General features: G+C 32.7%; 3 protein-coding genes, 3 long non-coding RNA genes and 1 pseudogene across 8 annotated transcripts; 4 read left to right on the forward strand and 3 right to left on the reverse strand.

Moving 5' to 3' along the window:
• Positions 1–10,439: 10,439 nt before the first annotated feature.
• Positions 10,440–11,247, reverse strand: LOC128283437 (uncharacterized). Its single transcript, XR_008273779.1, has 2 exons — positions 11,074–11,247; positions 10,440–10,800 (listed from the first exon to the last, which is right to left on the reverse strand). It is a non-coding gene; the product is annotated as an uncharacterized LOC128283437 (long non-coding RNA).
• A 9,142-nt stretch (positions 11,248–20,389) lies between these two features.
• On the forward strand, positions 20,390–21,336 carry LOC108471553 (protein argonaute 4A-like; annotated as a pseudogene).
• A 13,470-nt stretch (positions 21,337–34,806) lies between these two features.
• Positions 34,807–38,729, forward strand: LOC108472691 (UDP-galactose/UDP-glucose transporter 4-like). 2 transcript variants are annotated; one of them, XM_053021655.1, is made up of 7 exons: positions 34,807–35,449; positions 35,646–35,847; positions 35,941–36,183; positions 36,262–36,362; positions 37,369–37,417; positions 38,054–38,148; positions 38,464–38,729. In XM_053021655.1, the coding sequence occupies exons 2-7, from the start codon at positions 35,770–35,772 to the stop codon at positions 38,465–38,467; spliced, it is 570 nt and encodes a 189-aa protein (XP_052877615.1). In that variant the 5' UTR covers positions 34,807–35,449; positions 35,646–35,769; the 3' UTR covers positions 38,468–38,729. The 2 variants fall into 2 exon arrangements, with proteins under 2 accessions (XP_052877615.1, XP_052877614.1); XM_053021654.1 differs by lacking the exon at positions 34,807–35,449 and having other exon boundaries at positions 35,658–35,847; positions 38,460–38,729.
• Positions 38,730–39,929: 1,200 nt separating this feature from the next.
• Positions 39,930–41,442, forward strand: LOC108473572 (uncharacterized). Its single transcript, XM_017775231.2, has 2 exons — positions 39,930–40,448; positions 40,525–41,442. Exons 1-2 carry the CDS (start codon positions 40,107–40,109, stop codon positions 40,996–40,998), a joined length of 816 nt encoding a protein of 271 aa, XP_017630720.1. The 5' UTR covers positions 39,930–40,106; the 3' UTR covers positions 40,999–41,442.
• Positions 41,155–46,222, reverse strand: LOC108473571 (5-methyltetrahydropteroyltriglutamate--homocysteine methyltransferase-like). 2 transcript variants are annotated; one of them, XM_017775230.2, is made up of 12 exons: positions 45,643–46,222; positions 44,797–45,149; positions 44,615–44,702; positions 43,859–43,986; positions 43,384–43,775; positions 43,117–43,280; positions 42,914–42,994; positions 42,633–42,799; positions 42,439–42,544; positions 42,107–42,357; positions 41,790–41,991; positions 41,155–41,687 (listed from the first exon to the last, which is right to left on the reverse strand). In XM_017775230.2, exons 2-12 carry the CDS (start codon positions 45,144–45,146, stop codon positions 41,319–41,321), a joined length of 2,298 nt encoding a protein of 765 aa, XP_017630719.1. In that variant the 5' UTR covers positions 45,147–45,149; positions 45,643–46,222; the 3' UTR covers positions 41,155–41,318. The 2 variants fall into 2 exon arrangements, with proteins under 2 accessions (XP_017630719.1, XP_017630718.1); XM_017775229.2 differs by having other exon boundaries at positions 46,002–46,218.
• Positions 46,223–60,840: 14,618 nt separating this feature from the next.
• Positions 60,841–61,229, forward strand: LOC108473158 (uncharacterized). Its single transcript, XR_001869668.2, has 2 exons — positions 60,841–60,879; positions 60,969–61,229. It is a non-coding gene; the product is annotated as an uncharacterized LOC108473158 (long non-coding RNA).
• Positions 61,230–61,357: 128 nt separating this feature from the next.
• Positions 61,358–61,933, reverse strand: LOC128284104 (uncharacterized). Its single transcript, XR_008274417.1, has 2 exons — positions 61,866–61,933; positions 61,358–61,618 (listed from the first exon to the last, which is right to left on the reverse strand). It is a non-coding gene; the product is annotated as an uncharacterized LOC128284104 (long non-coding RNA).
• Positions 61,934–72,089: the final 10,156 nt, after the last annotated feature.

Here is a 72,089-nt window from a genome sequence, read left to right on the forward strand (position 1 = left end):
TCAAGAAGTAATTCGATGCGGGTTTCTTACAAGCTTCCAAATATCCTGAATGGGTGGCTAACATCGTCCCGGTACCAAAAAGTGACGGCAAAGTGCGAATGTGTGTGGATTATCGTGACCTGAATCGAGTAAGTCCTAAAGATAATTTCCCCTTACCGCACATTGATACATTGGTGGATAACACGGCAAAACATTCATTATTTTCCTTCATAGACGGATTCTCGAGGTACAATCATATCAAAATGTCCCCAAAAGATATGGAGAAAACTACATTCATAACGATGTGGGGAACGTTCTACTACAAGGTGATGCCATTTGGGTTAAAGAATGCTAGGGCAACATATCAGAGGGCTATGGTGACGTTATTCCATGACATGATGCATAAAGAAATAGAGTCTACATCGACGATATGATTGCTAAATCCCGAAGGGAAGAAGAGCATGTAGTGAACCTCAAGAAGTTGTTCAGAAGGCTGAGAAAGTTTCAGCTAAAGCTTAATCCAGCCAAATGTACGTTTGGGGATACCTCGGGAAAGTTGCTAGGCTTCATTGTCAGTGAAAGAGGTATCGAGGTTGATCTAGATAAAATAAAAGCCATTCAAGAGTTACCACCTTCGCGCATGCAAAAGGAAGTCAGAGGATTTTTAGGGAGGTTAAACTACATCGCTCGATTCATCACTCAACTTACCAATCAGTGTGACCCAATTTTTTGACTCATTCGAAAACATAATCCGGGAGAATGGAACGAAGAGTGCCAAGTGGCTTTTGACAAGATAAAACAGTATCTGTCTAGTCCTCCAGTGCTAGTACCGCCAACTCCAGAAAGACCGTTAATATTGTATCTGACTGTGTTCGAGGATTCAATGGGTTGCGTACTGGGGCAACATGATGAGTCAGGGAAAAGAGAAAGGGCGATTTACTATCTCAGCAAAAATTTCACAGAGTATGAGGCAAAGTACTCATCAATCGAAAAGTTCTGTTGCACTTTGGTTTGGGTAGTTCGGAGGCTCAGGCAATATATGTTGTATCATACGACATGGTTAATTTCAAAGCTGGACCCAATAAAGTACATGATAGAATCACCTGCACTCTTAGAAAGAATGGCACGATGGCAGATCCTACTATCAGAATACGACATCGTCTATGTGAGCAAAAGTCAATAAAAGGGAGTGCAATAGCTGATTTCTTAGCCACTTGAACAACGGAGGAATACGAGCCATTAAGATTCGATTTCCCAGATGAAGATTTGATGTGCATTATAGAAAAAGAGTGCGAGTCATCAAAAGAGAAATCATGGAAGATGAGCTTTGATGGTGCATCAAATACATTAGGGCATGGGATTGGAGCAGTCTTAGTATCACCAGAAGGGAATCATTATCCATTCACTGCCAGGCTGAATTTCTTCTGTACCAATAACATAGCGGAATATGAGGCCTGTATCATGGGACTTCGTGCAGCTATTGAACGAAACTTCAAAATCTTAAAGGTGTACGGGGACCCAACGTTGGTGATATACTAAATTCGTGGAGAATAGGAAGTGAGAGATTCGAAATTAGTCAAATACAGCGATCTAGTGGCAGGACTGATCAAAGAATTCAAAGAAATAACTTTTAGTTACTTCCCACGAGAAGAAAACCAATTGGCTGACGCCCTGGCCACTTTGGCTTCAATGTTCAAAGCGAACAGAGAAGCAGAAATAATGTCTCTTCAAATGAGCATATATGAAGTCCCTGCACATTGTTTCAGCATTGAAAAAGAGCCAGATGGACGGCCATGGTTCCATGATATCTTAGAATATGTCAAGAATCAAAGGTATCCCGAACAAGCAAATGAGAACGACAAAAGAAAAATCAGAAGAATGGCAGTAGGATTTGTTCTTGATGGGGACATTCTGTGCAAAAAAGGAAAAGATCAAATGCTCTTGAGATGCGTATATACTGTTGAAACCAGGAAAATACTTGAAGATGTCCATGAGGGAATTTACGGGACACATGCCAATGGTTTCACTATGGCCAAGAAGATTATGAAACTTGGTTATTACTGGCTGACGATGAAAAGTGATTGCATTAGTTATGCAAGAAAATGCAACAAATGTCAAATTTATGGCGAGAAGATTCATGTAGCCCCTTCACCCCTTCATGTCATGACTTCTCCATGGCCTTTTTCTATGTGGGGCATGGATGTTATAGGGCTAATTTCCCCAAAAGCTTCTAATGGACATCGATTCATTTTTGTGGTCATTGATTACTTCACAAAATGGATAGAAGCCGCTTCATTTGCCAACGTGACGAATACTACAGTTTGCAAGTTTTTGAAAAAGAAAATCATTTGTCGATATAGTTTTCCTGAAAGAATCATTTCAGATAACACCTTAAATCTGAACAACAAGATGATGAAAGAAGTGTGTGAGCAATTTCAAATAAAGCATCATAACTCATCGCTCTATCGCCCAAAAATGAACAGAGCTGTTGAAGCGGCCAACAAAAATATTAAGAAGATTATTGGGAAAATGACCGAGACATATAGAGACTGGCACGAGAAGCTATCATTTGCTTTGTATGCATATCGCACATCTGTGCGGACATCTACGGGAGCAACTCCTTTCTCTCTGGTCTATGGAATGGAAGCTGTGTTACCCATCGAAGTTGAGATCCATTCTCTACGAGTCTTAATAGAGTCGAAATTAGAGGAAGCAGAATAGGTTCGAGCTCGACATGACCAGTTAAACCTCATCAAGGAAAAACGTCTAAAGGAAATTTGTCACGGATAGATGTACCAGAAGAGAATGATCGCGGCCCATGACAAGAAAGTACGGCCAAGAGAATTCCACGAAATAGAACCCGTGCTGAGAAAGATTCTCCAATACCAAAAGACTTCCGAGGAAAATGGGCACCAAATTAGGAAGGACCATACGTTGTAAAGAAGGCATTCTTGGGTGGAGCCTTGATTCCCACTGAGATGGATGGGAAGGAGTTACCTAATCCAGTGAATTCAGATGCTGTGAAGAAATATTATGCCTAAAAAAATGGGAATCAAGGTGAAAACCCGAAAAGGGCGTCTTGATAATAAAAGGATCAAGGTGAAAACCTGAAAAGGGCGTCTTGATTAACACAGAAGATTAGGATGAAAACCAAAAGGGCATTCTAATGAAGCAAACCCGGGCCTAAAGAGCAATGCAGTTGAACGGTGGGTCAAACAGCGAGACTACAGTATTTGAAGCATTTCTAAAAGCTCGAAATCTTCTACACAAGAAGCCATACTCGAAAAGATTCTTGATTAAGAAACATGGAAGAGTTCATGTGTTGAATATCTAGAGCATTTATATCCGTTGAATGCGATCCCCCTTCTCTTTATAATACTTTTTACTATCCTTGCTTAACTTTCTTTGTTTGCTACCTTTGAAATAAATAAATAGAGGTATCCTTTTCGTACCTACCTGACCATTTTCATATGTCTCATTGTGTGGTTTATTTAAATAATAAATAGTGAAATGACATACTCTAGACAAAAGAAATGTTGAGCATTGCCTGGATAAGAATTTGATAAGTACAAGAGTCTCAAAGTAAGGACAAAGTTCAACCAGGGGCAAAAGAGTGATATTTGAGAAACGTTGATTACTCGTGAAACTTGAGAACAGGTACAAGAACCTAAAGAGAAAGTCAAGAGTTGAAGTAATGAATGCAGATCCCCACAAAAATTGTGACGAAAAAGAACATACGACAAACATACCTAAGGCGCATAGCATAATCATGTAGGCATAAAGGTATTTAAGGCCAAACATGTGCATATCATGATGACATCATGCATGACATATACAGGTACTCCAGTAGAGCAAGAGGATGGGATGATAGTTGTAGTCAAAGGAAAAGACACCTGAGGTCCACCAGATGACATGTTTTGGTATTCTGATGTTTTTATTTCTGTTTTCAAAAATCAACTCATATTGCAAGATGTGAGTTGAGCCTCAAGACACGCTGAGGTATTTTCAATTTCTATTTTTCAAAAATCGACTCATATTGCGAGAGGTGAGTTAAGCCTCGGGGCACGCTGAGGTATTTTCAATTTTTTTTTTAATTTATGTTTCAAAAATCAACTCATATTGCGAGAGGTGAGTTGAGCCTCAAGTCACATTGAGGTATTCTCAATTTATGATCAAAAAAATCAACTCATATTGCGAGAGGTGAGTTGAGCCTCGTTTCACATGCTGAGGTACTTTCAATTTCTGTTTTTCAATTTCTGTCTTTCAAAAAATCAACTCATATTGCGAGAGGTGAGTTGAGCCTCAGCACACGCTGAGGTAATTTTAATTTCTGTTTTTCAAAAATTGACTCATATTGCGAGAGGTAAGTTGAGCCTCGTTTCACATGCTGAGGTATTTTCAATTTTTGTTTTTCAATTTCTGTCTTTCAAAAAATCAACTCATATTGCGAGAGGTGAGTTGAGCTTCAGGACACGTTGAGGTAATATTAATTTCTGTTTATCAAAAAAATCAACTCATATTGCGAGAGGTGAGTTGAGCTTCAGGACACGCTGAGGTATTTTCAATTTCTGTTTTTCAATTTATATTTTTTAAAAATCAATTCATATTGCGAGAGGTGAGTTGATCCTCAGGGCACGTTGAGGTATTTTCAATTTCTGCTTTTCAAGAAATCAACTCATATTGCGAGAGGTGAGTTGAGCCTCAGGACACGTTGAGGTATTTTCAATTTCTGTTTTTTTCAATTTATATATTTCAAAAATCAACTCATATTGCGAGAGTTGAGTTGAGCCTTGGGTCACATGTCGAGGTGTTTTCAAAATCTACTTTTCAAATTAAGTTTCAAAAACCAACTCATATTGCGAGAGGTGAGTTGAGCCTTGGCTCACGTGCTGAGCTATCTTCAATTTCTATTTTTAATGTCTATTTTTAAAGAGTCAATTCATATTGCGAGAAATGAGTTGAGCTCAGGATCACATGCCGAGTAAAGAATAAAGATTGGAGCTGATTGAAGACACCAGATTTTGTCTCCCTGAAGTTGCAGTTGAACTGATTGAGGATAACAGATCTTGCCTTTTTGAGGTCGCAGAAGAAAAAACCACAAACCTTATCTCACTGAAGCGATAGAAGAACAGATTGAAGTTGTAGATCTCATCTTTCTGAAGTTACAGTGAAGCAGATTGAAGCCACAAATTTCATATCCTTGAACTTACATTGGAGTAGATTGAAGCTACAAGGCGTATATCAGAAGATGCAGTGGATTGAACTAAAGCTACAAGATGCGGTAGACTGGAAAGAGACTACCTGAAGAAGAAAACAGCCAAGGAGGTCAAAGCTCGATGAGGCCGGGCAAAATTGGCCTTTTTTAAAAGTCTTTACTCTATTTTCGTTACACGACAACAACTCTGTTCTCGTTATACAACAATGAGTAAAGAGGGGCAGTTGTTATAGCCCAATTTTGCCCCATGACCCATTTACACTAAACTTCAAAACTTATTTACATCAAACCCAAAGCCCAAAATTTCAGCCCACCTAACCACTACCCAATACCCAACCAAACTAAATAGACCACAGCCCAATAAACACACTAAAACCCAACACTAGCCCAAATACAATTGAAACCCTAAACCAAATTCAAAAAAAAAAAAGCTATCACAAACCCTAGCCTCTCCCCACTTGCCTCTGCCACAACCTACTCACTGCAACACCATCCATTGGCGCCACCTGCCCCACAGTCACCTCCACCGGCCATTAACTGACCTGCACAATCAAGCAAACACGCAAGCAATAGGTTAGGACATTGTAAATGGCTATAAAAAGCCAAGTCTAAAATCTTTTTTCTTTTTCGGCAGTTCAAGCAAAAATATAATACATACATTAGTTTTAAAAAAAAAACAATAGATCAGTACCATAGATCATTCGAATCAAGATCGAAACCAAAAAAAAGGTGATTAAAATTTTTTCTTTTACTGAATCTGTTTTTTTCTCTTTTGTTTTTCTTTTTCTTCTTTCTTTTATATTCTAACATATATCTATATACATATATATTATATTATTAAACTAAAAAATAAAAGTTTTACCTTTTCCTACCATCAGTGACGGTGGCATTTAACAACACACGACGGTGGTGTGCGGTGGCCCTCTTGGCCGGAATCTGGGGTTACCCAGAAAGAAAGAGAGAATTCTCCTTTTTTTTACTGAAACAGCAATGAAATGAGCTGTTTGAAAAATTTTTGGGCTTTATAATTGGACCGAAACGGCAGCGTTTTGGGTACCCTCCCCAGATGCAAAACGACGTCGTTTTGGGGAGGGAACCCGTGACCCGACCCCCCTGGGAAGAGGATCCGCGTATTTTTTTAAACGGAAGGGCTATTTGCGTATTTAGCCCTTCCGCTTTTTCATATATTTTCAATAAAGTTTATTTTGATTTTTAATTCGACCTTGAAATTTGTTACACTTTTCAATTGAGTCACCCACGCTGCTGCGCGTTTTGGCTGAAGGAGTTTATTGCACTTTTGGTCCCTCTAGGTTATGCCCGCGTTGCAATTTGGCTCGATTTCCTATTTTATTTCTAATTTCACCCCAAGAATTCTGTTTTGGTCTCAATTCCGTCTTCTTCTTTTTTTGTTCTTAAATAGTATTTGTAATATTAATTTTGCTATATTATTATTATATTATTGTTACTTATTATTATTATTATTGTTATGTACATATTATTTATACTATACTTAATATTTTTATTATTATTTTATTTACTATTATTATTATAAATATTAGTGTATATTTTATTATATATGTATATATATATACTCTTTATATGGTATTTTTTAACATTATTATATTTACTATTATCTCTATTATATTTAATATATTATTATTTACTTTCCTTACCTTATTATTATGTCATACTTTCTTTTGTATTTTTACTATTATTGTTATTATTATTATATTATTATTATTTATTATTATATTTATATAATATTATTAATAGGTACTTTTAACATTATTATTTCTAATATGTAAATGCTATGTAAATATTTTAATACTATATTATGTATATATTTTTGTATATATTATATATAAATGTCTTTTAATATTGTATATCATATGTATATATGTTTGAATACTATATCATATTTTCTTATATTATCTTATATATATTTCTTTTAATACTATTATTATATATATATTTTAATATCATTAGTTATACATTTTTATACTATTTCATATATATATTTTTATATTATCCTTATTATTATTATTAATATTAGTAAGCGTTTTATCATATGTATATATACTCTCAATATTATATTTTTATATGTATACTCTTAATATCATATTATACTTATTATTTTCACTATTATTACTTACTTTTAATATTATTGTTATTATTTACATATATGTATAGATATATTTATGTACTTATTATAAATGTATCATTTTCTTATTTTATTATTATGTATATACTTTTAAGATTATTACGTGTTTATTTTTAATACATATGTATATATTTATATGGTATTATTAATATATTTTTTGTTATTAGTATTTCTAATATATTATGTATATATTTTTAGTGTTATTATGTATATACTGTTATTCCTATAATTACGTAGATATTGTAACCCATATGTGTTACTATTGTTGTTATAACTATTATTATCGCATATATATTGTTAATATTTTATATATTATTTGATTCAGTATATTCTTAACTTTTTGTTATTTGTCTGTTCCGAACTTAGCATATTAGTTCACATTTTATTTCAACATCGATGTTATTTTTTATTTAGAATATTTTTATTACATCGATATTAGCTTTTTTATATTTTCATTCATTTTTTTATAAATAAGGCAACGCACCGATTTAACATTAAGTTGTCGATTTCATCGCTATGTTGGGTGAATATCAATCGGCTTGTGTTAAAAACGGAACGTCCTTCTCAAAAGAAATCGAAATTTTAAAGATCCTCGTGTTTTGATCGGATCTCGATTAAATGTTACATTGACTTCACATTTTTGAAAATTAAGACAATACACATTTAACGAGATACCAATTTTGGGCATCGCGAGGGTGCTAATACCTTCCTCGTGCGTAACCGACTCTCGAACCCTATTTTTTTCTCTAGATTTTCGCATAGACCCAAATTTGGCCTTCATTTTTATTCAAGAATAAATTTTCTTTTCAAAAAAGATGATTTATTAGGTGTCTGATCACACCTGGAAAAAAGGTTGGTAGTGACTCCTTTTTGTTATAAAAATCGAACCTCGATTTTCAAGTTTTCAATAAATCGCCATATTTAGCGACCAAGCTAAAATTTTTACATCGCTACAATATATAATCCGCATCATAAAGTGTATAAAACCTCATATTGTTTATTGTTGTATTGTTTAAACTACTTCGAATGAAAAAAAAAAAGTATTACTATTGTTGTGTTTTGCATATTTAATATTTGGTTGACTAAATCACATTTATTGCACACCAAAGATTACTATTGAATTGTGCTATGTGCTACTTAACATTTATTCTAAGTAAGAATTTAATTGAATACTTATGTCTCCCAATATTTTTCCAATTATTTAATTTAAACTTGTTTACTAAAAATATTTGAAATACGCAAATTTTCATATGTAAGAAATCAAAATGTTGATTGTTCTTTTAATGGTTACTTATATGATTTACTTATCTGAGGTTTTCTTTTTTTCTTTTTGTGTGCGCCGTTCAAAGGTAGCGTAAAAGAAATTCATTCGGCAATTAGAAAAATCGATTTCAAAAATGGTTTTATTTGTACAGTGAAATTTTTTTCTTTTTTTATAAAATCAAGTTTTTGTTATGTTATCTATGACAATAAATTTTATCAAATTTAGTATTTATGTTATTTTCTTAGTGAGATTTGTCAATTCTTAACTTTCAATCAAAACAATTTGTTTTTGCTATTCTTGAACCTTCGGTTGTTAAGAGAGTAGGGTTTTAATCCTGAACTGATCACACAATGAAAATGTTAACTTTCCGATAAGTAAAGTTAATTGTCTCTATGAGTAAAGTGAAACCAAAATCAATAACTCTAGTTCTCACGAAAATAGATCTTATTTTGGAAAAATAAATCACTAAATTTTAATAGAGTAACTACACTAAATGATGTGTATATTTTGGCTTAACCTGTTGTTTCTATCTATAGGAAAAATAACACAGAGTTAATTAGAAAAAAAATAATATTTTAATAAAAATGCAAATCCCCTTTTGAGATAGTGGGCGGCACACACACTAGGAATACTCGATGTGCCGTCCACCCCATGTTCAAGTAGTCTTCTTGAACATTTATTTGTATTTGGTATAATTATATGTGTTCTCTTACTTTAAAATAGACTCACTTATTTAATTATAATAAATCAAAGAATAATTCCAATAAACTAAATTATTTTCAAAGTTTTCTCTTGTTCCATTAGGAAAAAAATACATTTATTGTGCATAGTAATTCAAGCAATTTATTTCTCTTCTGTCATTTTCATTCATTCATTAGCTGCAGTTCAAATTGCAGTTTGTTAAGGGTTGTGTTGAGTTAACGAAGGGACCAATTGGACATATATAATTAGGGTTCAAAACATTTATAATTAAGTTTCTATTGATCTTCCATCAGTTACAGCATTTTTAGTCTTGAAGTCATTCTATTAAACGTACCATAATAGAACACTTCCTATTATATAGTATTACTAATGGTGGAGCCACTAAGAGACCTAGGGGGCCATGGTAAATTTTCAATTTAGGCCTTTTATAATTTATAAAAATTTAAATTAGTCATGGTAAAATTGTATTGGCCCCAAAAATAATAAAATTTGATTTAGCACTAATAAATAGATATAATATTCATTTTGTAACGAGCTATTTTTTTTTTTTTGATGTCGAAAAATTCGATTTGAAGTACAAATTTTCTTAAATAGAGATAATCTGAATACTAAATCGAAAAGTTCATGAGTTGATTAAGGAATCAGCAATTAGAAAATATAAAATGATTTAATCGAATAACTGGTGAAAATAGTATAGGACGCAAAATGGTTAAATTTATGAGATTGGATTAAGGAAAAATTAATGACTTAATTTACAAATTCACCAAGGACTTAAGATTAATAGAATAATTATACAATATTGTTAGTGGACATGCATGATCACTACCATTTAGTACAAATTATCAATTATCATGTTAAACCACAACCATTGGATTTTAAGTTACTATTAATTAATTAAGTTTATATATATATATATATATAAAAGGAAGTTTCATAATCTTCTTCTTCCACCATATGTTCAAGGGAAAGAAAGTTTTTCTTTCTCCATTCTTGCATGCCGTGACCTAGACTAGAGAATTGACGAGTTTTCTCATCAAATTTTAATCAGATTTTTAGCTGGAAATGTTAGATAAGTATTGTAGTAGCACAAATCTGCCCGGGCCCGTAAGATAAACAAATAAAAATAAATAAATAAAAGTTTATTTATTTCAGTCCAGTTTACAAAAACCCAAATGTTAGTGGCCCAAATACTTAAAACCTCAGACCCGTTACACACAAGCCCAAAATTACATTTTAGCCCAACCAAATACTAGCCCGTTTACACCCAACCAGGTATGGCCCAAATGGCCCAATTTGGTAAACAGGAGAAGGAAAACCTAGGGTTTCTGGAACCCTAGGCGCCGCAAACGGAAGGTTCTAGAGCTTGTATCACAGGCACGCCAATCATCACCACCATCAGTGCCGTGATTCTAGGCCCCATGGCGCGCCGTGATCGATGCACGGATCAACGTTTTCTCGCCATGAAATCCTCAATGGTACCTGCAAAAGAGAAGAAGAACCACAACAGCAAAGGAAATAAACATGGAAAGAAATCAACAGATTCTTTCCCTAAAATGTAATTGAGGGTTATAAAAACCCCTTTCTTTTAATCTGTAATAAAGGTTTTTTTGGCAAGAACAGAGAGATTCAATAAAAACAAAATCGTTCTTATACTAAAGAAACCAGCAGTCGATCAAAATACATAAAGGTGGATGCTTTAAATATATGTACATGTATATATTGCAAATAATGAAAAGGAAAAGGGAAGCATACCATTTCGATTCGTGTCGGAAAAAGGAAACTTTCCAGTTTCCAACCACCGTACGTGGAAGCCAAGAAGGGGGCGCGTGAGTGCGTGCAAACTCCGGACGGAGGCACGATAGCCCTCCGACAACTAACCCCAAGTCCTCGTTCAGAGGATTCTTTTCTTTTTTTCTGAAACAGAGTGCAAAATGATTTTAAAACTAAAATCTGGCTTATATAGCCTTGATGAAACGGTGCCGTTTTGGTTTAATTCAATAAACATAAAACGGTGTCGTTTCAAGGCTTAGGATCCGCGCGTTGACCCGATGACCCGGGGAGGATCCGCGTGTTTTTGATAAGTGGGTGAATTGCTCAATTGATCCCCCCAATTTATTAAATTCTATAATTTCATTTTATTTTATTTTTAATTCGGCCTTAATATTTTATAGTTATTTCAATTTAGTCCTAATGGCTTTTGAACTATACTCTGAGGTACGACGGCGTTTTGGGATTAGGGCCAATTGCCCAGTGAGTCCTTCGGTTTTTATGCGTTTTCCTAATTGGCTCAAATTCTTTTTATATTCTTTTAATTAGCCCAAAGTTTTCATTTTTTAAATTTTAATCCTTTTACATATTTTTAATTTATTTTAAATACTCTATATATTAGTTTATTTTTGTAAATATTAGTTATATAAAATGATATATATATTTTATTTTTATATTATCCATCATATTATATTTATTATCATTTATTTTTAAATTATATGTAATTAAATTTTATTATGTTATATGATATTATATTGTTTTATATAGTAGATGTATCATTAATATTTTATTAATTAAATATATTTTTTGATAATAGATAAATAATAAAAAAATTTATGTTATTATATTATTATATGTTTCCTATAAAATTTTATACATTATATTATTTTATTTTATATCTTATCGTACATTTGTCTCTTATATATATATCATCATGTATAGTTTTAAAATTGTATAAATTACTACTAAACATTTTTTATATACTATTAAATATTTAAAATTCATTTATCATTACATTATTTTATATAGTGTTATATTTTATATTATTTATATATTAAAAGCTAGCTACATAAAATTATTAAGTGTTGTTTGTTTGATATATATGTGTTATTATTATTTTTTATATATATTATCACATTTGTTTTGTATATATTTATACGCTAATTATATATCATGCATTGTTTTTAAATTAATTATTACTTTGAGTGTTCAGTATATTTTGCTTATTTCTCTTCAATATATGCTATGTATATCTTAATATGTATGTTGTTATGTAACTAAGATTTGCTATATTTATGTATGTATCTAGCATAGGATCTTTAGATTATTGCTATCATATTATTTAAATGCATGTTTTAGCTACCTATTATTGTAATATGCTATATGTTATAATGTATATATATGATTCCTTATGCATTAATTAAAAACGAGATTCAAAAGACTTCAAAAATAAAAAGGCAATGCTTGGTATTTGGACACTTCGAAAAACGTAGTGCCCTAACTTACTGGGTTGCAACTTTTCTCGTTGAGTTCAAATAGTCAAGCACCCTTCTAAGTTTTAAGGTTTTCAAAATACGAGCAACTGTCTTGGAATTTCAAAACGTTGTGTCCTAACTTACTGGATATGTCATTTTGTCATTTTGGGATAAGGATTTTCAAAAAGGGTTAGCTTAGTTTCGAATGTCTTAAAAATATTGCTTCCTAACTTATTGGGCGTAATATTTTGATTCATTTGATACAAGTGAACCCTAATATTCAAAATTAAAACATTCTAATTAAAAGAGGTTTGCATCTTAAAACTTTCAAATTTCCGACATTAAAGACACGTGATAATCAATTAGGTACCAATTTTTGGGCGTTACGAGGGTGCTAACCCTTCCTCATACGTAACCTACTCCCGAATCTGTTTTCTCGACTTTCGTAGACCAAAATTAATGTTTAAAAACAAAACATTTTATAAGGTGATCCAATCACACCTAAAAAGATTGGTGGCGACTCCCGTTTTTGTTTTCTTAAAGTCGATTCCCATTTTCCAAAACCCGATTAAAAAATGGTTTCGACAGCTTGGCGACTCCACTGGGGACTTGTAACGCCCCAAAAATTGGGCCTAGAAAGAATTGGGCCTGGAGTCTAGGATTCAGATAGAAGAAAACTTGAATAATTAAGAAGTTTTAAATATTATCGTTTAAGAAAAAAAATTGAATTAAATTACTACTAGAAAATTTTTACTATATTTATTATTACAGATAATTAGTATTATGAGATAAAATTATTGTTCTTAGAAAAATATTATTGTATGTATGTTTGAAAATTTTATGAAAATTATTATTATTTCTTGTATTATTGATATTTGAAATTTTATTATTAGATATATTTATAAAATTATTATTATTATAATTATTATTATTAGATAGAAAAAATAAAAAGAAAATATATATTTATAAAAGTATTGTTGTTTTGGTGTTTAAACTCTAGGAAAAAAATTGTTTTAATTTGGCCTCTTCTAGGAAGTAGGCTTCATTAATAAAATAGGGCTGAGTTTTAGCACAAGCAGGGATTTGGCCCAGTGGCTAAGGGTGCTAGGAGGGCGTGGGAGGAGCCTGGGTTCAAGGCGCGGCGTGCGCAATTTGTGTTTTTTTTTATATGCAGATCGCGGCTAGAATAAGGTTAAGATAAGTTGCGGGTATAATTTAACACAAAGAGCGCTGTGCGCGATGGCAGCAGCGTCTTTGGACGAGAAAAGGGCGAGTTCGATTCCATACGGGTGAATTTTGTTTTATTTTTAAAGTGGGCGAATCTGAAGCAGAAGGTTTATAATTTATTGTGACCATATATTAGTAAGGAAGGAAGCTCAGTGCAAAGCCTGCAGACGGTGTAGGCACAAGGCGAACGGTGGTGCTGGGGTCCGAGCTACGATTCATGCGCGCAAGGTTTGAATTTTTGCTGCACGTGGGGAAGGTATTTGAACTGGACCGAAACACCCAGACCTTGATTGGAATTTGAATTAAGCGAGTTCTTGTCGGGGAAAGAATTTGGGTGTAATTCAAATTAAAATTTTGGCAAAAATTAAGGAAGGAATTTTAATGGAATTCAAATTGGAAAGAGGTGGGGTAAGTATTTAAGCCAACTATGGGGTGTTAGTTGGGGAGTTTTTTCGGCTAGTCTCTTGGATTTGAGTAAATTAGCCATTGCTGATTTTTGTTCCCTTTGATTGTTTTTTTTTCTTCAGTATATATTTGGGATATTTTACAATATTTCCTTTCGGTTTTGATAATTTCTCTTCTTCTATTTCTTTCCTTCTTCTTTTCTTTTCTTTTTCTCTCCATCTACTTTCTCCTCTTCTTTTTCTTTTTTCCTCTATAGTGTAATCTTCCTATCATCTTGTACATCTCTATCTTTTATCAATCGTTTCTAAACCTTCATAACCATTTGCCATAAAAAGCCGAAATCCCGAAAGCCTATATTTTCTTCTGTGCCGATTTTTCCTAGCCAAATCTTTTTACTTATCTTCATCATTCTTGATCGATTCTCTAGTCCTCTAAACCCCAAGTTTCTGTCGATAAAACCATTACAAAATCCTCATCTTTTCTTCACTGTTACAAAAAGCCGAAAATGCATAGCCATAGGGACAGCCAAATTTTAAGATCACTGAAAGCTCGACTTTTGTTATCATTTGAGGGCTTAGAACTGCATCAGAATCGAGTAGGAATTAAGGGGAATCATTGATTGAAGGAATTGGTGGTAAGTCTTTCCAACCTAGTCTTTATTTCGTACTTTAGAAAAAGCCGAAACCCCTAAAGGTTAGGGAGGCTGTCGATTTGGGTTTATAGCCCTAAGGGTTGTGATAATTACTTTATTTTGATAATAGTGTGATCTAGAGGCTGTTGATCAAGGGCTTGGACAAGTGGAACAACTGGATCTAAACCTAGTCGCTAACTTCAGCAAAGGTAGGATCGCTAGTGCCTAAGGTGTTATTGGCCGAATAAGGTAAGGGATTAATATGTAGTTCGTTTCGGTAGTTAGATTAACGTGGTAGTAATATAATTGTAAGTAGTTCGTGCATGGATCTCGTCAACGAATCGTCATAAAACAGGTGTGTAAATGACACCCACTCATAGACTAGATCGGTAAAAGCCGAAAAGCCAAAAAGTTGAAAAGCCAAAAAGCCAGCATTTGTGAACTTGCGAGTGTGCGAGCGCTCGTGAGGTGGTTTGGTTTTTAATTTTGGTAATCGCAAGCAGTATGATTGCAGAGTGCGCAATTTCATGCACTTCGGTATATTTGGGCTTAATGGGCTGAAAACGGGTTAGTGGGCCAACGGGCCCAATTCGGTAAAAACGCTCGGTAAGTGCTTCTGTTAATGTGTTAATGGTTAGAATATGTATGTAAACTCTAGAATAGTAAAATTTATTGAACTACCCCTAAGTATGAAAATTACCATTTTACCCTTAGGTGCAAAATGACCATTATACCCCTAGGGTTAATTTTGACTGAAATGCATGATATTTTGATTCTGTTTGTTATATTCCATGACATGTATATCTGTTGCATGGGGTTGGGTTTTGTTATGGAGGAAGAACCCGTTCTGGTGGCTGTGCCACATATTCTAATATAAGCAGCTTTGCTGCAGATTATAGTTAGTGTCGCAATCGGTGCTAACACTGTAAGTGTAGGGATGGCGTGGGTGATTTATTCCCCACAGGAAGTGTAGGGATGGACGGAGGCAAGTGCAGGGTTGGATGAGGTTATCATGCATTAATCATATGAGACTGTCCTGTTATGGGCCAATTGTATTGAAATGGGCCCAACTGTGTTAATATGGGCAAGGCCCAATATATCTCGACTTATAATAGGGCTACAGCCCAGATTGATACTGATATGGGCTAGGCCCAGTATACTCTGTTACTGTAAGGGGCTATGGCCCAGATTAATATTGATATTGGCTAAGGCCCAGTTAACACTAAATTCTGAATAAGGCTTAGGCCCAGTAAAGCTTGAACTGATTTGGGCTCTGGTTGGGATACTTTACACACTGAGTTTTCCAAACTCACCCCCCTTTCTCTTCCATCCTTGCAAGTGAGCCCTAGTTGGTGGACTTGAAGCTAGGCGAGATTCAGAGTGGCCACGAAGATTAAGTTTTTGTTTTCTTTAAAATAAGTTTCGTATTTATTATTTTGATTATTTTTATTCTGGTTAAAGTTGTAATAAGGTCGCTCTTTTTATTATTTTTTAATATTTTGGGTTATTAAATTGGTTAGCTCTAGGGCACGTTTTATAAAAGTTACTTATTTTTAAAATATCACAATAACCGAACAAAGCTTCCGTAACGTAAATGTTTTCAAAGGAAATAAATATTTTAAATAGACTTAAACTTAATTTGTTGTTCGTGGACAAGTAATAAGCTTAAAGTGTGGCAATGGATGTGTGCATGTCTAGGATTGGATCATGGAAGAGCTAGGTACTTAAGCAGTCTAATTGACTCATCTCCTCTTTTCTTGAATCCTACCTGGTGCGTAGTATCCATTCACTTTAAGCCATGACAAAGAAGGTTTGATTTTTTCGATACTTAACTGTTTTTTTAAAATAACATGTTTCTGCCACTACAAAGGTTTACAAGTTTTCAAAGTTTCCCATAAGATTTTACAAGGTTGTTAACAATGCTTTGATTATTACAATGAATCACGTTTTGGAAAAAAATAAGGCTAAGGTTTTATTCAAGTTTAAACAGTAAAAGTTTCTAAACATCAAGAAGGGTTTTCAACGAAAACATGGTTTTCGAAAAACACTTCAATGTGACACGCCGGATTCGGTCGTAACGTCTGGGCCGAGTTTGGGGTGTTACAGGACTAATAAGATAGTCAAGCCGTGTAATTGATTATCTCTTGTCTTAAATGTCGGAAATTAAAAATTTTAAAATATAATCCTCTTTGCATTTTATGTGTTTGTATTATTGCATGTGTTGCTATATTCTGATATGCATTGCATTTGCATGACTATTGTGGTCACACCCTTAAGTGGGGGTGAGAAGCTACGCCTTCGTGAGGTTTTCACCTCCGTGCAGGATAGTGGATCACTTTCGGGATACATCCGTACCTATGGTTTCGTAAGATTTTCATCTCCGTGTAGCCGTAGGGAAATGTATTCCCCTGAACTGAACTCGATTCAAATGAGCCTATAATGGGTGAGGATCAAGGAATCTGCTGGTTCGGGTACCTCAACTTTAGAACTAAACCACATATAGAAGGACCGTAAGAGCTAGACCTAGATAGAAGTATACCGTAATTATTACCCTTTCAGGTTATCTTTGAGTTTATTGTTATCATGTGATACTAACTATTTCCTTTCTTTTGTTGCATATCATTTCTCATTTAAAAGGTATCGATTTTCGGTCAGTTTCTAAGTTAGAGAGTTTTATTATGGAGAACGGACTTCTTGATAAAGTAGAAGACAACGCTAACGTCCATATATGGTCAGAGCAAACTCAGTTAGTAAAGGAAATAGTCTAGCCATGGGATATGTGTCAGAGCTGTTAGACTATGTTCGTATCAGCGTCATACAAGATAATCAGCATGAGTTAAAGGAAATATGGGATCAATGGGGTAGCGAAGCCAAGCATTTGTTCTACAACAACCATGGGGACTTGCAGTACTTGCTTGACTTGGGAATAGACGAGAATTTGTTTTGGGCCATCACTCAGTATTGGAATCTTGCATACAGTTGTTTTACGTTTGGAAAAGCTGATATGGTACCCGTGCTGCAAGAACTAAAGGGCAGAAGGTAATGTACTCACCAATCATTTCAAGGTGAACAAGAAGAGTACTGATGGACATTTCCACCATTACAACATTTCTCTTTCATATGAAGATGGTTGATGGTAAGAGTGTTGGAAGGAAAGTGATTGATAGGATCCATGGACCTACAAAGGTGAGTTGGATGGAAAGAATTGTGCCTATGATAGTAAAAGGCTTATTTATTATAGGACTAAACAACAAGCATGAGTTTACTATGTTACACTTATCAAAGACAATGGAAATGCAAGCCCTGATGGTCTATCAAAATGGACGCAAAAGAATGAGATTAAAGAAGACCATATCATTTAAAGACCTTTAAAGTGGAAATTAACTATGCTAAGAAGATACCCATGTAAGCATTTCAAAATGCTTTGTATGGACAGGAATCTGAAAGCTCTCAAAGGTGCTAGATATCATTTTAAGGCAGCATGTTAAGCAGGAATGCCTACTTGTTTGCCAATCTTTCTTTCAAGATAATCAAAACAACTTCACAGACGTTGGAAGAGGTGTCCATAGATGTAGGGATTAGCTCATGGGTGAAGCCATAGCTCAAATTCGGGATGGTAGTAAATCATTTAAGAAATACAAGCTACAGTCAGATCATGATCAAGAGTTAGCTTTGTTGAGTTAAAACTTTGAGCTATAGGACGAAGGCGTATTTGTAATCCATTCATATGTAAAGATATTCTTTTTCTAAATAAAGTTTTCTAAATGAAATTGAGTCGAGATCGATACCTTTTTGCATTCATGCATTACATCACATCGCATCATATGCATTTAAGTCCATAAAATAACCCTAATTAGGAAAAAATTATTTCAGAAAGAGTTAATCGGGGATATGGAACAAAGGTTGGAGAGATTGGAGCAAAGACAAATACAGATGCAAGAGCAGTTGACCAAAATTCAACAAGATATACGTGATCAAATGTTGGAGCTCCAAAGAAATATAATTGGCCAGCTGGGACAATTACTAGTCGAAGGGCTTGAAAAGAGGAAAAGCCCAGTGGTTAACACTGAAGATGATAATGAGGTCATCGTTTATTCCCCAAATTTTACTCCAATAGGGGTCCAGACTCAGCTAGACGTACATCCGCGAGAGATACCAGTTACTATCAAACCCCAACAGCATCAAGTCGGTATGTTGGCACCAGTAAATAATTCAGTAGGCTTAGGTCCTAATTCGGAGAGCAATTCAGCCAGTCTTGTCATCATTAGAGAAGCAAGGAAGGCCAGTGTGGAGTGTCTGAAACAGTGCGAAGCTCTTAAAAAGCAAGAGTGGAGCTCCTGATACAATACCTCGAGGGCAATGACGAGAAAAGAAAATGAGGTGAAGCTGTTGACTGTAAGACAACTAAGAATGTCAACTACTAGCCATCAGGTTCCTCAAAAGAAAGAATCAAATCCGAGACCGAATCCTGAAAAGATTCCCTTTACGTCAATTCCAGTGTCGTAAAAGGAGCTATATCATAGATTATTTGATGCACATGTAGTGTCCCCATTTTACATAGAACCGTTGTAGCCCCCATACCCCAAATGGTATGATTTGAACGCTCAATGTGAGTATCATGCGGGACGCACAAGACACTCAATTGAGAATTGCACTGCCTTTAAAAAAATGATCGAAAAACTCATCAAAATAGGTGTTATAAGCTTTGATCATCCCTCTGGGGCAGAGAATCTATTACCTAATCGTTTAGATGGGGAAGTGAATTCCATGATGAAAAGGGGCATGGGATCCAAGAATGCGCCAAGTTCCAGGGCTTTTGAGCAGGACTTGACGTTGGGGAATCTGAATAATGTATCCGAAGAGGAAACCAAGGAATAAAACTGGTAAGCCCTTGCACATTTGGGAATGTTTTGAACAATGAAATTGTGGAAGTGATCCTTGTATTTTAAAGTTAATTTAGAGTAATGTTCAGAACACACTTGTTGTTTTAAAGCCTAGAAACAATAAGATTTCATTTGTGAAATAGGCTCATGTTTGGACATTGTTGTTTCAATAAAACATATCTTTCATGATTAATTTGAGCAATTCTTCCCTCATTTTTTCTTTATTCATAACGTAAATAGTTATTCTTGAATTCATTTATTCCTTGTATATTCTTTTGTGCCTATCGAAGATCCCTAGATATCAATGGCAGGGGCAACGATACTACAGATTCAAAGTTCCTTTTAAGCGCTACATGTGTTTAGAGGAATCTCAGTACTCTGAAGATGACAGAGATTGCGATTTGTTTCTAAATTTGTTGAAAACGGTAAAGTAAGAAGAGAAATAAATTCTACCCCATGAAGAGGGGGTAAAAGATATAGTCTTAGAAGAAATAAAAGGCTGTAAGTTGGAACAAAGCTAGTTTTCCTGTACCTCACATTGATGCCTTGGTGGACAATAGTGTTGGATACTCGGAGCTCCACAGTTCCTTATTTGTTTGCTTCCCGATAAAAAAAACTTCGGTTTTTATGGGCCATAGAAGTAGAACAATCGGTCTGAGTATGGCATCATGACTCAGTGTATGGCGCTAGTTAGGGTGAATGATCAGTGCTTTACAAACCTACTTCTAAAAATCAATGCAAAGCTTGGAGGACTAAATTCCATGTTAGTAATTGAGCAAACACCTTCAATTCCAGTTGTTTCAAAGGTTCCAATTATCATCCTTGGAATGGATGCATTATTTGGCTCTCCTGAGCAGTCTGATATACCGTCAATAGCTGCGGTGGTTAGTTTTATGAAGTGGCCATTGATTTCCAGTTATAGGGCATCAGGTCGTACACAGTCTCTAAAGCTTGAAATGATAGATTCTCTCTTCAAACCAGTTTCTAACAAAATGGATGAGGGTATTGTAAGACTTCTATACAAGTTTAGAGAAAAGGAAGCGTGATCAAATTATCATATTCAGGGATGGAGTTAGCAAGTCACAGTTCAATCAAGTATTGAACATTGAGCTGGATCAAGTAATTAAGGCTTGCAAATTTCTTGACAAGAGTTGGAACCCCAAGTTTGTGGTCATTGTGGCACAGAAAAATCATCATGCTAAGTTTTTTCAGCAGGGATCTCCTGACAATGTCTCGCCTGGAACCGTTATAGACAACAAAATCTATCATCCTAGGAACAATGACTTCTATCTTTGTGCCCATACTGGAATGATTGGAACCACGAGACCTACTCATTATCATGTTCTCTTAGGTCAGATTGGGTTTTCGGCTGATGATCTGCAGGAGCTAGTCCATGCTATATCAAAGAAATGCCACAGACATATTTGTTGTGGCCCCTACTCACCGAGCTCATTTGGTAACTTCACAGTTAGAGCAGTTTATAGAGTTTAAAGATACTTGAGAAACATCATCAAGCCATGGTGGAATGACAACTCCGGGAGCGATTTCTGTACTTCAGCTTCCCAAAATGAAAGATAATGTCAGCAGCTCCATTGAACTATTTTCATATAGAGCTTCTGGATATTAGCTACTATTCGCTTTCTTTGTTTGACAAACGTCAGCTCGAATTTTTACTGGGGCAAAAGAATTTCATGAGGGGGAACTTGTGTTACAAGAGATTCTTCCCATGCAAAGGATATCAAAGGAAAATGGATACCAAATGGGAAAGACCATAGATTCTGAAAAAGCCTCCTCTAGTGATGCAAAAGATTTACCCAATACAGTGAATTTAGACTCAATTAAGGAGTATTTTGTCTGAAAAATAAAGGGAAGCCAAAGTGAAAACCCGCAAAGGGCGCTTTGAGACTTCTATTTCAAAAAAAAAGAGAAAAGAAAAGAAAAAGAGAAAAAGAGAAAAAATGGAGAGGCCAAGGTGAAAACCGGCAAAGGGTGCCTTGAGACCAAAAGAGTTTTGAGCTGAAAACCCGAAAGGGCGGCTCAAATTTTGGTGTGCAGCAATGACCTTGCTATACTGGAGTCAACAAGTAGTGAAGTATGTTACATACCGGGCATCAACAAAGGACTTTGGGTCTTCTAAACACATATTAAACTCAAAACAGTCTTCATGAAATTTGTATATAGAAGCCCAAGCTGCGATATCTAAGACATCTGATTTTTGTCTTGTTTACTATCTTTGGATTCTCTTTCTTCTCAAAGATAGATTCCTAGATTAATCTCCTTTTTTCTTCTTTTGATAAATCATTCAAACTCTAATTTTCCTCAAGATCAATTTATTATCTATTATTCATAAAGTATGTTGCATTGAAATAATAATGGAGGAACTAAAATATCTTTACAAACGAAGTTTTGCATATTACTCTGGAAATTTCTAGATGATACAAAGAAACTGAAACATAACAATTGTTTAAGGAATTCCCATTGAGTGAGGATTAGAGGTACTCAAGAAATTTTCTTCTTCGGTCCAAATGGTGATTAGATAATGTTGATCCTAAGAAAGGATCATTTCATAAACATTTCCAGTGGGTCGTAACATGTGGGAATGGTACAGTGGACCAAATCGATGGAAAGGGTTCTAAGCATACGAGCAAAATAGGGTTGGTATTTTGAGTGAAACAACACGAAACTTGAATGAATCAAGATGTCCGAAATAAAAGTCATTTTCATTTTGCATCATAATATGTCTAATTAGGAGCATTTGACTCATTTCAATCATGGCATCCTAATCATTAGGCATAGGCACATACACATTCTACAAGTTATGTCCTCTAGGGGACAATGAAGATCGAAGATTTCAACATGGAATCCCTGTGCTTATAGGGAACAAGTTGAAGATAGCAGATCTTATCTCTCTGTATTCGACAGGGAGCAGATCAAAGACATAACAGATCTGACCTTCATCGGGGCAGATCCAATATGGCGGACCTTATCTCTTTGTAATGGACGGGGGGCAGATCCAAGATGAAAGATCTCTCTGTAATGAATAGGGAGTAGATCCAAGATGACAGATGTTATCTCTCCGTAATGGACGGGGAGTAGATCCAAGATGATAGATCTTATCTCTTTGTAATGGACGGGGAGTAGATCCAAGATGACAGATTTTATCTCTCTGTATTCGACGGGGAGCAGATCGAAGACGTAGCAGATTTGACCTTCATTGAGGCAGATCCAAGATGATTTGGCATCTCTGTGTTTAACGGAGAGCAGATCGAAGACATAGCTGATTTGACTTTCACGTGTTTATGTTGAAGCAAATCTAAGATGATTTGGCATCTCTGTGTTCGACGGAGAGCAGATCGAAGACATAGCTTATTTGGCTTTCACGTGTTTACGTTGAAGCAAATCTAAGATGATTTGGTATCTCTGTGTTCAACGGAGAGCTGATCGAAGATATCGACATGACAGTCTTGAGTTTGTAATGAGAAGACTGAGGACCATAATCCAATAAGGCTGGGCAATTTTGGTCTTTTTATGAGTCTTTGCTCGATTCCTGTTACACAGCAACAAGGAAAGAGGGGCAGCTGTAGTAGCCCAAATCTGCCCGGGCCCGTGAGATAAACAAATAAAAATAAATAAATAAAAGTTTATTTATTTCAGTCCAGTTTACAAAAACCCAAATGTTAGTGGCCCAAATACTTAAAACCTCAGACCCGTTACACACAAGCCCAAAATTACATTTTAGCCCAACTAAATACTAGCCCGTTTACACCCAACCAGGTATGGCCCAAATGGCCCAATTTGGTAAACAGGAGAAGGAAAACCTAGGGTTTCTGGAACCCTAGGCGCCGCAAATGGAAGGTTCCAGAGCTTGTATCACAGGCACGCCAATTGTCACCACCATCGGTGCTGTGATTCCAGGCCCCATGACGCGCTATGATCGGTGCACGGATCAATGTTTCCTCGCCATGAAATCCTCAATGGTACCTGCAAAAGAGAAGAAGAACCACAACAGCAAAGGAAATAAACATGGAAAGAAATCAACAAATTCTTTCCCTAAAATGTAATTGAGGGTTATAAAAACCCCTTTCTTTTAATCTGTAAATGAGGTTTTTTTGGCAAGAACAGAGAGATTCAATAAAAACAAAATCGTTCTTATACTAAAGAAACCAGCAGTCGATCGAAATACATAAAGGTGGATGCTTTAAATATATGTACATGTATATATTGCGAATAATGAAAAGGAAAAGGGAAGCGTACCATTTCGATTCGTGTCGAAAAAAGGAAACTTTCCAGTTTCTAACCACTGCACGTGGAGGCCAAGACGGGAGCGCGTGAGTGCGTGCAAACTCCGGACGGAGGCACGATAGCCCTCCGACAACTAACCCCAAGTCCTCGTTCAGAGGATTCTTTTCTTTTTTTTTTGAAACAGAGTGCAAAATGATTTTAAAACTAAAATCTGGCTTATATAGCCTTGATGAAACGGTGCCGTTTTGGTTTAATTCAATAAACATAAAATGGTGTCGTTTCAAGGCTTAGGATCCGCGCGTTGACCCGATAACCTAGGGAGGATCCACGTGTTCTTGATAAGTGGGTGAATTGCTCAATTGATCCCCCCAATTTATTAAATTCTGTAATTTCATTTTATTTTATTTTTAATTCGGCCTTAATATTTTATAGTTATTTCAATTTAGTCCTAATGGCTTTTGAACTATACTCTGAGGTACGACGGCATTTTGGGATTAGGGACAATTGCCCAGTGAGTCCCTCGGTTTTTATGCGTTTTCCTAATTGGCTCAAATTCTTTTTATATTCTTTTAATTAGCCCAAAGTTTTCATTTTTCTAAATTTTAATCCTTTTACATATTTTTAATTTATTTTAAATACTTTATATATTAGTTTATTTTTGTAAATATTAGTTATATAAAATGATATATATATTTTATTTTATATTATCCATCATATTATCATTTATTATCATTTATTTTTAAATTATATGTAATTAAATTTTATTATGTTATATGATATTATATTGTTTTATATAGTAGATGTATTATTAATATTTTATAAATTAAATATATATTTTGATAATAGATAAATAATAAAAAATTTTATGTTATTATATTATTATATGTTTCCTATAAAATTTTATACATTATATTATTTTATTTTATATCTTATCGTACATTTGTCTCTTAATATATATATCATCATGTATAGTTTTAAAATTGTATAAATTACTATTAAACATTTTTTATATACTATTAAATATTTAAAATTCATTTATCATTACATTATTTTATATATTGTTATATTTTATATTATTTATATATTAAAAGCTAGCTACATAAAATTATTAAGTGTTGTTTGTTTGATATATATGTGTTATTATTTTTTATATATATATATTATCACATTTGTTTTGTATATATTTATCGTCTAATTATATATCATGCATTGTTTTTAAATTAATTATTACTTTGAGTGTTCGTATATTTTGCTTATTTCTCTTCAATATATGCTATGTATATCTTAATATGTATGTTGTTATGTAACTAAGATTTGCTATATTTATGTATGTATCTAGCATAGGATCTTTAGATTATTGCTATCATATTATTTAAATGCATGTTTTAGCTACCTATTATTGTAATATGCTATATGTTATAATGTATATATATGATTCCTTATGCATTAATTAAAAATGAGATTCAAAAGTCTTCAAAAATAAAAAGGCAATGCTTGGTATCTGGACACTTCGAAAAAGGTAGTGCCCTAACTTACTGGGTTGCAATTTTTCTTGTTGAGTTCAAATAGTCAAGCACCCTTCTAAGTTTTAAGGTTTTCAAAATACGAGCAACTGTCTTGGAATTTCAAAACGTTGTGTCCTAACTTACTGGATATGGCGTTTTGTCATTTTGAGATAAGGATTTTCAAAAAGGGTTAGCTTAGTTTCGAATGTCTTAAAAATATTGCTTCCTAACTTATTGGGCGTAATATTTTGATTCATTTGATACAAGTGAACCCTAATATTCAAAATTAAAACATTCTAATTAAAAGAGGTTTGCATATTAAAACTTTCAAATTTCCAACATTAAAGACACGTGATAATCAATTAGGTACCAATTTTTGGGCGTTACGAGGGTGCTAACCCTTCCTCGTACGTAACCGACTCCCAAATCCGTTTTCTCGACTTTCGTAGACCAAAATTAATGTTTTAAAACAAAATATTTTATAAGGTGATCCAATCACACCTAAAAAGATTGGTGGCGACTCCCGTTTTTGTTTTCTTAAAGTCGATTCCCATTTTCCAAAACCCGATTAAAAAATGGTTTCGACAAGTATATTGAATTTATTAATATTTTCCTAGCTTACCATTTTTAAATCCTATTAGAAAATTTTGGTTAAGAAGATTATTATTTAGTTATAGCGAAAGTTTAAAATTTTTCTTAAAATCGAGTCGTTGTGTTATTTATAACAATAAATCTAAATCAAACTTATAGATGTGTTTTTTGCAAGGTGAACTCAAGTCGATATTGACTTTCAATCAAATAGTTTTCTCTATTATTCTCATACCATGAATTTCGTCGAGTGTGGGTCCAGCAACCCGAACCAAATCACAGGAAAGAAATGATTTACTTACTTTCAATACGAAAGTAAGTTCTCTCTATAAATCAATAAAACTCATAATTCCTAGAAAATAGAATTTATTATCTATAAATAAATTATAACTACTTTCTGAGAAAATAACGATGTATGAATTGTTGTGTGTCAATAGTTCAACCGGTGCTCTCTATTTATAAAAAGAAGTACAAGAGTTTTGGTTAAATAAGTACTAACTAAATAATGTTATTTAAATAGAAAAAACATCCCTACTCTAACTAGAGTATGGGCAGCACAGCCTTGTATTTTCTACTAGTGTTGTCGCCCCTCATGCTAGATGAGGGCTAATTGGGTCTCTTATGTATTAGATCCAATTATATGTGTTTTTTGAATTTTAACTCTGTATTTATAATTTAATTCAACCTTATATTTATTTTTTATTTCCCAAAATAAATATTATTTAATCAATTAATTTATTTAATTAAATAAACTAAATTAATTTCTCAATGAAATAAATTTCTCAACTCAATTCTAATTAACAATTTTACCATAATAAAATCTATGAAAAAATATTTAATTTCCTTATTCAACAAATCTCATAATGATTGATTAATTTTATTTTATTTTTAAACTTCAAATATTTAATTATTATTAATTAAATAATAATTTGAAGATATTTAAATTAATTCTCAAGTCATTTCTACACTTAGCGAGAAAATGCATCACTGCTGATAGTAATAAATGCAATCTATTTCTCGTACTTCATCGTTTCCATTCATTTTTATCTATTGGTTTTACATGCAATTCATTTCAGGTTATCTTGAGCTAGAGGAGGAGACAATTGGACATATATAATTAGAGCTCAAATAATTTATACTTAAGTTTCAGCTTTATCGTCTATTAATTATAACATTATTTAATTACAAAATCATTCCACTAAAATATCGTGATTGAGTTCTTTCTTACTTATTATATATCATTACGAAAATTACTTCATAAAAATTATCTTTATTTTTAAATTTTTTTAAACGAAATGAAAAAAAATATTTATGGTAAAATATTCATGCAAAAAGGTGTTTCAATCTATTTAGCAAAAATCAACATCACATGGTAGTCAATTTTATCCCAAATAATTTAACGAATCAAAATTATTTTTATTGAAATCGAGCCATGAAATCAAAATTTTCTTAATGCCAAAATGCTTCAAGGAATGAAAATCAAATTAAAAACCCAAAATTAGAATATATATATATATATATAGAACGAACTCAAAAGCAAAGATTATGGGTAAAAATTCAAACCTCATTTCAAAAAAAAATCGATTTTTAATCTATTTAAAGCGATTTTTGATAAATCCAATTATACAATAATTATTGAAATGTGGAGTCTACTGGTTTTTAATTAAATCTGTTGAAACAATGGATTGTTTTCATTTTAACAATTATTCCTTTAAAAGTCAAAAACACAGTAAGCTTCGACCAATCTTAACTTATAAGGAGTGATAATTAAAACTTTCAACTACTTACTCTCAACTCCTGCTCTAATATTGCATATAAAAATAGTTTTAACAAGTTAATTATTTTTATATAACTATAATTGGAATCTAAGCTATTTTTAAAAGGGTTAAATATAAAATTAGTACTCGAATTTTTCTATTTTTCTTAGATTGATACTTAAGGTTTTCTTGTTCCAGATTAGTACTCGAATTTTTTTCCATCCACTATATTGGTACTCGAGCCTAACACCATTAGTTTTTTATGATGTCGTAGCATTAGCTAATCACATGATGTCACGTGGCGTTCTATTTGTACCTCCTTTTGTTTTACTTCCTTTTTTATTTTCTCTCTTTTTTTGCCCTGCTTCTACACCGTTGCTCGGCCACCGTTTGGCCTCCTCCAGTGAGCTTTCCGGTGAGTTTTCCGCAGAAATATAAACATTGAGTGTTGCTATCATTTGGGGAATGCCATCAAGACTAACATACAAATTTTGGACTTTCAAAGCAAATTTCTTTGCTCCATTAATATCCTGTGCTATGAACTTCTTCTCAATAAGCTCTTTAGCTCTAGTGGCTTTATCCTTATTGCACTCCATTTCCCCTTCTCAGCTTTGCTCTCTAATAAAAGAGTCAGCAACAGACAACTCTTAAATGTGTCAGCCACCGTCATACTCCTTCCCATACTTTAAAAAATAAAAAACCCAAAGCTCAATGAAAAACATCATACAAACACTACCCAAAATCATCAAAAATAGGTGCAAACAATACAAGTCAGTCCTTCATCGAAGATTAAAATGCAAAGAAAAAACTAGGTCAAATGCAATAAAATAAGAACTTTAAAAAACTAGGTCAAATGCAATAAAATAAGAACTTTCTCCTACGCCACGCCAATGTCAAGATATCCTTCGATCTTTATCACCTTTTTTGGTCTTCGTTGCCGATATGACCTTTTAGAAAGTAATCGTACCCGAAAAAGCTGACATTTGTGTCTTTGTTCATCATTGTGTTGAATACTTAGGGGTTTGTGTTTTACAATAACTTGTTGTCGTTGATGATGGCACCATTTTTTTGGGTTTTAAGTGGGGACTGTGGTGAGCTTTTCGCCGCCGTGAGTGGCGGCGAAGATTTGAACTGATGGTGTTTTTTGTTGTGTGTTTGTCTTGTTTATTTGGTTTTTGCTGATTAGTTTCTTTGGATTCGCAACTAGGAAAGCAATCTCTGCTACAACATTTACTATCACTAGTGTGGTTAATAAGTTTCTTATTGTTTCGATCAATGTATTGATTTGGGATAAACATGCTACTCCAATTGGCTTGGTTTTTCTCCTTTTCACATTGGCGGGTGGCATTCGTTATCAGCAGCAGTGTAGAAGCAGAGAAGAAAAAGAGGGAAAAAAAAGAAAAATGAAAAAGGAAATAGCAGTCTACGTGGCACTGCACGATTGGTCAATGCTACCACGTCATCAGAAAAGCAACCGCATTAGAAGGAAGTACCAATATAGTGGATGAGAAAAAAATTGGGTACCAATCTTGGACAAAAAAAACTGTAAGTATCAATCCGGGAGGAGTGGACAAGTTCGGGTACCAATTTTAAATTTAACTCTTTCTAAAATAGATAAACAAATGATCCTAATGCCTTGAATCCGCAAGATAATGATGTTCATTTTTATCGGTTTAGTGACTGACCTACCTATTTCTCGAACGTGGAACAATTTAATTCTTTTAAGTAAGGCCTACACCAAAATAAAATCATCTTATCACAACACATTATTACAAACATTAATATTTAGTAATATTTAGGTCCTAAATGACCAAAATCCCCTCTAGACAAAATTACTATTTTACCATTCATCCCATATTTGACTGGACCAAGCCTAAAACTCTACAAAAGGTTTATTATAATTTTTAGTGGCTTCTCAATAGTATAAAAATAATTAAATTCATTAAAAAATAATTTTCTTATCGAGTATACAGATAAAATGATGGAAACAGTCTTGTGCAAAATATTGAAAAGTTTTTAGAGTGTTGTTGGAACTTTCTTTCACTAAAACTCATAAAACTTAGATTGATAATTAGAGATTTGAATGTGGAAGAGAATTCATGAGATTACTTTCTATGTGATTCCATCAAAATCTTAAAGTTTGAGAAATCCCGTGAAAAAGCTCGTAAAATGAAAGAAATAAGAAGAAAAACTCCACAAAAGAGCTTGGTCAGCTGGAGAAGAGAGAAAAGAAAAACGGGGAACTTTTCCCGATCTCATCCTTCAAAAAAAAAAACCGAGTGGACCAAAAGGCCCAAGTCCACCACTAACCCACCATTTAAAACAAGGGTGATCAATCACATTATTTCATTGGCCCAATGATCTTAGCTTATTTCAATTATCAAATATTTCATTCAAATAATGATTAAAATACCTTTGAATAACAAAATTATCATTTTACCCATTTTATCTAAAAACACAATTTTTCCAAAATTAAGCACCTAATTCAATTCAAATTCATAATAAACATTTACTAGGTGGTAAAATGAGATTTTTACTCAATTTTCTGAGAAATTTATAATTTAATTCCTAAATTTTATCAATTTATTCTTAATATTTCATTGTACTAATACCTATTCTTATGAAATTTAATCAATACTCACTCACTTTTCAAAATGAGATAGATAAAAGGATTTTATCACATTTTCACTTCTAAAATCATTTTCTTTAATTCCCAATCTCAAATATTAACTTAGATTGCATAAAATCCTTTTATCTATCTCATTTTCTAATTTAATTGACAATTCACTATATTTGTTATTAGAAGAATGTGACATATATAATAAAAACTTTAGGGTGTTACAACAACTGTCATATTATTTTTAAGGTACACATATTATATATTGATTCCTTTAGCTTCTTGCATTTTAAACAACTTTTTACAACTCCTTGTACCTCCAGCTATGTCATGTTGTTTTGGGGTGCACACATGATATGTTGGCTCCTTCTAGCTTTTTACAACTTTATATAGCTTTTATACAACTCTATGTATTCTAGTCTATTCTTTTGTGTTTTTCAGCGCACATATGATTTTTCAATTCCTACCAATTACCTACATCTTCCTGTAACTTCCTATTTCATATTGTTTTCGGGGTACAATTTTATGTTGTTCGTGAGTTTCTTACAGCTTTCAAGTTCCCCTCACAAAAATAGGTGAATTATGAAAATCCTTCAGATAATTACAAACGCTTAAGATTGATGTCTATCCTTTCAAACTTTAAAAATCCTTTTACGAAAAAGGGATGTATTAAAATCCAATGATAATAAAAATCCTTTAGACGACACAATAATACCAAACAACTGAGCTTCAAGAAAAATCCTTCAAAGGATTATATTATGCCAAACAAAAATACTCTAGCCACCGAGTCTAAAGTTTTACTTTGACTTCCATAACCGCCACTCCTAACCATAGTGACACATTGTGTGATAAGAGTGTAAATCCTTTAGGGGATGCACCTCCACATCTTCAATCTACATATTTAGTGATATATTTTGTTTGTCTCTCTTATACCTTCATCTTTTTTTGTTTATTCCTATGCCTTCTTCCTTTATCAAATACTTATATTAACTAATATATATATATATATATATATATATATATATATAGAGAGTGCCCTACTGCACCTCCTAAACTTACTTTTATTTTATAGAAACTTAAAAAGTATTCAAACTTATTACACCTTAACCATAGTTAAAGGCCAAAATATAAGGAATGAAAATTAGATTAAAAACCCAAAATTAGAAATATATATATATATATATATATATATATATAATAACAAACTCAAAAGCAATGAATATAGGTAAAAAAAATCAAACCATAAACATTTCAATTTTTTTATTCTTTATTTATTTAAAGCTTTACTTCATTTATATTCCTTATACATATAAATAGAGACTATCGAGAAGTTTTATATACTCGATTGATCAATAAAATACATTCTCTCTTAGCTCTCCCATTCTCTTTGTTTTTGTTTTTATTCTCTGTCTTTTATTTTATAACACGTTATCAACACGATTCTTTTTTATTTTATAATACGGTCACTCAAAATCTGTTGCTCAAGTTGCTGTTGATTACCTTCTAGAGCTATTGCAATTTCACTCTTCAATTGAGGTCTGCGCGTTATGGGTGATCATTAAAGCTTTAACCACTCAGATCTTCAGGTATATTTTACTATAATTTATTTATTATATCATGTTTATTATTTTTGGAAACTAATCATAACAACATGAATACATATATTTTTATTTGAAATCCGCATATGTTTGCCATGGTGATAATGAAATAAAGAATATATTGGGACAATTATTAGTTTATCCTAGTAAATCTATTACATTCCCCAAAGTGAACGTAATCATAAAAGAAAATTAAACCAATATTATTTTAATATTTGGTAGTACAAAATTAGTAAAAGGCTTCGAAGAGCTAATATATTAATATCTAATGGTTAATCCATTGATTTTAAAAGATATACATAATGTATCTCATATTGAGATTGTAAATGAGAAAAGATTATATTTCATATGAATCAAAAAGGATTGAATTATTGATTACTCTTGTTATTGATTATTGTTGAAACTCATAAAGAGATTGAATTATTGATTACTCTTGTTATTGATTATTGTTGAAACTCATAAAGAGATGAAGATATATTTCCCCAAAATTTTCTCTCATTCATGACTTTCAAAAGAATGGTGATATAAATGCTTAGCAAATACTTTCAAATTATCATTTGAAAAGCAAGCATTCAAAATTGAATACGTAGAATGTGAGAAAATATGTAATGTTTTCATGAGGGTAAGTAAATATACGTTGTACTCTTTTTCTCTTAGCTGAGGTTTTGTCTTATTGGGTATTCCTGGTAAGGTTTTTAACGAGACAGCATATTATGCGTATTATAGATATGTGTACTTTTTTTCCTTCACTAGGAATTTTTATTATCTACAAATGAACATCCAAAGAGAACATTTTATTAAGTGGATATCCATCAAGATCTAGATAAGTTTTGATATACTTTAAATTCTAATGGTTATTAGAATTAGATCTCTACTTCATTTATACTTCTTATGCCTATAAATAGAGACTTTGGAAAAGTTTTGTATATATTCCTATTGATCAATAAAATACGCTCTCTTTATTCTCCCATCCCCTTTATTTATTTATTTATCTTTTTGTTTTCTATCTTTTATTTGATAACAAAATCAACTGGTTTTTAATTAAATTTCTTGAAACAATTATTGTTTTCATTTTAACAGTTATTGTTTTAATAGTTAAAAACACAAAGCTTGCACCAATAAGACACTACAGGAAAATAGGGCTTTCGTGGCGTTTTTAGTAGCGTTTTATCAAAAAACGCCGCAAAAATTGTAAAACACAGAGTAATAGCGGCGTTTTAACAAAAACGTCGCTAAAAACTGAGCAATAGCAGCGTTTTTTGTTAAAACGTCGCTAAAAACAGAGCATTAGCGGCGCTTTTGGTAAAATGCCGCTGAAGACCAGAGCATTAGCGGCGCTTTTGGTAAAACGCCGCTGAAGACCAGAGCATTAGCGGCGCTTTTGGTAAAACGCCGCTGAAGACCAGAGCATTAGCGGCGCTTTTGGTAAAACGCCGCTGAAGACCAGCGGCGCTTTTGGTAAAACGCCGCTAAAAGTTATATAACACCTAAAATCCTAAACCCCAAATAAAAAATAAAATATTAATCTATAACCCCTAAAATAGTAAACCCCTAAACCCTAACAAGCCCTAAACACTAAACTATAACCCTTAAAACCCTAAACGCTGCAATTGGTGCTTTTGTAGTGGTGCTAGGTTATAAACGCTGCTAATGTTAAATTATTTTGTTCAAAACTTCGTCGTTTAGCTGTCTTATTTTTTACCCACACCTGATACACTTAACATTTTCCCCGGTTTTCCCCAGTTCTATTTCCCCCTTCTTCCTCATCCTAAATCCCTAAAGTATTATCACCCATTCTCAAATTCGACATCCTAAATCCCTAACTAATTTAATAATAATAAAGTAATTTTAACAATTAAACTTAAATTCGAAATTTGAAACATGGAGGAATTAAATTCTTAAGAATAGAAATATAATGATTAAATTTTAATTTTACTGAAAAGTACAAATACTTATCTCATATTTTAGCTTTTACAGATTAAGTGGTTTAGTATTCAATTTGTTAAAGTATGTTAAGAGAATTACTTTTTCTTTTTTAAGATTTAACACTCCTATGCGAAAAGATATTATTTAACTCATATATTTATTAAAAGTTTATATAAAAATTAATTGTTATTTTGGTTATAATCATAAAGTTTTAATTTTAATTTTGTTATCTGAACTTAAATTGTTGTACCACTCCTAAGTGTAGGATTAAACTGAAAATTTTTAAAAAGAATTGAACTATAACATAACTTGATCCTTTTAGAAAACGAAGGTATATTGACAACTTGGTTACAATTTTAATTTAGTCCAAGTGAAAAATAAAATTCTTGATGGTGACTTTTGAAACTTGCAAATATTGTCAAGACAATTCAAAGCAGGTGCGAAGTTAGATTTTTTTTTTTGGGTGGCGAAATTAAATTTTATACTTTTATAATAGTACAAATGCTATTTCACCATTTAATAGCCTATATCTTTATAATTTTAAAGGATTAAATCAAAATTTTGTATTTTTTAATTTATCGATTCCATTTTATTTCTCTTAAAGTTTTCTTTTGTATTTTATATGTTAATTTAAAATTATAAAATCTTCAAAAAATAAAAATTTAAAAATAAAAATAAAAAACTTAAATATTTAATATTTAATATTTAATATTTTAGTCCATATTTCAGTTAAAAGTTTAATATTCAAAATTTAAAAAAATTTAAAAATGATAATTTCAGCACAAAAATTTAAAAGAAAAATAGAAAAATAGAAAAAATAAAAAAATTAAAATTAAACAAGCGTTTTTTAAGTAAAATGCCACAAAATTTGTTACCCAAATTTCCCATTTCTCCCCTTTTTTGTTACCCGCTCATTACTCCCTCTTCTTCTCATCTTCGTCGCCCCCTAAATCCCCTAAATAACTTTCAAAATTTGCCCCCAAATTTCCCATTTCCAGCAACACAAGTCAATACACCTACACCAATCACGCTTCTTTTTCCTTTTCATTTCTTCAAAGGTAGTAGTAGAAAGGGGAGTTCTAGGAAATCTAGTCGAGATTCGGCTGAGAAGAAAGAGCCAATGCTCATGCTAGGGTTTTGTTGATTGTTTGATTTTTATTGTTTTGTTTATGTGCTTTTACAGATTTTAATCTGAAGAAATCTTAGCTCCGCTTTTACAACAATGGAGCGCAAGACTATTGAACTAGATCAGGGATGGGATTATATGCATAAGGGGATCAAAAAGCTAAGGAGGATTTTGGAAGGACTTCCGGAGCCTCCGTTTACCTCAGAAGAATATATGATGCTTTACACGTACCCTTCAAAAAAAACAGAGGCAGTAATGAAAAACGAAGAACAAACTCGTTTTTTGTTTGGGATTTCGCTTTCTGATAGACCTAAATGGAAGCAGTTTCTAATTTGCTCTTCTGGGTTCTTCTTTGGTTACCTTGTCAATGGCATTTGCGAGGTTTTTCTTTTTCTTTTCTTTTTCCATTTTCTCGGCCACCAAACAAAGTTTAAATGCATCATTTTAAGAATTTTATTTTTTTTATATTTGCTGCTTTTCAAGAATATGTATACAATAGACTCCAGTTCAGGTAACTGCTGTAGTTTTTATTTTGGTAATTATTTTCAATTTTTTTATATTAATTTTTTGTGTTCAGCTATGGATGGTACTTCACATTTGTCCAAGTGTTCGTCTACCTTTTTCTGATTTACCTTCAAGGTTTCAGTCCAAAGAAAATGGTGAACCCATAGAAGACTTATGTGAAACTCTCTGCTGTTCTCATGGGCTCTCACGGCCTCACAAAAGGATCTTTAGCTTTCCTTAATTACCCAGCACAGCTCATGTTTAAATCCACCAAAGTAAACCCCCAAAGTTGAAAATTTTCACTCTTCACAACATTGTTCTTGTTTTTGCGTTTATTTTTTTAAAGCTTCATTTATGGATATCTTTAGGTTCTTCCAGTGATGGCAATGGGTGCCTTCATACCTGGTTTGAGACGAAAATACCCAGCACACGAATATGTTTCTGCAATACTTTTAGTACTGGGTTTGATCCTTTTCACCTTAGCTGATGCACAAACTTTACCAAGCTTCAGTGTAATTGGTGTAATAATGGTGATTAGTGCTCTTGTAATGGATTCTTTTCTGGGTAATTTGCAAGAAGCTATCTTCAACATGAACCCTGAAACAACACAGGTGATTTTTGCTGATGATGGTTTAAACATGTGAAAAAGTAGTGCGTTTAATGCTATACTTTTTTTATGGTGACGTTAGATAGAAATGCTGTTTTGCTCCACCGTCGTTGGTTTGCCATTATTGATCCCACCCATGGTTTTAACAGGAGAAGTATTCGAAGCATGGAATTCTGTTCTGAGGTAAATTTTAACTCTTCATTTTGAACTTATTTTGATTCTCTATGATGCAAGCTATGGCAATCTACTGACTAATTGTTTTTGCTTAAGAGGACTACTTGTTTTTGTTTAAGCAGATCCATCTAAGGTTATTATTTCATGAACATGTATATTGACTTCAAATAATTTTGTATATGGAGCTTTGCTCACATTTGTGGCTTATAGCTTACGTTAAGAAACTTCACAATGTAAAACAAATACATTGATTGCATTTGTCTGTAACAGTTCAAATACTAATTACTAAAAGCTCTAGATATATATAGAAAGTACAGCTTCTTTCTTGTTCTGCTGCACTCAAAGGTAAAATATTAGAATCTAATTGCAGCTTTTTGGCATATCCTTTTAAGTCGATAACAGCTAGTTGCTGCTATGTTTGGAATATGCTACTTTAAACTTCCATAAGCTTATGATTAAGGGTATGTCTTTTGAGTTTTGATTTTTCATTTTTTTATCATTCCTAGTGATGATATACTGCAGATTCTGTTATTACAATGCCTTCAAAGGGGATGATTTGATTGATAGAAATCTCATTACTTGTTATTATTGGTTTCCCACTCCAACTAAAAGCACTCTCTCAAGTATATGCATATATTATGGATTACCACATATATAGTTTTTGCTTTCCCACAAGATTGAAATTAAAAAAAAAAAAATTTACTTTGAAAAGTTATAAAAGAAAGTTTTTTTTTAAGTCTTCCTAAAATCATTGTTATATGGCCTCCTTCATTTTCATTGTTAGTGTTTGCACCATCGAAAGGTTTCCTTTTATTTCCTTCTCAATACCTCAAAAATATTGATGGCTTAAGCTAATGTATTTAACTTCAAACACTTACCAGATTGCTAGAGTTCAAGATGCTTTGTTGACTGCTTGCAAGCTTGCTAATGTTTTCCTAGTGAAGTACTATTTTAAAGACCTTTTAATTTCCATATTTTGCTTTCTGAAATATGCTTATATTTGTTTCATTTGCAGTGGAACTGCTGTATCAATGGTAATGAAATATGCAGACAATATTGTGAAGGTAAGATATGACCCAAAATTTCATGTTAGTCAATCATTGATTTTTCTGCATTTACATCCATCTCTCTGATTTTTTAAGAAACTTGTTAGGCATGTCATGGTTATCAGTAATGTTCATGCATTTGCATGGCAAAATGAAGGAAGTTGCTTCTCTTTCTTAAGTTGATTGGGTTACTTGTTTATTCCTCTGCTTCCACTATATGTAATATCCAGTTTTCTAGCTGCTGAAACCTGTAAGTAAGGTGATTTATTTTATTGAGCAAGAATGTCATCTTCTGTCTTTTGATTATACTATTTACAACGTTGCTGCAACCCAAGCTAAGTGGTATGCGGTTTAATAATATTTTAAGAATCTTTAGCTGCATACTAGAAGCCTCCTCGAAAGAAATTGAAGCTAAGGAATGACTTTGTGGCTTCTTAATGATATACTCCACGTGTCCAGTGAATTATTTAACCACACTCAAAACTAAAATTATTTCGATGGATCAAACCTTATGCAAATTAACTTTTTAACATAAAGTAAACATCAGCCTATTCAGAGAAGTGATAAAAGGGATCAAATGGTACATTCATAGCATATTAGTAACCATTTTGAATCCTTCAGTTGAAGTTCCATTGTCTATTCAATGTGGTGCAGGTTTATTCTACTTCAGTGGCAATGCTTCTCACTGCCGTTGTTTCAGTGTTTCTGTTCGGCTTCAATCTTACCCTTGCTTTCTTCCTCGGTGCTACGTAAGTTATCTCTGGCCACATTTTAATATCCATACAATAGATAGTCTCTCTTGTATTGAAGCTTCAAATCTGGCATCTAGCATAATTCAGAGCATCACCGCCTGGTAATTGGTCCTGCACATACATATAGGGAGGATAGCATTTCGTCTGGATCAAAACATGTAGCAATTATGTATAATTTCTGTATTTCACTTTCACTACAGTAGCATTTACGATTAGCCTAGCATCAGTTTTTTTATTATGGGTTTACTTTTTATTGATTTCACTTTCATTACAGTAGATGGTATAACTAATTTCCTTGTTTTGCTCAGTCAGGTGATCGAGATTCCGTTTAACAATTTTCTTTATTGCTGGAACAAGTCTTAACCGAGATCAAGATCAAGATCAAAGTACTTCACTAAGTTATATATGTAGGCATTGCAATGAGAGGTGATGATGATTTGGCATTATATTCTCACCAGGATGAATTTTGTTTTAGAAATTGTAATACTTTGTGTGCCTCTGTGTGTGTGTTTTTTTTATGTATTAAATTACATATTTAATCAATGTTTATCTATTAAATTTAATTTCATTAATTTTTATATTTAGGTTTGAAGTTTAAATTTTAATGGAAAATTTAATTTAATTAATATTTTTTATTTATCCTTAAAAGTTCAAATTTCAAAAATTAAACATAATATAATATTTAATATAGAAATAAATATTATTTAATTAAAATAAAATAATTTTTTTAAAGTTTATGATTTTTAGCGGCGTTTGTGAGAAAAGCGCCGCTAAAGGTCATGGTCTTTAGCAACGTTTGTAAAAAAAGCGCCGCTCAAAGTCATGGTCTTTAGAGGTTTTTTTTTAAATAAATGCCACAAATTTTTGCGGCACCTGCTATAGAGGTGTTTTTTGCGACGCTTGTGAAAACGCCGCGCTTAAAAACGCCGCTAAAAACCCAAAAAAACGCCGCTAAAAGTCTGTTCTCCTGTTGTGAGATAATTAAAACTTGGACCTACTTACTCTTTTAACTCCTGTTTCAATATTGCATATAAAAAAATTGAGGAAATAATTTTTTTATATAACGATAATTGAATCTAAACTATTTCTAAAATAGATAAATATTATATCAATAGGTCATAATTTGAGACTCTTTGATTAGGTCGAGTTTGACATAGATAGATTAGAATAATTTTAAAATTCACTTTTTAGGCAATTAATAATAACATGTTGCATCATATCTTTTTGAAGTACATGAATAATATAATACATTAAAAAATTAAATTAATTTACCAAAAAATATTATTAAATTAACTTTTATTGTTATTTTTAACTTTAAAATTAATATATTTTTTAGAATTAAAATATTATTAAGAATGAATGATCTTATGTTAGAAAGTGTATATATTAATTAGAAATTTTAATATATATATAGACTAGACATAATATTTTGTTATATTTTTGTTAAATCATCCTAAAATAAATAAAAATTTAATTTTATTAATTTTGCTAATGTGATATACATGCGGATTGGTAGATGTCACATTAATAATTAATTAATTTTTAATTTTTAAAATTTATAAAATTAATTTTAAAATTATAAAATTATTTTACAATATTTTTAATTTTAAAAATTAACACTTACATACAGCATCAATGTTAAAATTTTTATTTAATTTTGGTGATTTAACAAATAATATAAATTTAACAGGTAAAAAGAAAGAAAAATTAAATTAATTTTTTTTTTGGTAAAGTACTAAATTGCTGATTTTATGGTGGAGTGATTGCAGGTAGGACCACGTAGTTCAACCAAAATGCTTTGTAATTGTATCAGCGTGCATCGCCATTGATTCAATGAAATGCAGAAGTGGCAATTCCACGTCCATTTATATCTGATGCTAATGTTTGTGGTTGCAATTCATCCAAATGCATAAACTTTTGCTACAGGTATAAGATTTTTACGCCCAATCTCATGAATGACAGCGGGAATAAAAATGGCGTTGATGAAATTTCTATTCCCACCATCTCTGTTCGTCACCGCAACCTCTCTGGCATCTTTTACGTTAATGACAAGTTCTGGGTTATCGGAATTGAGAGGAAAGAATCTTGAATATTCTAAGTTTTTCAACATTGGTTCAAAAGCTTCTGATGTAGAAAAATCCAAGTTAAAGCTCCCTAGTAGAATCGCCATGGCTACGCTTTATACGCCAGCTTTTCTTGCTGGTGTTTCTTCGTTTGCGATTTTCCCAGATGAGAATCTCAGGTTTTTGTTGCTCAAATCCGCCATTTCCATCCATTTCTTCAAAAGAGTTCTTGAGGTAATTGCTTCTCTTTCTCTCATAAATCATAATGATAAAACAAAAGTAATGGTTATTTATTTATTTATTTTTGCAGTCCTGTTTTCTTCATAAATATAGTGGCGAAATGGGACTGGATACAATGATAGTAATACTCTCAAGTTACTTCATTTCCAGTGCACTCGTGATCTTTAACCAGCACCTAACAATGGGGCTCCCAGAGCCACCAATTGATTTGACAAACCCTGGGATTCTTTTGTTTTCCATAGGAATTATTGGCAATTTCTACCATCATTATCTTCTATCCAAACTGAGAAGCCAAGGTCCGAATAAAGAATATAAGATCCCAAAGGGTGGTTTGTTTGGATTTGTGATTTGCCCTCACTATTTATTTGAGGTTTTAGTGTTTTGGGGATTTGCCTTCATTTCTCAGACTCTGTTTTCATTTGCATATGCAATGGGCACTACTTTTTACTTGTTGGGTAGAAGCTCTGCCACTAGGAAATGGTACCTTTCAAAGTTTGAAGATTTTCCCATGAATGTTAAGGCTATGATTCCATTTCTTTTCTAAATTCTAGATGTTGAAACTTTTACAAAATACTTAAATTCAGCCTTGTTTTTGTAGATTTGGATATAGGGTTTTTTAGTTTTGAAATTCATTACTTGAATATATTCCAGAAATACAAAATAGTTGGTAAAAAATAGAAACAACCAAGAAAGAAGGAAATAAATTGGCCTCGAGGGCAAATCATGCCTAACAAATATATCATCAAAGACACGGAGTTATTCAAATTGTAACACAGAAATTTCTTTCAATTTTAATTCTTTCTCATCTTGGGTATAATAAATCATTAATGGAGTAAGGATCTCCAATCTCTCATCATGATCCTCTCACTTGGCACTGGCAAGTTGAGTGCGGAGCAGCTTGGCCGCAGCAACCATGTTGTTGAGGGCCGGTTTCACCTCAGCATACTTACGAGTCTTGAGCCCGCAGTCAGGGTTGACCCACAAGATGTTGGTCTCGAGCACAGCAAGCATCTTGTTAATCCTGTCTGCAATCTCTTCGGTTGATGGTATTCTGGGAGAGTGGATATCATAGACACCGGGGCCAATTCCAGCACCGTACTTGACTCCCTCACGGAAGACTGATAGGAGCTTCTCATCGGAACGGGAGTTCTCGATGGTGATCACATCAGCGTCCATGTCAATAATTGAGTGGATGATATCATTGAAGTTGGAGTAACACATGTGGGTGTGGATCTGTTACAAGATTTCAAAATGCAATACCGATGAGAACTACAGTGATCCAAGAGAGTTCGTGTATAAGAAAGTTCCAAAGGTTGAAAGAAGCAAACATAAAACCTGGGTGGTATCCTTGACACCACAGTTAGTGATCCTGAAGGAGTGGACTGCCCATTTGAGGTAGAAAGCATGCTCGGACTTCCTAAGAGGCAACCCCTCGCGCAAAGCGGCCTCGTCAATTTGAATAACATTGATACCAGCCTTCTCAAGATCCTCGACTTCATCCTTGATAGCCAAGGCAATCTGGTAGCAAGTCTCAAATCTGGAAATTTGGCAATTGAAAGATGTTTATATTGCAAAGCAAAAACCGCAGGTAGAAATACAGAATATCGGATCTTTTTTCTTTTTTTTTCCTTAATTGGCTTTCTCCTGCATACCTGGGCTGATCATTTCGGACAAACGACCAGTTGAGGATGGTAACAGGGCCGGTAAGCATTCCCTTCATTGGGCGTGAAGTCATGCTTTGGGCGGTAGATGACCAGAAAACAGTCATTGGTTTGGGGCGGCTAACATCACCATAGATGATTGGTGGCTTAACGCAGCGAGATCCATAAGATTGCACCCACCCATTAACGGTGAAAGCAAAACCAGACAACTGCTCACCAAAGTACTCAACCATATCGTTTCTCTGCATAATTTAAAGTAATACTTAGGATACTTCCAGATAACCAACCAACCGCAAAAGGCCAAAACAGAGTGGAGTACTCACCTCAGGCTCTCCATGAACAAGGACATCAATGTCGAGCTCTTCCTGAAGGTCAACAACCTTCTTAATTTCCTCCTTGATGGCTTTAACATAGTCGTCCTCAGAGATCCTGAAGGGGATGAGAGAGCATTAATTAAAAGAATGGTCGCATTGACATATTATAAGAAAGATAAGGAAAATTTTCCGGATCAACTCACTTGTTAGCCTTGAATTCACGACGAACTCTCCTGAGTTCCAAGGTTTGAGGGAAGGATCCAATGGTTGTAGTGGGGAGGATTGGCAGATTAAGCTTTTTCTGCTGGGCATCCAGCCTAGCACTAACGTTTGTTGCACGGCGGTGGTCAGAGCCCTTCAAAGCAGCAGCCTGAGAATGCAAGTACAGTAAAACATGGTAAGCAAATAAAGATTTCAATGATGGAAACGATTACCGGTTGCTTGAAAGAAGAAAAATGGAATTTTAATATATCAAAACACTTACAGCCTTTTGAACAGCCTCATTGGTCACTCTTGGGGAGGACTTCCTTGAAGCCTGAGCGGTGGCATTGGAAGTGAAGAAGGCCTAAAAATTGGATAATAACTAGTGAGTGACATGGTGTCATCTGAATCTTGAGCCCAGTTCGGAGAAGCTATCCTAGTTCATAGAAAACTAGCAAAACAGGAAGAAAAATTACAAGGAAATACCTCATCTTTCTGACCAGCCAATGCCTTGGCAAGTGCATTGACCTCAACAACTTTCTGGGCAGCAAAGGCGAGCCAGGATTTGATTTCATCATCGAGCTTAGTCTCATTTACTAGATCAACAGCAGTATGGAGAAGTGAGCAGGAGGTGGACACCACAAGGTTGCCTGCACATCACAAACGAGTCAAAGATATTAGTCTACAACAAATAACAAAGTTATAATACTCACTATTTACGAACGCCATAAAATGCAATTAAAAATAGAAAACCTTTCCCAACAATGGCCTCAAGCGCCTGCAAGGTGCCAAGAGAAGAAGCAAGATCATTGGCCCAAATGTTCCTTCCATCAACAACTCCAGCAAAGAGGAATTTGCCCTTGGGGAAATTAGTCTTGATCAAATCAATGGTCTTTGTTCCGCGAACCAAATCCAAACCATAAGCAGTGACACCCTTCAATTCAATGAGGGTCTTGTATGCACCAGAAGTAAGATCGGCAAAGTAGGTCTCGATCAGAACATTCAAACCAGAGAGAGTAGATTCCAGATCAGCATAAGCTGCAGTGAAAGCTTGCAATTGATGAGCGTCAAGGTCCAAGACAAGGGTGGGTTCATCAAACTGAATCCAGGAAGCACCAGCAGCCTTAAGCTCAGATATCACTTCCCTGTGGAGAGATTCAATGTTACAAAGGCAAATTGAAGCAGCTATGTTAATGAAAACTTGGATAAAAAGAAAACCAAGTCTTACTTGTAGATAGGGAGGATTTTGGGGAGGAGAGAGAGAAGAGAGAATGTTTTTTCAACACCCTTTGCAGGTTTAGACAGCAACAAGTATGAGACAGGACCAACAAGGACTGGCACGGTGTTGACTCCAAGCTGCATTTGGGACGGTGAATCAACATTCATGTTTCAGAATGACTCAGAACATCAAATAAGAAGTGCATAAAACAAAGGATAAAAGTGGAGCACCATAATCAAGAAGGTCTAATTAGTACTCAGTCTCACTCAGAGAATTCCCAAAAAAAGGGGTTGTATAAAAAGTAGAATTCCGAGGAGATATAAACTATTATTTATAAAAAATCAGTCACAATAATAGCAAACATGAGACCATTACCCAGTTAATCATAGGCATTAAATAAGAAAGTATGCTAAAAGACTTTTTAACTAGGTCCAAAGCTTTGAAACCATATTTGGGTCATCATAAATCTTCATACATTAAGAAGACTTATAAATCCTAATATTTTCATAAAAATCTTCTTATGTCATGGAAAGTTACTCATACATGCATCTCATTTCCCAATTTTCAGGTGACTTTTATGCTTGCAGGATCTAAACATACAGGTTATAGTACCTTACAGGTGACTTTTATGCTTGCAGGATCTAAACATACAGGTTATAGTACCTTACTTCAAATTCCAAATGAGCTGCTGGTATAAGTACACATAACAGAAGCAAAAATCTACATTGTGACAATATATAGAAAAATTAGACCCAAAGAACATACCGCCTTAGCTTCCTTGTACTCATCCACTGCCTTGTGAGATGCATAAGAGAATCTAACATCAGGTCCCAATTCGGGAACAATGAAGTGGCTGAAATGACACATTGCACAGAATATAAGTCAATTTCAGAAATTTCAGTGTGCACAACAAAGTATATAAAGCATGACCAAGAATGGAAACTTACTAGTTGGTGTCAAACCACTTGGTCATTTCCATGGCAGGCACGGAGGCGTTTCCTCTGGCCATGGAGAAGTAAGTGTCAAATCCGATCTCACCACCATTCCAGCCATATCTAGGTGGTACAGCGCCTAGCATTGCTGTGGTATCGAGCACTTGATCATAATAAGAGAAAGTATTGCTGGGAATGTACTTGATCCCAGCATCAGCCATCTGTTTCCAGATGGATGACCTGAGACCAGCTGCAACCTTCTGCAAATCCTCGCCACTGCTCTTCTTATCCCAGAAAGATTCCAGAGCAAACTTAAGCTCTCTCTTAGGTCCCATGCGGGGATATCCAACAATGTGTGAAGCCATTTTCTGAAATAACATAAAAGAACATATAAAATTCTGCTTTATTATATAAAATCAAATGCAAAAAGTAACAAGTTTGCATGTCCTATATTCTTAAACAGAAAACCACCACAATCAAAGCTAAGATCCATGATATATCTGCAACTCAAATGAAGTCCATAAAAAATAATTGGTATCTTCAGATCCAAATGATTACACCCTATGTTACTGTGAGCTTAGGATGTAAATTTCAGATATAGAGAGGCCATTTATATCTTCAGATCCAAATCTTAATATGTCTAACAGAATAACATAAATAACACCCTATCATAAACAGGCTAAATATATAAAAGCCAAAAGAATATAATCAAATGCTAACTCTAACAAACAGATCTCACTAAAATAACACAGAATCTTGAATAATTCCAAAAAAAAGAGTAGAAAATCAAACACTAATACATAGCAAAAAGATAAATCAACTGAAATTGTTAGATAACAAAAGGAAGCTGTCAATGCTTACACTTTCTAGTAGATATTAGCAAGAAAACAACACAAATAACTTGATTTTCGAAAACCCAAGTTGAAAATATAATTGTTTTAAATCATATTAATAAAAGCCCACAAAGAAAACCAATAGGAACAGTAGAAACGTTGACACTTGCAGGTAGGTCAAGGTGAAAGGGAAAAAAGAAAGAGTTAAATCTTGAGAGAAGTTTAAATATTAAATCATTTAAAAGAAGACCCAGGAAGGAAAAAATCAATAGAATAGTACAAAAAGGAAGGAAAGAAGGGTTAGAATTTAATTAAGGGACGATAAAGGAAGATGTATGGGGAAAGGGCAAATAGACATGAACCATGAGAGAAGGAACCGAACTGTACCGTAGAGAAGGGAGGTGGAACCGGAGACAGAACTTAAAAAGAGTTGCTTGGATATAGAGAGGAAGTAGAGATACAGAAGAAGAAGCGACACGAGTTGCCTATTTATAACCAAAATGGTGCTACTGCCTACCAACCATATCTGGTTTTTTTTTTTTTTTTTTTTTGGTGATTGTGAATTTAAGGGCACGCTCGCGTGGCATTTTCAGACGGTGTTGGGGATTGTTTTGGGGGTTGGTGTATGGAGAGGTGCTTAAAGGGTTTTTTTTTTTTATAATTTTCGGTGCCAATTATTTTTCTTTTTATGAAATCTAGGATAAGAATTATTTTTTAGTTATAGGATTTAAGTGATATTTCCAGTTTACGTAGCAGGTTTTTTGTTTTTTTAATAATATTAATTCTACGTTATTTGTGACATAACGTTTAAAATTACTTGTAGTCCTTTCTCAACCTATAAATAAGAGGATAATATACTTTAACACACTAGAACTCATATCTGCTTGAATAAACAATAAGAGCTATACTAATTGAACAAAGACTTAATCGACTTTTTTTTTTTTTTTTGGTATAAAGAGAAAATGACTCAAGCTTAAATAGGCACCATTTTAGTTATTGTATGTAGAGGTGAGTGTTCAATCAAATTGAGTCAAATTAAGTAAAAAAATTCAAGTTAATCGATTTGACTAATTTTATTTTATTATCCTAACTCAATTTGAAATTTTTTCGAATCAAGTCGAGTGAAATGAAATTCGAGTTGAGTTAAATCAAGTGAAATTATTCGAGTTAAATTAAAAATTAAACATTTCAATTTAAAATCTTATTATAATATAACTAATTTCATGTTAGAGTACATAAATTTAAAACTATATGTATTAGAATTTTTTCAAATTAAATGAGATACTTTAGCATGATAAGTTGAATAGTTAATTAACTTATTTAGGTCCCAAATTTTATTATCGACAAAATTTTAAAATTTTAACTTTCTTTATATGTTTTTTAGATTTTTTAAAAAAATTATAATTTTAAAAATATAAATTTTAGAATTTATATAAATATTTTGAATTTTAAAATTTATTTTGAAAATTTTAGTAATTTTGTTGGAAGAGACCAATTTACTCATTTTAAAATTAACAAAATCAAATAGTATTTACACTAATCATTATCCTATTTTTTAGAATCGAATTAAATTTTGTTCATCCTCATTTATATGTCCCTCTGATTTTCTTGAATAAGCTATTATACGATAGAAGATTTTTCAACACTTGAATAAATTCATATATTATTTTTATATTTTAAAAATTATGATTTTAAGAGTTTATTTAGATATAAATAAAATATTAAATACTTACTTAAGTATAACTGAAAAATTAGGATTTGTTTGATAAGTGGTAAAATTAAAACCTTCAGTGATTTGATTTTCTTTAAGTGCTTTTGATAATACAGTAAAATCTAAATCCCTTATATAATTTTGAATAAAAAATTGTTTCAATGATAAATAGAAAACAATATATATAGAGGAAATCTTTTAATGATTTATTGATAACATAAAATTTTCAACAAAATATGTTTTTATTAGGTAACTTCTTACCATTTATGCTATATTTGATAGTAGTATTATTTTTTACGCATTTTTAATATATGAGTTAGTAATAAACTAATTCAATTGTTAATATTTAGCCACATTCATGACTTATTTTAATAAAGAAAAGAGAAACTTTTAGTTTATTTCAAAGATATCTTTTTTTAAAAGAGTTATTATTCATCTTTCTAATTTTAAGTTTAAATTTGTACTAACTATTCTTTATTTTATATCTAACTATTATAATACATAAAATAATTTCTCGCGTTATTACACTAGTATCCAAACGAGACATTAATTTTAAAAATAATAATTTTATTTTATTAAAATTATATTTGAAATAAACTATTCTTTAAAAAGTGATATATTCAAATTGTCATATATATAACTTTTCATTTAAAATAAATACAAAATATTATTTAATAAGATTAAAACTAAAATAAATAATTTTTTTAAAATTAATATTTACTTTTATCAAACATTATAATACTATTCCTTAATTTTTACTAAGTTTTCAAACGATTTTCTAATATGATTTCAAGGCTTATAAAATAGGGTAATAAAAATTCAATTTATCTAACATCACCATAGTCACTTTTATTTTATTATTATTATTTTCTTTTAAGAATATATTAACTTTAACTTTATATTAATTTATTTAAGAGTAAATTGTTATGAATATAATAATGTTTTTTAGATTTATTGTACAATTTATTCTAAATATTTTGTTTAAAACCTTGTTTTCAATTGAACTAATAATTTATTAATTTAAAAAATTAAGAATACATAACATTAATTACAATTTATGCATATATATATATATATATATATATATATTTCAAAAAGTAAATAAAATTTCACATCATATCTAACGAAATTACAAATTTTGTATTATGACACACTATCATTTTCAATAACCACGTTTCAATTATTTCCAAACATTATAATAGAAAAATAATCTTATTTAATATGAAATTGTCCATTACGTGAAAATCAGAGAAAATATCAGGTAAATTTATTTTTATTTTTATAACATAATATATATTGAAAGAATGATACAGTCATAATTTTGCTTTATTTTAAAGTTGAATCTAATTGCATGAATTATAGGAAAACAATTCTTGCATAATAAGAAGTCATGATTTTAAGGTATTTTTATATTTAGATTACAATTTTTCATCATATTTTTAGTAGTTTTAATACACGATGTTTTATTAAGAATTGGAAAATTTTTACAGCCAAATTTCAACTTTGAATTTCAGATTATTTGTTTTCAAATTTAAACATTAATTTTTTGGATTAAAATTAATTATTGGTTTAATTATATTGTTTCATCATATATTTGCACTTCTTAAATCTAAATTTTTATTAGAATTGTCATTTTTATTATATTTTAATTTTGTACCCAAATTATTTAGTCAAATATTGAAAATTTAATATAAAAATTAAAAATTTTATAACATAAATGAGTTAATACATAAATCAACTCACGCATCGCATGCAATAAAAATTTAGTATAATATATATTATCCAATTCTTTAATAATTATTTTTATTTTGCATTTATATTTATAAAGATAAATATTACTTTAATAAATTTTATCATTCATTTCAATTATTTTATTTTGACAATAATGAGTTTTAAACAATGTTGTTTAAATCGAAGAGGATTGAATGGTCAATCGAATAAGTTGAATTGAAAATTAGTCGGTGTACTAATTTGAAAAGATATAAAAATCGACTGACTCCCGAATTGATACGAGTTAATTAAAGTAGACTAAAAATTTATTGAATTGGAAGTTTAATTGGATTATATATATTTTAATAATTTATTTGATTTTAACCCACCATTCCAAAAACATTTGTTTTACACTTTTAGTATTATTATATGGGAAAATTTTGATACACTGTTAGTGAAGTTTTTAAACACAAGTATGGTTGGGTTGATGACAAGTGTCATACAAGTATAGTAAAATATTTAAAAAGTAAATATATAAAATAAAAAGGAAAATATTTGGTACACTACAAAGGAGTTTTTAAACACTATAAGCACGATTAGAGAGTTGACAAGTATCCTAAAAGATATAGTAAAATATTTTAAAAAAGAAATACATGCTAAATTTTAAATCTATTTTTGAAATAAAAATATATTATCAATGTGCCAAATACCTATCTTAAAATAAATATGACACATGATAAATTTTAACTCACTTTATAAAGGTAGAAAAAGTGCACCACTAATGTACCTAATACAATGTAGTACTAAGTAGTGAAAAATAATTAAAATTTATTATTATTATTATTATTATTTGGAGAGTGAAACATTTGGAGAAGCAACCTCGAGAGTTGGTGGTGGCTAAAAGTTGTTGGGAGTGGTCCACTTTTTCAGCAATATGGTTTAGTTGAGGAGAAACTATAAAATTTTATTTAAAGAAAAAAAGAGAGGATAAACCATCTCAAATTCCAAAATTAATCATTCATTTATACATAAGTGATTTGGTTTTGTTGGGTGACTAGGTGAAGTCACTCCAATTATTCCTTTATTTGTATTATAAATATTTTTGAGAGAGATTATAAACTTTATAATATTAATAATACATATTATATAAGTTCCTATATGTTTTTATTTATTTATTTTGAAATAATATGTTTGTATTTTAAGATAAAAAAAGAATTGTTTTTCTTGCTTACTTCCATTGATTTGCAAAAGGTGAGGAAATTCCTAATATGTCCTTTACTGCTACTTCTATTTAAGCAATTTCATTTTCCTTTTCACTATTGTTTGGAGTTGGAAAGGGGATGAGAGGTGTATTGAATTGACGAGATATATGATGGTGGGGAAAATTCATTTTCAGAGGATACTCAATTAATTTCAATAGTGGTTGAGAGATGTTGCGTTGATGGAATTGGATTTCTTCCAGCATGATCTGCCGATGGAATGGCTATCCAAGAAAAATGTGAAAAAAATTGGTGAGTAGAATGGATTTGGAAGAGGTTTCTTTAGGGTGGCATGGGACTTGCAAATATCACTAGTGGAAGGAATCGAGGTATGAATAACTCTTTGACTATTGCTATCAATGTGATTTAATCGGTTATACCTTTAGGCAATGTTAATTAAAAATTAGTGTTGATGACAACTGTATGAAATGAATGGGATTTGCTTCTAAGCTTCAAGTACTTGCTTTAAGAGGGACTGATGAGTTTGGAAGGGTAAGGTTTGTTATGAAAAGAGGAGGTCATGGACAGAGAGGTAGGATTGAGTTGGGATTAGAGGGTGGCATGCAAGAGTTCGTGCGAGGGAGATCTGAGAGTGAGGTGGAGCGAAGGTAGAGAGTGTCCCATCTCATGCTGTCACATATCTAACAACAGTATCTCGATAGTAACAAGAATGAAATGAGAAGAAAAACAAACTTATATGTCATATTATTGTGGTATTCAGGTTATATTACCCTTCTATGTTAAAAGTTTATTAATGATTTAAGATGAGAGCAAAATTCATATATTATATAAGGTGTTTTAACCAGACAAACCACAACTACAAATTTCACAAAAATTGTCCGTTAAAAAAGACTAACCTTTTGCCAGTTATGAAGATCAACAATTGATTGATACTTATTAAACGTTAGGTTATTGTCCATGTTAATATGATTAACGATATTTTGGCCATCATAAATACTCTATGAAGGTTTCATGGAAATGATCAACATTGTTACATGAAGTACAACTTCGGTGTACAAGATTGTCGAAGACGTAACACAATGTCTCGTCCCCTTTAAAAAAACCATATGCATACTAGCAAGGGAAGAGCTATGTAAGGAGGAGTAATTGTACATTTGTTCCATGATCTATTGCAGATTGTGTTGGAATAGCTGGTACCACAACTTATGTAACATATGTTACAACAATCCTACATTACTTTTGCTACTAAGGGGAGTAAATTTCATTTGTTTTTTATGGTTGTCTTGAGCCTTATTTGACTACATGTTGAGTCTTTGTTATAATATTGCTTAGGGTCTGACTTGATGATGGTTAAGACTCTAAATGATGATATTGTTTATCACTCTCTTTAACGGATTGAATTATTCTTGCTATCTTGATTGAAGCACTGTGTGATAAAGGGAGTAGTTTCGTATGTTTGAAATCACTTGTTAATTCTGTTATGGGTTAAAAAAACTATGGAAGTTGAAGATCATGTGACACTTGATGTTGGCAACCTGCTATCATATTTACTTTGATTTTTTTCTAGAAAGGGGGAGATAGAGGAAACTATTATTTAAGGGGATACATTATTTCTATATTATACTTTAGGTTTCATTCATGCGTTAAAGTTTAAAGTTCTTTTAACATGTGATTTATGTTTCATTTCCTCTCATTTAATTTATGGAGTGATTGCTTTTGTCAAGGTTTTTACAGCCGTACTGATGGTCAAACAAAGAAAGCTATTGGTTATCAGTTCGTCCAGATCAAATAAATTATTAAAAAATAAAAAAATAAAGAAATAAAAAATATTTAAAAATAAGAAGAGAAAATCGATTGAAACACTGATTCAATTGGTTTTTAGCTTGGTTCAATCGATTTGTATAGATTTACGAGTCAATCGGTTCAACTCATCTTTCCAAACCAATACCCAAACTAGTTCCTTATCCAACCGATTTGATCGGTCATTCAAGTTAATTTATGAAAATAATGGTTTTTGACGCAAGTGTTTTGTAAAAAAAATGTCTAAGGGTGGCAAATAATGGTTTATGAAAATAATGGTTTTTTAACACACCCTTAGTTTACCATCTATTGACAAATGGAATGTAACACCCCTCACCCAACCCGATTGCTGGGTTCGAGATACAGGATGCTACATTCATTGCCGAAGTAACTACATTTAAACACAACATAATTTCCATCAATTCAAAATTTTAAATTCATTAACATGACCATTATATCATTATATCATAACATTTATTCAATTTGGTCCCTAATGTTACAAAGCTAACAAACAAGCTTAATTGACTTTACAATTTAGTCCTTTTCATAATCTAAACTTAATATCTATCAATTCCAAGCATATTTCATCAACTTATGAACAATGTTAACTCCAAATAATTTTCAACAATTGCACAAAGTGATACACGTACAGCTAAATCAAGCTCCCATGATCATAAATCTATAAAAATTACAAGAAAAAGACTTGATTTTCATACGTATTAAATGATTGAATGTTAAATGAAAACCCTTGAAGCTTTCTGACTGCCTCCTTTGCCACCTTCGTGAATGACGAGAAAGATAAATCAACAATTAAAGACAAAGATTGAATAAAACTAATAAGTGCTATAATATCCCGAATTAGGGCCTAAACGGAATAGTGGTTCGTGACCACAAATTTGAGATAAAAATAAATATTTTATAATTATTTTTATGTTTATGATATGATTTCATGATTGTGTGAAAATTTCGTGATGAAATCCTATGCCTAAAGTGCTTAAATTGAAATTAGGGACTAAATCGAATAATTTGCAAAACTTGCATTCTAGGAGTTTTTAGTATGAAATTGCTTTGGAATATTAATTAGGAGATCTTAAATAGAATTTGACCACTTTCTAAGTCTATGGACAAAAATTGGACATGGATGGAATTTTTTTGAAAGTTTAGTAGGAAGGGCATTTTGGTCATTTAGTTTTTAAAATGAATTAAAAACAAAATTAAAAGCCAATTTTTGTCCATCTTCTTCATTAGGCCGAAATTTCAAGGGTTCTCCATAGCTAGGGTTTTTTTCAAGCTTCCAAGCTCCATAGTAAGTGATTCCAAGCCCCGTTTTTAATGTTCTTTACGTTTTTGGAATCCCGGTAGCTTGATTAAGCTTATGCTAGCAATAATTCAACCTAGGGTTCTTATTTGGAAAAATACCCATAGGTGAAATTTGTGTATTTTGGTGTTTTATGATAGAATATGAGGTTTTAAATTATGTTAGATAACTTGTACTACTCGGTTTTAAGTGAAAACGAGTAAAATGACTTAATCGGTAAAAATACCTAATAGTCATAAGTGCATGTTAGAGTGTGAATTTGATGTTGCTATAGAAGGGAAAAATGATTAGCATGTCATAAAACATAAGAATAAGGGATGAAGTTTAATTCCCGAGCCTAGGGGCAAAAGTGTAATTATGCAAAAGTTTAGGGGCAAAAATGTAATTTTTCCAAAGTTTGTATTAAAGACTGTTTTGATGAATGTATGTATTAAATAAGATTAATTTGGCATTATAGATCAAGAGAAACGAGATTCAAGTCGCGGTCGAGGGAAAAACAAAGTTTACGAAGAATAGGCTCGATTGCTAATATTTTGTATCGAGGTAAGTTCATGTGTAAATGTAGTAACATAATTGTCATTTTGAGCAATTTAATGTTGTTTATATGATATGATGCTTATTATTATCATGAATTGTTATGTTTTGTGGTTATTGTTGAATAATATGTAATTATGTGAATTACTTGATAAGTATGAACTATCACCGAGTATCGGTTCCGATATTCCGTGGAAGACGGAAAAGATGTGAGATCGAGGAAAAAGCCAGTTTGAACCTTAGGAATAGATTAGAATACAAGTGACATGTCACTAGGATATTTGAGTACCAAACTCGTTGAGTTGAGTCCGAGTTCGTGAGATGTAACTAGGCATCCGAACTCGTTGAGTTGAGTCCGAGTTCACTTATGGATGCGAACGCCCGAGCTCGTTGAGTTGAGTCCGAGTTCACTTATGGGCGGGTTACATGGTAGCTTGGCTACATAAGTTCCGCAGGCTATTGAGTTTGTCTAGCTACGGGTATGGCACTTACGTTCATGAAATCCGTGTATTCGAATTATATTCCGATGTGTTCAACGGGTGAATCTTAAGTGAATGAGAAGAATGCCTAAAACGAAGGTGATATATTGGTAAGTGTGGTGAATGAGAAAATTTGATAAGTATGTGCTTAAATCCTCGGGTTGAGAACTTGGTATGATGAAATCGTAGAAAGATATTAAATGCAAACGAAACACGAATGTCTTGATGTTGTTTATGCAAATGATGTTTTATGTGGAATTGCATGATTTTGTTACTTGGTATTTGCATGTGAACTTACTAAGCATTTATGCTTACCCCCTCCTTTTCATTCATTGTAGTTGTTGACAAGCCGACTTGAGAATCGGGATAGGTAGAAGACTCGTTCACACTATCCAAAGGCCTAAATTTGGTAAAATGGCTTGTGTATTTTGAATATGGCATGTATGGCAAAATACTCACTTTGTGTAAATGATTTTATGACATGGTTATGGTTTGGTAAGAAAAGGGTTTGTGAATGATTAGCCATTGGAATGGCCAATCTAAATCATATTTGATGCCATGTATGTTTAAAATGCTATTTAGTCCATGGAAATATATAGTAAAGTGAAATTTGTTACAAAACAGAATATTGCTGTAGCAATGATGTGAATTTGAAAAATCACTAAAAATAGTAGAAATTGACTTAAATGATGAATAAGTTAAATAATCGAAGCTTAATGAGTCTATTTTCATATGGATTGAACAAAACAGGTATATGAATTATATTTTATGAGATATTTGAATTTTTGTGAAACAGGGCCAGAGTGATTTCTGGATCCCCTATTCTGACTTTAAGAATTCACCATAAATTGTAAAAAAATAATTAGAAGTCATTATTTATATGTAAAGATTCCTTATTGAGTCTAGTTTTAATAGAAATAAACGGTATAGTCATTGAAATTCTGTACAGAGAGAAATCTGATTCGTAATACATAATGGTCAGAGAAGTCAAACCCTAAAATAGGGGATACTTTAACTAATAAACTGTTCTAATTGGCCCTGCCAAAAATTCTAGAAAAAAATTAGTAGATAGATATATGAGTCTAGTTTCAGGAAAAATTTACAGAATTGGATTTCAAGTTTTTGAACTTGAGATATGAATTTTTAAGCGACTGTAATGCAGATTGCCAGCTTGTCTGGAAGTTTTAAAAATAAATTGTTTGAGTTGTATAAGTAATAAATTAAGTCCGTTAACACCTCGTATTCGACTCCAGCGACGGTCTCGGGTAGGGGCATTACAAGGGCGATGTTTGTAAGTGTAACAAACCAGTTTAAATATATTTGTACAACGGGGTACAAGAGTACTCCGAGGATCGAACCTAAGAGAGTCAGTGAACAATTTCTACTAATAAGCATGCAAAATAAGGAGTCTAACCAACTAATTACTAAACATTATAGTACGAAAAATCATGAAGTAGAGGATAATTATACTAATCTAAGATCTAGCTACCAAGGACTAAATTGTAAAAGGCGCAAGATTACAAGATTAACAAACAAATAACAAATAGTGGTTGATTGATCTTGATGTGGTTCACTCATCCTTGAATTAGGGTTCCAAATTGCTTAAATTCCTAAAATGGTTCCATTTTGCCTTTTTGTATCAATTTTATCAAGTTAGACAAGTACGAATTTATTTTTTAAATATAAATTCTACTTTTTGTGAATAACAATTCACCAACTTCTATTGAGAGGGAATTATTTTCCAACTGAAAGTGATAAATTGTTTCTGGTTTTGTGTTTAATTTGTGATTGTTCGAGCCCACACTCAAAACAATCTGTGGCACGAGAATAACGAAGAAGGTCGTCGGGTAAAAGCCAAGAATGTCAAGGATCCATCTGGCACAAAGCACAAGTACTTTTCGGGAAAATTTTATTACTATAAATAACACAAATTTGCTCGATTTTCAAATATTTAATTTTTCACAATGATAGAATACCATTTTTAAACAAGAACTTTTCCAACAGCCATGTTATATAAATGGACAAGAAGATCTCTCTTATAAATACCTTGATGAATGATGATGAAGAGATCAAACTTTCAATAGCCTGAAGTTACTTTGTACAACCATCTTCTCAATCAGTTTGTCCTATTGTCCCAACTCCGGCTCTCGACCTCTTTAGGTGAACCAACTTCCATTACACCATCATGATTTCCTCCTTGCTCCTCTTTATCATCCTCCCTTTTTGTACACTGTATCAACACATATAATATTCAAATATTTTTGTTGAAAGTAAATTGTTTCATATGTTATTATATCATTTTTGATACGAGTCTCAAGGCCCAACTTTAGGCCAATGAATGCGATGGGCTTACACTACCTTAAGGCCCAACAACAAGGTTAAAGGTTAAGAAAATCAAACCAATATTCAACCCAAACCAGTATGTGAGGATGAATCTTTTCGAGGAAATGAGGAATGATACATACATGGAATGAGTGAAATGTATTAAAGACAATTCAACCAAGCTGTCAATTTTTAAGCTCAAAAGCTTAGTCAATTTGCGAAAAATATTTGTATGGGATCCAAGCATTTATGGATTAAGATGTCTTCATAGCGTTTAAATATTTATCTCTTAGCTTCAAAATGCACTTTGCATCACTCGATTTCGAGTTCGAGAACTCAAGTTATGACAGTTTTAGTGAAGACTGTGCAAGTAGAATTTCTGGACGGGATTATGATGGGAATTAGGAGTGTTGGACTCTTATTTCGAGTTTAAATTGTATTGGGTTCGAGTTTTAGGCTTAATTTTTATTATATATTATCCCAATATTGTATTTATCAGCTCTTATTATTTTATTATGAAATTTTTATAATTATTAAGTTATTTAGGAATTTTATGTCAATAATAAAGTTTAGTTTAAAACTACTTATTGTTTAGGTTAATTAGAGTTCTAGTATACTTAAGAGTTTTATTTAGATTTATTTAGCTAGCTTATATAAAGGCCACAAAAGAATCAATTCATTGACTATTCACTTTGTGTTTATAATATTCTCTTTGAGTTTCCAATTCAAGAATTTTTCTTGAGTTTTCTTTTAAAAAAGTTTTAATAATATTTTTAGATTGTGGGGATCATTTTCAAACTTTTTCTTGTCAAGTTTTCTTTGTTGGAGGGGGAGTTAGAGCTGCTCGAAGGGGGTTGTGGATTCTTCTTGTTTACAAGGTTCCTTAAGACTTCTACATGTTACGTTCTATCTTTTCCATCTATCTTCTTTATTGTTCTAATTTTTGATTTATTATTCTATTTTATTTATCTTAATTATGTATTTTAATTATTTTATCGACTTAGATTCAATTTCGTTTTAAATTGTGTCAAAATTTAAGTGTATTTCTAAACGTTTAGAACCTTAAATCAAATCTAAGGCAACACAGAAATGTAAACAACATTTTTGAGATTTGTGTGAATAGAAATACAAATAATAGTCATAGAATTGGTATAAAAAAATTCATGGAATATTCCGCTGCATCCTTTGGGCATTGGAAATCACTTAACTAAAATATTTTGCTTTCTTTGTCTGCTTGTGACCTGAGAGTAATGCATCCTGCTTTGCTTTCTACATTTTTCCAATTCTTGTGCTTATCATAATTATTTTCTTTCTCATAAATTGACTTTCAAGTCATACTTGCTTATTTTTATTCATATTTTGTTCCCTCTGTTTGAATCCATATTTTCTTATTATTATAATAACAATAATATCAACAAAATATAATAATAGAATGCATATAACACATAATATAATAAATCTAAATTATATCTTTTATAAAATAAAAAATAAAGGTACCTCTATAAATATTTCACTAAAACACCCTTACTTTATTAGAGAGGATTAATTGAGAAGAATCACATCACTTATCACTATTCACGATAAATAATTATTTTAGTTAATCATACCAAGTCAACGTGATTACAATTTAATCTAATTCATCCTCATTTTATTTTTAAAACTTAAAATGAAGAGTTTTAATTCAAACGATTTGTGAAAAGTTGTCAAATCCTCTATAAAAACTTTTGGTGCCTTCTGATATTACGGTGTGAATTACATCCAAATTCCTTAAAACACTTGTTGATAAATCTACAATTAATAATTACATAAAATTCAACCAAAATTTATATAAATAAGATGAATACTATTACAAAATATAATTTTAAATTGGATCCAAATTGTCCGACCCAGACGCATGTGTCTGGCTTACTGTATAGTATGAGGGGGTCGGTGAAGAGCTCTCGCAAATCGAATGTGAAACAAAAAAGGGGTCAGATTCATTGGGGAAGTGACCTGGATAGACTGTTGCATGTTTTACTGCTGGCGTCGGTAGTTCCGCGGATCGTACCGTACAACTGACACCTTCAGGAAAAAAAAAATGAAATTTGTACTGCAAATGTCCCACGCTCTTTTTGTAGCTCGTGAGATCACTCTTTCTCTCTTTCTTTGCCATCTAATTGAAAAACGGCTGAAGGAAAATATCATGTGGTAGGCAAAAATAGTCAAATAACTACGAAATAAATAATTCCAAAGCACCATAATTGCTAAAAGTGAGATTTCAACTTAAATCCCATTGACTTTGATTAATTAAATGGGATTTTATATTTTTTTATATAAATTTTGAATATGTTGTTATTAAAATATATGTTATGATATTCATATTTCATTTTATGCAATATTTTAATTATTATTTTATTTCATATAATGATATTGCGTTTTATCTCATCATAAAATTAGGAGGCTTGTTGGAAATGAAAACTAAATTCCAACTTCCCTATGCTATGCTATTGGCAGATTGGTTTAGACCCAGTTTGTCTCTTTATTCTTAAAACAAACAACTACCAACCCAATATTGTTGAAATCATATATTATTTAATATTAAAAATTAACATACGTTGATCGTGTTTTAATTTAATTAATATAGATATTGTTATTAATGTAGGAAGATAAATTTAAATACGCGTATTATCTTTTTATTTATAAGTTATAAAAAAAATATAAGTAATTCCAAATATTGTATAAAAAATTTAAATCTATCATGAGATTTTTAAAAAAAATTAAATAATAATCGAAATTTTCATAAATAAATTATTAATTATATAAATATATAATATTTTAAATTCATAATAATAAATAAAAAGAATATGAGTGAAATGTAAGGGAACTAACTATGCCGACCCTACCCAAACCGTGTTTTCATCACCAACCCCTGATTGTTACGTTTTCCTATCACACAACAATGGAAACTAATCCTTCACCTTAATTTCATTTATTTCCTCATCCAATTATTTAATAAATCCAATCCAATTTGCTGTATTTTAATTATAAAAATATTTTTTTGAATTGATTTTATGAAGCTTGATTGTTGGCTTATGTTTTTATTTTCGTACGTTCAATTTTATTTTATTTTTAAAATAAAAATCATTAAATTAATTTTTAGGGTAACTTTTCCAGTTGGTCACCCAACTTTTACCGATTACATCTTCCACTTTCTATCTCCCTCCTTTCTCCGTTCTCAGTAAGCTTATGAAACTTCTTCTTCCATTTGTCTCTGCAAATGAATCCCAAGAAACCTCCCAAGCCCCCCCTTTTTTTATTAGCTTTATTACCTTTTTCACCTACTTCTACACCACTAAACTAACTTTTTGTAGACAACCAACCAAACCAAAGCAATAGGCAGAGCTTCCAAGTGGTTCGCAGGACACAGCCTCAAAAAACCCGACCCCCATAACCAACCCTCCCATAAAGACAAATGGCGTTGGAGTTTCGTCAAATCCTACTGTCAAAAGGAATCCCCCACAAACGGTAATGTGAAGTTGCCTTCGTCGTCTCAGCAAAACGGGCGTCTGCGGCAATAGAAGGAAAGGGAACAGTGAAGTAAAACATAATTATGCTTTTGAATGAAGAAAGATTACCTGGAAATTTTTTAAGCGAAGAACTATATAAGATAGCAGATTAGATCACATTTGAAAAACGAAATCTTAAGGGATTAATGGTGAAAAAAAATGAAAATCATGAAGAAATACCAATTTCACATGGCAAGACATGTGATTTGCCCATCTACAAACAAGAGGGTCAGCATTACGTTCTCTTTTAGCTGGTGAAGTTGCATTTGATTGCCCACTTCTTATGCCATGAAATTGCAAAACTGAAGTGAACCTGCTCAACAAATGGTTGCAACTGTGACTAACCATGCTGAACTGAACTGAGCCCTTCAATTTTCTCCCTTGGTACGGAGACAATTGCTGAAAGAATCAGGGCATTGCAGGAACTTGTTCCTAGTGTTAACAAGGTCAATTCCTTTCTGTTAACCGTGTCGTAAATTTACTTATGAAACGACTTGCGCATTTCCAAGCTAACTCTATTGTCTATTACTCATTTTGTGTACAGATATTGAATGGATTAATCTCCTAATCCCTCATCTTGTAGTAACATTACAGTTCATTATTGCGGCAATCTTTTTGAAACATGGGTGAGTTTAATGGTAGATTTATGTCTTGGGAAGAAAACCATGTATAATGCACCTTACTCCATTTAAGTCACGTATGTTTCTTTGTGCAGACTGATAGAGCAGCCATGCTTGATGAAATTGCAGCTTATGTGAAGTTCCTGAGGCTTCAAGTCAAGGTATCATCAACTCTTTACCTGTTTTCTCTCACATTTCTTTTTCATATTTCTACTTTACTGAATATTGTATTGCTGCTCATGTTTATGGGATCAGTCTTTGATACCTTAATTGAGTTTTTCACTGCAAATGGTAATCAATTTAGATGAAAGTTGTTACTTTTTACAATGATATATAGTGATAGATTATTTTTAAAATGATGTAACTTTTTCCTTTCCTAAAGTTTCATTTGTTGGTTTAGCTACTCTTTAGCTTGTTTTCGAATTTTAAAATCTAATGGTTGAATTCGGACTGTAGAAGTTTAATTTTACTCGACCCAAACAAATAAAACAAAAAAACTAGGTTAAAACAAAAAATAATAAAGTCCAATAAAAAAAACAGTCCATTTGCAAGAAAAGAAAAAACTTAAATACCCAACTACCTAAGTCCAAGCCCAAATTCCCTAAACCACCCTAATTCCTTTAAGCCTCTAGTTGCCGTCGCTCTTATGCCTTCGCCATGTCAGCACGAACACCGCTCGAGGTCTGTAACATTTTCATCAAATTTGCAAGGGAGTGCCTATCCCCACCGTTGACTCCACCGCTACCTGTCAAAAAAAAAACCACAAAGACAAAGACAAACACTCAAAGAACAGTTGCAAAGAACAATAGAAAACAGTAAAAAAAATAACAAGTTAAGTGTAACATATTCGACTATAAAAGCCATGTCAACCATGAATTTATTTTTTACGGAGACAAGCAATCAAAAGATATAAAAAAAAATTGAATACAAAAAGTGTTTCTTTTTTTTTTTTCGCAACAAAAAAGAGTAAAAAAAAAGGATTTTTTTTTTACCTGTGTCAGTTGTCAGAGACCTACCTCCAGCTCGAGAAGCCTCGGAGTCCCTCTACGGCTCTATTGAGGGCCTCATCGGAGGGGAGAGAAACTGAAAGGTTTCTTGACCTTCGGTCTGTTTTTGCCACCTTTTTTTTTTACAATTTTAACCCTACAACAGGGTTTTTGAAAAGAAAAGGGATTAAATGGGGGGTTTTGAAAATTTTTGGCCATCGAGGACGACAGTCAACATTGCCGACGACCGGCGGCGACTTCCATGGCCGGCCTAAGGAAAATTTCAGAGAAAAGAAAAAGGAAGAAAGTAGATTTCTTTAAAAAAACAAAGGGGAAAAAAATAAAGGGGAAATGAAGTTTTTTGGAAAAATTTTAAAGTCAATAGGGTATTGGAACGACGTCGTTTTGACCTGGTTCTATAAACCCCAAAACAGCATTGTTTTGGACATGGTCCGTCAACCCGACCCAACTCCCCTTAGGATTCACGTGTTTTTAAAGGGGAGGGTCTAATTGCTACTTTGACCCTTTTGCTTTTTTGTCATTTTTCAATTTCGTCCAATTACCTTTTTTTTTCATTTTCGCCCTTTTGATTTTGTTTTTGTGCAATTTGGTCCTTCGACTACTGTGGACACATGAGAGGGAGAACACATGTAAATTTTGGGGAAAAATTGCCTTTTGAGCCCTGTATATTTTATCTTATTTTAATTTAATCCTTTTATGCCTTTTTCTTTATGATTTATACCTTTAATTTTGTTATATTTTTATTTAGCCTTTTATTTCTTTATTTACCCATTTATTTATTTCCTTTTCTAATATGTACCTTAAATGTCATTTAAATTTCGATTTAATCCTTCATTTATTTAATTTCAACCTTTTATAAACTGTTTATTTATTTATTATTTATTTATTATATATTTAAAAATTATATTGTTCACATTTCCTTTTATTTGTGTATTTTTTGCCCATTTATTATTATTGTAGTTATTATTTTATTTTTATTTCATTCTTGTTATTTTATTATTTCTTTTATTATTCTCACGTAATTTATATTTACCTTTGTAATTATGCATCTTTCATTTTTTTTGAGTTATCTTATTTATTTTAATATCTAGCATGGTATTATGATTAGTTATCCTCATTGCTACTGATCAAAGTTATCATCATTATTATTATAGTTATATAATTCATGATACATTATTATTGCTATAGCTACCATCATTCCATTTCTTATATTTTATTTATAATATTATAGAAACTTCGTTTTTGCTAAGCATTTCATTGTACTTCCATTTTATTTTATTTTTGCTATAACCAAGCCACAAACCGTGTTTAAATATACTTATCCATTTTTATACTATGCCTGAATAAGTTAAATGCACATTACTTTAAATGTTATATTCATTTTTATTCGATGCATAAAAAAGGAAAAAAATTAAAATCAAAGCAATGTTTTGTATTTGGAGATTCGAGAAGTTGCGCCCTAACTTACGGGGTTCGACTTTCTCTTTGAACCTAGATAACCGAACATCCTTTTTTTAAAACTAAAATGTGTGAGATTTAAATAGTGATTAAATAATGAGCAAGCTTATTTTCAAGGATTCGAGATGTCGTGTCCTAACTTACGGGACGTGATCTTTTCGTTTTGGTTACCTCGAGATAAGGAGGCATTTTACACATGTTTTAATTTACTTAAGTGATTTTAATTAAAAATATCATTATGCAAGGTGAGATCGTGTTTTAAATTCTCCTTACCTTTTTTATTCTCGACATTAAGACATCAATTAATCAACTAGGTACCAATTTTAGACATTATGAGGGTGTTAACCCTTCGTCGTGTGTAACTAACTCCCGAACCCATTTCCTAGATTTTGTAAACCGAAAATTATCATTTTAGTAAAATTTAAACTTTTATTAAAATAATCAAATTACGAGGTATCCGATCACACTTAATAAAAAGGATTGGTGGCGACTTCATTTTTCGTTTTAAAATAAAAAGTCGATTTCAAAAGGTTTTGATAGCTTGGCGACTCCACTGGGAACAAAATAAGAGAGTCAAGCCGCGAGTTGATTACTTTTTGGTCTTTTTGTCGAAAATTGATAATGTAGTTTAAATTAACAATCCTATATTTACATTTCATCCTTTATATTTTATTTTGGTGGTAAATCACATTTTCATTATTTTGTTACATAATGATATGTCTGCTTTATTGGTTCGAGTTTCTCTTGGTAAATTTTGCATATTGCATTACATAATCGTTCGATTTTGCCCTTTTTAAGTGAAAGTGAGAAGCTATTTCTTTGTGATGTCTTTACCACCGTATAGGATAGTGGATCGCTTTTGGGATACATCCGTACTTATATTTTTGTGATATCTTCATCTCCGTATAGCCATAGGGAAATGTATTCCCCTGAACTAAACTCGATCCTTATGAGCCTATAATGGGTGAGGATTGAGGAATCTGCTGGTTCAAGTACTCTTACTTTAGAACCAAACCACATATAATGAGCCCTAAGAACCTATCCTAGGTAGAACCACACCAAACCCCTAGTGGCCACCCAAATAGATGTTCTATTTATTATTTCTTGTTTTGAATTCTAGCTTTGTATGAAATGACTGACTTGTTTCGTTTTGTTTTGGCTGTGATTGCATTGCATTTTTATCATAAAAAAGGGTGTTGATTCACGTTCAGTTTCCAAATAGAGAGTTTGTCATGAAAAATAGATTTCTTGATAAAGTAGAAGACAATGTGGCTGTACGAATATGGTATAAGAAAACAAAACAAGAGAACGGCAATAGCTTGACCGAGGGATATATGTCAGAACTATGGGATTTCACTCGCATCAGTGTAACTCAGAATAATCTCCAAGATTTGAAAGAAATATGTGACCAATGGGATGACAAAACCAAGTAGTTATTCTATCGTGACTATGGTGATTTGCCTTATTACTCGATGTCAAAGTGGATAAGCACTTATTCTGAGCTCTTGCCCAGTATTGGAATCCTACCTGTAGCTACTTCACTATTGGGAAGGTAGACTTGGTGCCCATCGTAGAAGAGTACACAACTCTACTCCGTTGCTTGAGGATCCAAGCCAACAAAGCTTATACTAGAGCCGATAATGTCCTGACTTTCTTAAAAAGGCTAATAAACATAACTGGGATGAGTGAGCAATGGGTCGTGACACAGATTAAACAAAAGGGAGATAGTAAATGCATTCCTTCGAAAAGTTTGCGGGATTTGATCTTGGCACATCCGAATACAAAGAAAAGAGTTGACATCTTCCCCTTCAGTATCTACAGGTTGGTTATCTTCACCAAAGCACTAGGGCACCTAGATGAGGCAGTTCCAAATCTATCTGACTGATTTGACAAAAGGGTCACACTCGTCTTGGCAATTTTGGCTGAAACTTTCAGATCTTTGAGTGCATGCCAGAAAGTGGGTGGAGGAAAATTTATCTGGTGTGCGCAACTCTTGTTAGCATGGTTCCATAGCCACTTTTGGAAGGTAGAAAAGGTCTCTTATCGAATATTTTCTAAGAACTACTCTCCGCTGAAAGATTTTGTAGCTACCTTAAAGCGAGACAACATTTCTAAAAAAAAGTGGATGACAATTCTCCAGAGTCTCTAAGATGAATACGTCGAATGGAGGGCCCATTGGATGATCCCTGATGAGATTTTGTATTGATGTTGAGACTTCGACTGGGTTCCTCTACTTGGGATATGAGGAGCTGTTGGATATGCCCTTCTACTTGTATTGAGATAGTATAGGTCAAGGCAGTTTATACTGACAACGCAAGGGTTGGCTCAATGTGAGTTTGCGTACAAATGTGATAATTACAAAAAGAAGGTTCGTGAAATATCGAACGCTTGGAACCAAAATCACAAAATGAAAAGACTTACCGCAATTCCTATGACGACCCCCGAATATGATTAGTGGTGGGGTAAAAGATTCAATGACAATGTCCCCGTGTCAAGTTAAGAAATCACTCAGCCAATAAAAAAACACTTACAAATGATCTCGTTTGAGCTAGAGATAGTAAAACAAGACCTTGAAAAGAGGAGTTCAGAACTGGGGAAAAAGATAGAAAAGTTGGAAGAGGAAAAGATAAAATGAGGAAAGGAAAAAACAAGGCCGAGGAAGACTTGGACAGTTTAAAAATAGATTATAAGAAGCTGCATTTGTCGATGAGGACTGCTGGGTTGGGTAAAACATTGGAATAATGGCGGCAAGAAATTAAAGAAGAAAAGATTAGAGCTGATCAATGGGAAAAGAATTCCAAGATGATCGAGTTCGAAAAGATGCTCTAGAAAGGGATTTGTTAGAAAGTCAAAATGAAAAGGTTGGATTGAGAGCTCGGGTTGCAGAATTAGAAATCACTGCATCAATATCGTAGTCGCAACTCCGTAATTAAGTTTGAAAGCAAGCCTAAATAAGATTAAAGAGTTGAAGGGAAAGATAGAAGAGCTGGAGGTCGCACTGCAAAATTGTGAACTTCAACTTGAGCTTCTTGAAATGAACAATGAACACTAGAAAGAGCAACTCTGACGCTCCCAAGGTCAGATTAGGGATAGAGATTACATTATGAGCGAAGTTGTGACTCAAGTACGGGAAGTAGCTGACCATTTGCAAACCCTAGCGGTTCAAGCTGACATGCTGAGCTTAAAATACAAATTAGAATCAGATCGGGGCTCGAAATTAGCTTGGCTTCTTAGGAAAGTCGAGGCTTTGAGTATTAGGGCAATGCCATATATGTTTTATGTAAAGGTATTTGTTTTCTAGTAAAGTTGTTCTAATAGAATTGAATCAAAATCAATGCCTCTTTTTACATTCATTTCATTCATCAACATTACATTTCATCATATGTATTAAATTACATAAAAAGACTCTAATTAATCGAAATTATGACAGTTACTCTAGAAATCAACAAGAACTTGCCAACCGAATATCGTTGTGGTACCCGCAGTAAAACCAAAGCCATGGATCGAAGGTTAGAGAGACTGGAACAAATTCAGAAAGACATAAAAGATCAGTTGTAAGTGCGGCTGCAGGAATAATTAGCTAGGGTACAACAAGACATAAGGGATCAAATACAAGAATCCCAAAGAAGTATGATAAGCCAGTTGACCCAGTTATTGGCCGGAGGAATTGAAAAAGGGAAAAGTAATGTGGTTAATGTAAGACCCAAATTTTGCCCGGGGCCTAATAAAATCACAGCCCAAATACCAAAACTCAACTAAAACCCAAAATACCCCAAGCCCAAATACAACCCAAAATAAAAAATAAAAAATAAAAAATGAAGAAAAAGAAAAAAACCTAACCTCTTCACCCTATGTGCCGCCCTAAGCGCCGCCCTAGTCCTCTTTTGTCTACCACTTGTAAAAAGAAAAGATAGTAAATAATAAAAAACAATGTTGTAACAAGGCTATAAAAGCCATCATAAAACCAAATGTAAAAGGGGAGGGGGGATAAAAAAAAACATTGTATTTTCACATAGAGATAAAAAATCCAAAGCAAAAAAAGGTTGATTTTAATTTCTTGTATTCCCTTTGTTCATTTTTCATTTTTGTTATTTTATTTTATTTTCTTTATTATATATATATACATAATTTAATTGAATTACTTATTTGAGTTTCCTTGCAAATATGTTTATGTTTTTCCCTTTAAATCTATTTATGTATACCATTTATTCCCTAATTTTAAATTATACTTTGTTTATTTCAAACACTTGCCTATTTTACTATTTTTTTATATAAAATGTTTATATTAAGTTTTATGCTTTATGTATCTTGTTAATTGTTGGTAAGTAAATCTTGTTTCAAATTATTTTGTATAATTATTGATTTATATTATATAGTATGTCATTCTTATATTATTTTGTATATTCTTACATTGTTGCATTTATATAATTCATCTATGTTACAACTTGTTAATATGTACATTATTCGTTTTAAAATTTTATATAGGTACACATTACTATTGCTATGCACATAATATATATTATATACATATATACATTTTTGAATCTTAGTTTTTAAATTATTTTGCATAACACTAATTTTAAATTTCCTCTTATAATACTTATTTTGAAGCTCATTTATATGTTAAACTTTATATACTTTATGTATTATTTATTTTATTTTTATTTATTTTACAATCTATTGTAAATTTTTTGCATGTATTATCTGTTTATGTATATATATATATATATATATATATATATATATATAATTTAGCTACTTTTAAATTGTTCATTCCAAGTTTATTTGTTTTAACATTTTTATTACCTTTTAAAATATTTTTCTTAAAATAGATTTTTATTTAACCATTAGTTAGAAACGTTAAATAGTGTATGTGGTAAGATTATTATCATTGGGCATGTTTCAATTTTCGTGTTTGTACTTTTCAAAAATTGTATAATTATTATTGATATATGTTTTTCATATTTGTTACTTTGTTTTGCATCCCCATGTATTATATTATGATTGAGATTGCCAACCTATTTGCTTGAAATCAACCTATTTGCTGAAATTATTCATTTCATTTTCTTTGCTTCAAATGAATCGAATAAATACGTTGCAAGTTTGTTTCCATAATCACTCCTTTTAAAAAAATAAAAAATAAAATTTCAAAGCGAGGTAATATTTCGTGTTTGGTAATTAGAAATTATGCCCTAACGTGTTGGGTTTCGATTTTTGTTTGACCAAATAAATATTCTCTCGAGATTTCGTCCATGTTTTTTCAAATTAAAAGAAGGCAATATTTCAAATTTAGGAAATTCAAGAAAATAGTACCCTAACTTACTAGGTTTCAATTTTTCTTGTTTAACCTAAATAACTAAATATCCTTTTGAAATTTCAAAAGCATGAGTTTTAGAAATTATAAAATGATCTTGTATCGAGGATTTGAAATGTTGTGTCCTATCGTCTTTGGGTTGCGCTTTTCATTTGTTCAAAACAATCGAAGATCCCTTTGGAATTTCACTCACGTTTTCTAAAACTCTTTAAAATGAAAGAAATGTTCGATGTTTGGCAATTGGGAATAGTGCCCTATCGTGTTGGGTTGCAATCTCCGTTTGTTCAAAATAATCGAATGTCTCTTCGAATTTCACTCATATCTTCCAAGGTGAGGCAATGGTCAATATTTGGAAATTAGAGGAATCGTGCCCTCTTGAAATGGGTATCGATTTTTTGTTGGACCAAATAGTTGGGCATCCTTTTGTTATTTTCGAATTATAAATTTTCGAACGTCGAAACAAGAAGATTTTTGGCAAAGGACTTGGGTTATTCAAATGTTATTAACAAGAACCACATTTCAAAAATATTTTTAATTTTAGACAAAATGACAGTATTTAATTAATTTGGTACCAATTTTGGGCATAATGAGGGTGCTAATCCTTCCTCATACGTAACCGACTCCCGAGCCTATTTTCTCATATTTTCATAGACCAAAATCATTGTTTTAGTAAACCAAAATGTTTTATTAAAACAACCCAAATTTCTAGGTGATCCGATCATACCTAAACAAGAAAAGATTGGTGGTGACTCCATTTTCACTTTCCAAAAAGTCGATCCATCATTTTTAAATCGAAAAAAAAAACGAAAAAAATGGTTTCGACAGCTTGGTGACTCCACTGGGGACAATAAGAGAGTCAAGCCGCAAAATAGATTATTTTCTGTCCTTTTGTTGAAAATTTAAAATTTGGTTTTTAATAGACGATCCTTTTACTTCATTCGTTTTGGTTCAAGTCCCATAGAATAATATTGCATGGCATTGCATAACCACTATGGTCACACCTTCTAAGTTGGGAGTAAGAAACTATGCTTTCGTGAGGTTTTCACCTCCGCATGGGCTAGTAGATTGCTTCTGGGGTATATCTGTACCTATGATTTCGTGAGATTTTCATCTCCGCATGGTCATAGGGAAATGTATCCCATCGAGCCGAACTCGATCTATATGAGCCTATAATGGGTGAGGATTGAGGAATTTGCTGGTTCGGGTACCTTATCTCTAGAACTAAACTGCATATAGTGAACCTTAGGAACTATCCTTGGGTAAAGCCGTGCCGAGCCTTAGTACTTACCCATATATGCGTCATAATAGCTATTATTGACACTAACCGGTGTTTTGTTTTGTTTTGTCTTTTTTGCATAACATTGCATACTAAAAGAGGCGTTAATCCATATTCAATTACTAAGTTAGAAAATTTGACATGGAGAATGAATTTCTTAGTAAAGTCGAGGATAATGCGACCGTTCGTGCATGGTCGGAGAGGCTGCAATTGGAGAGAGAGGATAGCTTGGCAGAAGGGTATGTATCGGAGCTGCAAGATTTCACTCGCGTCAATGTAGTACAGAACGAGCTGCAAGAGTTGAGAGACATTTGGGCTAGTTGGAATGAAGGAATCAAGCGATTGTTTTACCAAAATTATGGTGACGTATCCTACCTGCTAGACATTAGAGTGGATAAGAATTTGTTCCGAGCCTTGGTACAGTTTTGGAATTCTGCGTACAAGTGTTTCACTTTTGGAGAAACAGATTTGGTACCTACCATGGAGGAATACACTACTTTGCTCAGGTGTCCCAAAATTCAGGTCCGGAAGACTTATGCTCGGGTTTTTAGTAGTCAGACTTTCGTAAAGAAACTGATGAGCATTTCTGGGATGAACGAGCCTTGGGTCACTACTCGGATTTAGCAAAAAGGAGATAGCAAATGTATCCCTTGGGAGAATTTGCGAGATTTGATCTTGACACATCCAGGTGAAAGAAAGAGGGTTAATATATTTGCCTTAAGCATCTACGGATTAGTGATCTTTCCTAAAGCTTTGAGACACATGGACGAGGCAGTCATTGACTTGTTTGATCTCCTTGAAAAGGGAATCACATTGGTACCTGCAATATTGGCAGAAACGTTCAGATCTTTAAGCTCATGTCGGAAGACAGGCAATGGGCGATTCATTGGATATGCACAATTATTGATGGCATGGTTCCACGAGCACTTTTGGAAGGTAGACAAAGTTTCCTATCGAGTCTTCTCTAAGGGTTATTTCCCGTTAAAAGAAGAAGCAACTATACAGAGGAGAGAGGATATCTCAGAGGAGAAGTGGATGGACATTCTTTAGAACCTCAAGGAGGGGGATATCGAGTGGAGAGCTTATTGGATGGTTCCTGATGAGATCATGTACTGATGTGGTAACTTCGATTGGGTGCCACTGTTAGAAATTTGGGGAGCTACTGGGTATACTCCACTGTTAGCCTTGAGGCAATATAAGTTGAGGCAGTTTGTACCCACGACCTATGGGCTTGCTCAGAGTGAATTCTCATTTAAAGGTGCTCATTATAAGAAGAGAGTTCAGGAGTTATCGGATGCTTGGAAGCAAACTTGTTGGATGAAGAGGTTAGCCATCGGTTCCATGGTAACGCCCAAGTATAGCGAGTGGTTTAAGAAGAGGATTAATGATAATATTTTTAGGCCCAGCTTGGAGAATGCTCGACCTATCAGGGAACAATTACATGTCGCCCCATCAGAATTGGAAATTATAAGGCAAGATTTAGAGAAGAAGAATTCAGAGCTCGGGAAGAAGATCGAACAGTTAGAAGAAGAGAAGATGCATCTAAGCTTAGACGCTGATGCTCAGAGGTCAGAGGCTGAGAAATGGAGAAAAGGAAAAACTAAAGCTGAAGAAGACCTAAACAGCTTGAAGACAAACTACAAGAAGCTGCGCCTATCTATGAGGACTGCGGGTTTAGGTAAGACTTCCGAACAATGGCGCCACGAAATTTGAGAAGAAAAAGCCAATACCGATCGGTGGGAAATAAAATTTCGAGAAGCTCAATCATGAAACGAAGATTTGGAGAAAAGTCTGTCGGTAAGCAGAAATGAGCGAGGGGAATTAAGTGCTAGAGTGGCAGAACTCGAGAAGTCTCTACATCAGTATCGAAACCGCAACACCGCAATAGAGTTGAGGGCAAGCTTGAGCAAGATAAAAGAAATGAAAGGAAGGATAGAAGAGTTAAAAGCGTCACTGCAGAACTGCGAGATGCGGATCCAGTTTTTTGAGGCAAACGAGGATCGTTGGAAAGAGCAGCTTCACCATGCGCAGGACCAAGTCAGAAACAGAGATTACCTTATAGGGGAAGCCATAACCCAGATTCGGGAAGTAGCAGACTACTTGCAAACTTTAGCGGTTCAGACGGACACACTGAGCGTGAAGTATGAGTTGGAGTCAGACC

The sequence above is a fragment of the Gossypium arboreum genome, chromosome 11, assembly GCF_025698485.1.
Source record: "Gossypium arboreum isolate Shixiya-1 chromosome 11, ASM2569848v2, whole genome shotgun sequence".
Lineage (NCBI taxonomy): Eukaryota > Viridiplantae > Streptophyta > Magnoliopsida > Malvales > Malvaceae > Gossypium > Gossypium arboreum.

Coding starts and splice junctions, on each gene's coding strand:
- LOC108473571 (XM_017775230.2), bottom strand. CDS start 45,146: ATGGCTTCACACATTGTTGGATATCCCCGCATGGGACCTAAGAGAGAG. Junction 44,703..44,796: donor AAGTGGTTTGACACCAACTA/GTAAGTTTCCAT, acceptor GTGTCATTTCAG/CCACTTCATTGTTCCCGAAT. Junction 41,992..42,106: donor GTCCGAAATGATCAGCCCAG/GTATGCAGGAGA, acceptor CCAAATTTCCAG/ATTTGAGACTTGCTACCAGA.
- LOC108473572 (XM_017775231.2), top strand. CDS start 40,107: ATGACAGCGGGAATAAAAATGGCGTTGATGAAATTTCTATTCCCACCA. Junction 40,449..40,524: donor TCTTCAAAAGAGTTCTTGAG/GTAATTGCTTCT, acceptor TTATTTTTGCAG/TCCTGTTTTCTTCATAAATA.
- LOC108472691 (XM_053021654.1), top strand. CDS start 35,770: ATGGGCTCTCACGGCCTCACAAAAGGATCTTTAGCTTTCCTTAATTAC. Junction 35,848..35,940: donor TCATGTTTAAATCCACCAAA/GTAAACCCCCAA, acceptor GGATATCTTTAG/GTTCTTCCAGTGATGGCAAT. Junction 38,149..38,459: donor GCTTTCTTCCTCGGTGCTAC/GTAAGTTATCTC, acceptor TGTTTTGCTCAG/TCAGGTGATCGAGATTCCGT.